Source organism: Zingiber officinale, chromosome 2A, assembly GCF_018446385.1.
Source record: "Zingiber officinale cultivar Zhangliang chromosome 2A, Zo_v1.1, whole genome shotgun sequence".
Taxonomy (NCBI): Eukaryota; Viridiplantae; Streptophyta; class Magnoliopsida; order Zingiberales; family Zingiberaceae; genus Zingiber; species Zingiber officinale.
The window spans coordinates 105,142,806-105,214,295 of NC_055988.1; the positions used below are offsets into that span (position 1 = coordinate 105,142,806).

Consider the following 71,490-nt stretch of genomic DNA (forward strand, 5'->3'; position numbering starts at 1 on the left):
GCTTTCTTATATAATTGGTCCTTGATCAGGGTGAACTGTCCGGCTCTCTTTCTTAATAAGCGAGCTTCTTCCTGATCAATCAACGAGACTCCCGACCATAGGAACTCTTTCAGAGCCATCCTCCAGTCATTCGGGAAGGTAACCCCTTCCATCCGGTCAATATGCACCACCAACGACACTTGCTCGATCAGCTGTGGTATAACGATCGACGATAATAAACTGGCTAATTTAGCTTACTCATCTGCGACTTGGTTCTCTGATCGGGGGACCTTCTATATAATGACCTCCTGGAAGTTGGCCTTTAGCTTCTCGAAGGCCTCGACATATAGCTTGAATCGGGTGTTACTTATCTCGAACGTCCCGGACAGCTGCTGAGTGGCCAGCTGAGAGTCCGAGTGGATGAGGACTTTGACGGCTCCCACATGCCAAGCAGCTTGTAAGTCGGCTATCAGCACCTCATACTCAGCTTCATTGTTGGTAGCTTTGTAGTCCAGCCGCATAGACAGATGTATCCGGCCTTCTTATGGGGAGATGAGTAATATACCGATGTCGCTCCCCTGTTGAGTGGATGAACCATCCACGTATATCCTCCAAACAGCTTCTGGCTCCGGACTCTACACCTCGGTGACAAAATCCGTCAAGGATTGTGCTTTGATGGTCGTTTGGGGTTGATACTGAATGTCGAACTCACTAAGCTCAGTCGTCCATTAATCAACCGTCCGGATGCCTCGGGATTGAGGAGGACTCTTCCCAAGAGACTGTTAGTTATCACAATTATGGAATGCGTAAGGAAGTACGGGCGAAGCCTCTGTGCGGCGAGTACTAAAGCATATGCCAGCTTTTCAAGACCAGTGTAGCGAGATTCAACATCTTTTAATATATGGCTCAAAAAGTATACAGGTTGTTCTTCGCCATTTTGTCTAACTAGAGTCGAGCCGACCGCATGCTCAGTAGATGGTAGATGGATTCGGAGTGGCTCACCGACACACGACTTAGCTAACACAGGTAGAGAGTTAAGGTACTCTTTGAGTTCTTCGAATTCCCGGTCGCACTCCTCGTCCCACTGAAATTTGGTGGCTCGACGTAGTATCTTGAAGAATGGCAGGCTCCGATCAGACGACTTAGAGATGAATCTAGATAAAGTTGTGATCTGACCGGTGAGACGTTGAGGTTTCTTCAAATTTCGAGGTGGTGGCATATCTTGTAGCGCTTTCACTTTGCTTGGATTCACCTCGATGCCCCGCTCGGTGACTATGTAGCCCAAGAAGCGTCCAGTCTTCGCGCCGAATAAACACTTGCTCGGATTTAGCTTTATTCCATAATTTCTGAGCGTCTGGTAGGTCTCCTTAATATCTGCGCATAGGTCAGCAGCTTGGAGGGATTTTATCTGTATATCGTGGACGTATACCTCCATATTACGGTCGATCTGCCGTTGGAACACTTTGTTCATCAGCCTTTGATAAGTGTCTTCGGCGTTCTTGAGTCCGAACGGCATGATGTTGTAGCAGTACATCTCGTTGGCCGTGATGAAATTGACCTTCTCTTGATCCTCTTGAGCGAGTGACACTTGGTGATATCCCTGGTAGGCATCAAACATGCAGATTAGCCCGCATCCCACAGTGGAGTCCACCATCTGGTCGATCCAAGGCAGTGAGTAGAAATCCTTCGGGCATAACTTGTTCAGATCATGGAAGTCGATGCAGACCCGCAACTTGTTGCCCAGCTTGGAGACCAGCACGACGTTGGCGAGTCAACTCGGGAATTGAACTTCTCATATGTGGCCAGTATCCAACAGCTTCTCTATCTTCAATCGGATGATCAGGTTCTGCTCGGTGCTCGTTGCTTCACTGGCCGAGCGTCCGGTCGGACGTGTAGCTCATGCTGCGCGACGCTCGGGAAGATCCCAGGAAGCTCATGTGTCGACCATGCGAACACATTGTGATTTTTCTTGAGGCAAGCGACCAACTCCGCCTTCTTCTCCGCCTCTAGGTCGGCGACAATGAATGTTGTTACTTCCGCCCCAGCTAGGGTGGATCTGAACCTCCTCTTTTTCTTCATAAATTAGAGGGGGAGGTTTTTTAGTAATAGTGTTTACCTCTAGCCGCAGGTTCTTCCGAGCGGCTTTGACTTCGGTCTTAACCATCTCGACGTAACAGCGCCGAGCGGCCAGCTGGTCACCCTTGACTTCTCCTACCCGGTCGTCGACCGAGAACTTAATCTTCTGGTAGTAGGTAGAGACTACTGCTCGAAACTTGTTGAGGATCGGGCGACCTAAGATGACATTGTAGGCCGACGGTGCATCTACCACGATGAAGTTCGTGGTCCTTGTTCTCCTGAACGACTCCTCTCCCAGCGAGATGGCCAACCTTGTTTGGTCGATCGGCAAAACTTCATTACTAGTGAATCCATAAAGCGGTGTCGTCATCGGCAGTAGCTCGCCTCGGTCTATCTGCAGTTGATCGAACGTCTTCTCGAAGATTATGTTCACCAAGCTCCCTGTGTCAACAAAGATACGATGAATGGTATAATTGGTGATCACCTCTCGGATGATCAAGACATCGTCATGAGGGATCTCCACTCCCTCTAAATCTCTGGGCCTAAAGCTGATCTCAGGCTCATTCGCCTTCTCCTGGCTATATTTTACTGTATGGATCTCTAGCCGCCGGGCGTACGACTTCCTGGCTCTGTTGGAGTCGACGCTGGTCGGTCCGCCGACGATTATGCTTATTTCTCCTCAGGCGGCATTACTTCTATTCTCTTCCTCCCGAGTGGAGGATATATTTCGATCGTCCGAGATTCGAGAGGGATCAGCATTCTCCCTCCGCTGGTACTGATGGCGTCGCTTGGGCAATCTTCTCGTGTCTTCTTGCCACCCGATGGATTGATGCTTGTGTCGTCGCTCGGGAGAAGGAGTTCAGCGGCGATATCCTCTGGGAGCCGATCGATTAACGATCGACGTCAGACCACGGTAGTCACGCATGTTGTGTGTCGTCGATTGGTGGAAAGAGCATAACATCGGCGTCCACATCTTTCCTTTCGATGTCTTCGGCCGACCGAAAGCCACATGTTGTACAGCATACATTCTCGTCTCCTGGTGTGGCCATACTCCTTCGATCCTTGGCCCTCTGGGTGGCTGGTGGTTACTTGATGGACATCGATCGGTCGTCGTCGAGGGTTCGGTCGGCACCTCATTTCTTCTCGCCGCTTGGGCTTCTTCCACGTTGATATACTCGTTGGCCCTCTTAAGCATATGGTCGAAGTCCTTAAGCGGCTTCCGGATGAGTGACTGGAAGAAGTCTCCCACGATAAGCCCCTGGGTGAAGGCGTTCATCATTGTCTCGGACGAGACCGAGGGGATGTCCATGGTAACCTAATTGAAACGCTGTATATACGCTCAGAGCATTTCTTTCGGCTCCTGCTTCAGAGAGAAGAGGCAGACACTCGTCTTCTGGTAGCGTCGGCTGCTGGTGAAATGGTGTAAGAAGGTCACTCGGAAGTCCTTGAAGCTCCATATAGATCCATATGGCAGTCTTCTGAACCAGCATTGTGCCGAGCTTAAGAGCGTAGTGAGAAAGACTCGGTATTTTACTCCATCTATGTACTGGTGGAGCATGACTTTATTATCGAACCTATTTAAATGATCATTTGAATAAGTCGATCCGTTGTATGATCCGATCGCCAGCGAGGTGTAGTGGATCCCATAAGATCTCCTCGAAGAACTGTTGGTTGATCTATTCGGGCGACGTGTTGCTTCGGGGTGCCTTGTCTTTTCGTGCATTCCAAACGGGCGCGTTGTCCGAGGATGATCCCCACTTTTGGTTTGCTTGGGCTATCTCCGAAGGTGTTTGGAACAGAGCCCGGTGAAAGGGTATTGGCGTGGGTGGTGCTTCCCCATGCGTGCCGATCGGCAATCTATTCTGCCCCTAAATAGAAATTTGCTCCGAGCGGTCCTCTTGTGTCGCTCGGCCTCCTGCTGCCAACGTTGCTTGCTGCACTTGCCGGTCGGCTAGTGCCTGTTGTTGTTGCTACTCGACTATCTTTTTCACTCTAGCTTGCACGAGCATGTCGAGGCCTCCTGGGTGAGCATCATAGTATGAAGTTGTCCAGCGTCCTCCATCTCCTCAGTTCGGATGTAGGCTACGTTCCCATAGACGGCGCCAAATATGATCCTGTTCGAAAGTCGAGACGACGGAAGTTGGGGATGTGACGCTCCTGTTGACAGCGTGTAGATTTCGCTCGGACCTACAACCACAACTACGTCAGTGCCGAGCCAGGAAAGGGGTTCCCGGCGTTGGCCCTTCGATGCTCAAGTCAGTCACCGACGATGTGAAAGCAGCAGAACAAGGAAATAATTAAGCAGTATCAACAACAGTAGTGCACATACCTCCACTGAAGCTTGAACCCCCCTTTTTATAGAGCACTTGTAGCACGCGTGCACGCTTCCCAAGGTGTGCACGTTTCTCGAAGCTTCCCCCTAAAAAGATGTGTCAATAAAGTGTCCCTGACACAGTACCTTAATGAGCTGAGTATCTTCTGTCTGATCATACCGCCTGTCGGCGGCACTAGCTCCCAAAAGGATATCGGAAGATGGTGTTGTTGTCTGTTGTTGGGCCGAGCGGGATGTCGCTTGGCTCGAGTCTCTACTGGTTGTTCGGCTGATGAGTCTGCTACTTGGTTGAGCGGGATGCCGCTCGACGGTTACTGCCATTGTCCAATTAGCTGATGAGCCTGTTGCCTGACCGAGGAGGATAGCCGCTCAGCCGTAACATTGCTATTTCTGTGTGTACTCTACTCGGCTGTAACTTTTCTCCGTTGCTACGAGTATCGATGTAAGGTCGAGCGGTATAGCCACTCGGCACGCCTTTTGCATAACCTTGGTGACTTCTCCTTTATTGAGCGTTAGGTGCTCGACATATGACCGAGCTGTATAAGATGTTGGATCGGGCCTTTCTTTCCTCGATCGGGCGACTTGTTCGCCCGACCAGCTGGTGTCATCGGCACATTGACCGCTTTGACTTTGACCTCCATCGTGGCAATGACCCCCCCCCCCCGGAGGGTGTGCCCATCCTTATCACCGCATCATGGAGTCTATGAGAAAGAATCAAGTTTAAGATTTAGTCGAGCTTCCTTCGACCCAAAGGGCTATTGAGAATGATTGGATTCTCAAAATTAAGAGAAAAGTGATTAATTGATACAAAACTCGACTAGTTGTAAAAGGATATACCTAAATGAAGGGTATTGATTTTGAAAAGCGATTCTCTCCAGTTGTGAAATTTATGTCAATATGTGTCATCTTAGATATAGTAGTACATTTTGACATAGAATTACATCAGATGAATATAAAAACGGCTTTCCTGAATGACAATCTTAACGAGGAAATCTATATGGTATAACTAAAAGGTTACATTTTTTATAACAAAGAGAATAGAGTATGTAGACTTAAAAAGTCAATATATATGTCAAAACAAGCGTCAAGACAATAAAATATAAGATTTAATGAAATTATTTTGTCTTATAGTTTTGAAATGATCAATAAGGATCATTGTGTTTACCTAAAAAAGGAAAAAAAAAAAGTTTATCATCTTATCATTATATGTTGATGATAGGCTAATAGCTGAAAGTGACATAAAGTTTGTGATAGAAGTCAATCATAACTTTTATCACAATTTGACATAATAGATATGAGAGAAGCTAAGTACATCTTAGGAGTAAAGATCATTAGAGATCGATTACAAAGGTTTTTAAGTTTGTCTCAAGAGGCTTATATCACTAAGATGTTACAATATTTTAATATGTCAGATTGTAATATTGAACAAATACCTACAACGAGAGGTCATATTCTGAGTAAAAGTATGTATCCCAAGACTCCTGAAGAAATAGTCAAAATAAAGAAAAAAAAATTATATGCTAATTTCATTAGTAGTTTAATGTATATACTATGTTATACTCATCCTAATATAAACTATATAGTTGGCTTAGTTAGTCGTTTCTTGTTAAACTCAAGATTGAGACATTGGAAAGTAGTGAAGAGGATATTTAGATATCTCAAAGAGACAATAGATCATTGTCTCTATTTCCAAGGATGAAATATGAGCCTGAAGGGCTACACAAATACAGATGGGCAGCAGACATTGATAACAGAAAATCTATACATGGCTATAGTTTCTTGCTGAATTGTGGCAACATCTCATAGAACAACAAAAAATAGACTTGTGTAGTGCTGTCAACAATGGAACATGAGCATGTGACTTGCATAGTGGTTATGTAAGAAGTTGTCTGGCCGAGAAGGTTCCTGTAGCATCTAAAGATTGCTGAGAACAGTAGGAGTCCTGTTATAGTGTTTTGTGATAATCAAGATGTTATAGTTTATGTCAAAATGAGATCATTTATGTATTAATAATTATTGGAGTAAATAAACTCACTATTTACTGAATCTACTAAAGGTCATATTGGAATTCATAAGTTGAATTTAGGATTAAACATTAGGTATGTCTAAATCAAAATCTATACGTTGTTAAGTTTTGAGAAAAAGATGCACTCTTTATTAATAAAGAGAAAAATATCGTAACATGTGATTCATACCACATATGATATGACGACAATAAAGGTAGTAGACGAATGTATCCCTGCTTCTCTACTATGTGAGACCTTTGAGATTATAAGTTAATCTCAATTTTACTCTAAGTGACTATTTAACTATCTACTTAAAGTTTTAATCAGTGTCTACTATTTTAGCATTTATTTTATTGGCTATGGAGGATTTAGTCTATAGAGCAAAAATAGAAAAACAACTGATTAGAATAAATATATATTCTAGCTAAAAAAAAGATTAAAATTGATTTATATCTTTTGCATTTATTCACTGGTTGACCAGTTATATTTTTTTGTTGAGTACTTAAAATATGATTATGCATAATTATATTGATTAGAGATGTTGAACATGGTGTCGACATAATAGTTGTTATGAGGTATTAGAAATATTCGTATTAATGTAAATGATTTAATTTGTGATAAAGGCAAGATATTAATGTCTTTGATTTATTTGATAAAGTAGTTAAGTTAACTGTAATGACTTTCTTGACAGTAATTGTTTAATGTGCTTGCTACCGTTTTAACCATTTTTCCTGAAGTATAAATTGAATGTTATTATATGATCTGTATGATTAAATGATCTTTATGGATTGACTTGGATGAGTGAGAGATGTTGGATGTGTGCAGTGACTACACATGTTAAGAAGGAGAAAGGGCACCCCTTCTTCTTCCTCTTCCTTTATAATGAGCAACGTTACCATCACTTGTTTTTCCTTATAAAAGCATCCAAGGCAATTAGAGGAAGGGTGAGTGAAGACAACATCAAAAAGATAAGAGGGATTTAGTTTGTGAATGATGAAGAGTTGTTCATTCATTTGTGATCGCTCTTCCAATGATAAGTTATTCTCCCATCTCTTCTCCAAGAGCATTGTAAATTTTTGTTTCGTACGAATTTCTTACTGCAACAAGTGAAAATGAAGAATTACTTAAAATTTGATAATAACTTTATCTAACTCTAACTCTTTAAATAAAGAGAAGAAAATATTTACTTTCACGAATTGACATAGTTGATATTTATATGTATTTACTATAATAAATTTTAGGATTAATTTTCGATGAATATAAAAAATATCTTACTGAGTAACTAATCTTCTATTAAAAAAATTACTATGCTAAGATAAATATCTTCATAAATTATTGCAAAAGAGAAGCAAAGCTCCCGAAGAAATAATAAATTTTTGACGTAAGACTCACCGATCTTATTTGTCTACTGCTATAAAATAATAAAAAAAATTATGTAAGTCTTCAAAACAGTATTGAAAATAATATTGTTTTAAAAGATAAGTATAGTTAAATAAATATATCCAAATCACAAAAATATTTAAAAAATCATTAAATTTATTATTATAAAAATACTATATTTTAGAATGGCTTATTAGATTTAATTAATAATAATAATAATAATAATAATAATTCTTTTCTGTGTAGGTATAATATGTAACTTTTGTGAATAAATAGGAAAATTAATTAGTTAAATTAGTCTCCTTATTTTGTTTAAATAATCCTACCTTTTTATTTATGTCTTTTATTTTTTTTTCCTCCTGATTTCGTACGGGTTCAATCATCGCTCGTCTCTCTCGTCAACACCTAGGGTTTCAGTCTGGCCTCCTATCACTCTCTTCTTCGATCCGAGGGTTAGGGTTTCCGTAGATCGCGGACAGAGCGTGAGAGGGGCGGCGCAATGGGAGTCCCTGCGTTCTACCGCTGGCTGGCGGAGAAGTACCCCATGGTGGTGGTGGACGTGGTGGAGGAGGAGGCGGTCGAGATTGATGGCGTCAAGATCCCCATCGATACCTCCAAGCCCAACCCTAATGGCCTTGAGTACGATAATCTTTACCTTGACATGAACGGGATCATCCATCCCTGCTTCCACCCTGAGGATCGGGTACGGTTCCCCTTCTATTTTCTTTTTCTTTTTCTTTTTCTATTTATTTCAATTGTAGGCAAAATGTTATTTTTTCCCTCTAGGCCGCATTAGTTCGCCAGCATGAGAGTCAATTGAACCATATCACAATTGACATGCAGTTTGTTTTCTTTCTTGCCGTCTGACCCTCGTGGCTTATTTTCTTCCATTCCTCAAAGAGTTATATACGTCCAATTGGAATGATGTAGGATTAGGTGCTTGAGTTTTGGGATCTTTTTTCAATACTGTTTAGATGAGGATAGAACTTTTTCACATCATACGATGCAAATCTTGCTACATTTTGCATTTTTGTGAATTGTAAACTGAGAATTTTATTGAGTCTAGGAAGCCCTCATTAATATTATCTGTACCTATGAAATATTAACCTTATTTGTTATTAGGATAGCTCATCATTCGTATGTGACATGAAGGTTTTTCACACTTGGCTACCTTGATATGTAAAGGACGGGCTAAGAGGTCACCCATAAGAGACTCCTCAATCAAAACCAAAGTGCTATGCAAAATAGGCAAAAGTTCTTGCGTTGCCATATGCCAATGTAGGTAAACATGGTTACCCACGATTATGGGATTAGATTAGCAAATTGGAATATATGAATACTTGCAAATGACGAGAAATAATAGAGACATTGACTATGAGCATAACTAGTCATAAGACACTTATGTGAAACAAAATATATTGAAAAAAGCTAGATAAATACTTCATGGTATACATATGCCTGAAAAGTTATACTTGGAGGTGATTTAAATTGTCAATAGGATCACTCTAAGGGACTACAAAGATAATACATATGGATTCTGGATTTGGGAAAAGTAATGAAGAGAATAATATAAGTTTTAATTTTCTACATCTTATGATCTCATGATTGTTAATATTTATTTTGAAATAAAGAATTAAGCATGCTCCTCTGGTCCCACATTATGAAAAAATATCCTCTAATGCTTATATTATTGACTTACCACTTGAATTAAACATTAATCAACTTTCAATATAAAGGATCTAATATCTTAACAAGGGACACTTGAGCCCTCTTCTTTGTTTGTTTTGTTGATTTTGTCCACAAGTTCTACTCCTTCTGTTATTCTACCCTTATTGCAACCATCCCATATGATTTACATGGTTATTGATACACGGGCTATGCTACCTCCCCATGGAAACATTATAAGATATGTTGTATAGACATAACTTATTTACTGAGATCGAAGAAGAAGCAAGTGAACTATTTTCTACAAATGCAATACTTGTCCATTCTGCACTTATGCACGCATTGTAAGGCTATATAGGGCTCCCACTTGACGAAGTCAAGTTCTTTTTGGTGGGGGGAGGGATGACATAAGTAATCATGATATTTTAAAATTTAAAAGGTTTAGAATTATTTGGGAATTTCTTCTAATTTTTGGTTATTTTTTAAATAAGTGTTCTTATTGCTAATAGGGGTATTAAGCTAATGAGTCATACAATGAAACTTTGGAAATGAGTTGTAGAAAAAAAAAATTAAGGAAGATGACTAAGGTGACTAAAAATTAATTTGGATTCATGCTTAAAATGTTAATGATAGAAACTATACATAACTATTACAAAGTAGTAGGAAAAAAAGAAAGATTTATACATGATATTCATTAACCTAGAAAAAGTTTTTCATAGAGTTCTGAGGAAAATTATATAGAGAATTAAGAAAAAAAGTGGTTAGCGTAGCATATATTGAAACACTTAAGCATATGTATGAAGATGCAATGAAAAGAGGCAAACTCTAGGTGGATTAAAGCATTTCTTATAACAATAGATATACACCAAGGATTAGCATTAAGTCTATATCTTTTGATACTAATTATGGATGAACTCATTGAACATATCCAAGATACGTTATTATCATATATGTTGTTTGTAGATGATATTATTTTGGTTGATGAGACACGTGAAAGAGTAACTGTTAAGGTCAAATCTAAGCGGGAAACACTTGAAGTAAATTGTTTTAGGCTTAGTAGAATAAAGACAATAACTAAAATTTAAGTCAAGTAGTATTAGACATATCAAGACAAATGTTAAGATAGGAGATACGAGTTCCCTATAAAACTTTAAGTATCTAGGATAGTTTTTGCAAAAGGATGAAAGGTTTGATAGAGATGTTTTACATAGGATATGAGTAGGATGGTTGAAATGGAGGATGATGTTAGGTATTCTTTGTGATCATAAGTAGGGACGGATTTAGAAATTAGAGGTGGATTGGACTGAGCTTTAGGTGTGGAAGGTGAGTTAACCAGCAAAACGAAATGAACAAAAAAGAAAGAACACATCAATTCTCTTTGGTGCCAAATTGCAGACTACAAATATCTATGTAAATTGTTTTTTGGCTAGACTAGATCCCAAGACAGTCCTGTCTTAGTCCAGTCTTATGAGTTAAGTTTGTGATCAACACTTCTGAGGCTCATTTTATCGCTTCTACAAGACGACTACAGTCTATTCTGTAAATTGCGTATCAGAGATTTGGCTGGTTACAATTGCACCTTATAACTTGAATACCTTTAATATTTTAGTTTTTTTTTAATGAACGAAATCTCTTTAGATTGAATCCATCATGTGGCTTCGGCCCGACTCAACAATCCCAAATCCATCCGAGATTATATGATATAAGGTCAAAGGGTAGGTGGTTTCTCCATCACCATGTTGCCACCCTGCTAAAACATTTTTTTTTAAAAAAAAAAAGGAAAAAAACACTTCCAAATTGTATACCACATTTTTTGTAAAAAAAAATTAAAAAGGAATGAAGGATATTAATGCAAAATAGAGAATAATACGTGTGCCAATCAATTTGTTAAAGCAAAGTTATTAATTATTACGACATTGTTAAAATATTTCAGGATTTCAAATTTATAATGTTGTTAAAGTTTAATAAAAAATGCCTTAATTTAAAAAAATGGTATTTGACCAATTGTAATGAAGACAATAGATGGGCATCAACGTCCTCACCTAAACCAAGAAGAGATTTCTTGAACAGGCCATACACTCGTTGTTTCAAAACTTGTTAGACCTCAACACGTGTAGGACTAATTGGGAAAAAGGAATCTAACAAATCGTGAACGCTACTCTAGTCATCTCAGAAGTGGTTGGTTACGTCAATGATTCCCCATTCAGTGGTAGAGATTAATTCCAATTTGATCCGACAGGGATTAAGAGAAGTCCTATTCACAGTAGTTGATCAGTTCTAATAAGAGGCGAGAGATGGTCGACAATACAACGCAACTCATTGAGTTCATCGCTTCGTTGTCGTGTCTGCCATGCCGATGGGCTCCGCCACTCCACCACTGGCAGCTCCTTCGATCAAGTACTTCTAGGGCGACGAGTCGGGAGAGGAGTATTACTTGTCCCAAGGTGCCCACAATCAACAAACCTACTCCTATAGCCCCCATTGTCGCTTCTTCACTCAGCCTTCCTCCCAATCAATCCTAGTACTGGCGAGCTACTCCCCATCTCTGCCGGGCTAGGCTAGAGCCCAAGACTGCCCCTTCTTAGATCCATCTCTGATTGTAAGGTACCTCTTAGGGATAATAATGGATCGAATTTGGGTGGGATTTCATATCCTCCATACCCATCCCCATTTATTTTATTCATCCCCATAGTCATTGGGTATTTAACTTTCATTTCCATTCCCATACTCGTCGGATGATCGGGTATCCATACCCTACCCATTATCTCGCTTTTTTTTTTAAAAAAATAAATTATCTCAATGAACTTATAAATATTTATTAAATTCTTAAAAAAATAACATTGAGGATAATAAGAAAAAGCCCCCTAGGGAGAGAAGTTACTAGATCTCTTATTGAACACAGGTATATTCAGGTAGCGGCTTATTAGGTAAGCAGACTAAAGTTTTTTCTTTCAATATATATACATATATACATATATATATATATCGAGTAGGGTATGAGTAGGATTTTACCATATCCGTCTCCATACTCGAACCCGAAAATTCCCATACCTGAATAGCTGATTATTTAATTGAGTCTAAAACTTCCCTCCATACCCTCCTCCATTTGGGTCGGATATCGGATTTCCTATCGGATTAGAAGGAAATTGCCATCCTTAGTAAGTTTAAAGAGAACTTTTACAAAACGTCAATTAAACCTGCTATGCTATATGAAGCTATGAAGTGCTCAAAAGAGCAAAAAAATGAGGGTCGCATAGATGAGGATATTAAGATGGATGTGCGCCTATTGAGGGAAAACTATGAGAGACACATTTAAAATAATATGGGCATGTACTTAGTCGCCCCATAAATATCTCAATTAAGCGATGTAAAACCACGACAAATACACGGAAGAGAGAGACCAAAAAAGACTTGGTCAATAACAATAAAAGAAGATATAATTCATTTAAATATAGATGATGATATAGTAAGGGATCAAATCTAATGGCATAGGAGGATTTTTATAGACGACCCCATGTAGTGAGATAAATGCTTGGTTGCTGTTGTTGTTGTTAAAGTGTTCGTATTGCCAAGCTATAAAGATAAGAGGTGTCAGGATCCTGATTTGTTTGGACATTTGTTTTAAATTTATTTGTGAATTTGTTATAGTTTTAGGGTATTTTTATAGAGTTGCCTCATTGCCTTGCTAGAAAAAGAGTTATGATCCCTTGTATTGGATGATCTTTCAATTAAGAATATTTTTCTCTTTCTGTGAGGTGAATTATTCTCAGTGTTATATTGTGGATTTCTTATGCTTTCCATTCATTCTTTGTTGCTGCTGGAACTTTGCTTGATTTGCACTTATGCCATAGTTGCTGTACATTCCATGCATTTGCATTTCATGAGTCTTTTACACAATATACGATGCATGCAAATTATAAGATTTTTTTTTTTTTTGTGTTGATTCATCTCCACATTTTCAACAGCCTGCACCCACGACGTTCGATGAGGTCTTTCAGTGCATTTTTGATTACATCGACAGACTCTTCGTCATGGTGCGTCCTCGGAAACTGCTATATATGGCAATTGGTGAGTTCTGTTAGTAATATTTGTTTTCATTGATACGAACTCTTTAATGGTCCATGTTTAAGTTTATGGATTTATTCTATGAGATATATCTTGTTTTCATTATTGATTTCTCTAGTAGTTGGAACTTGAATCCATGTGCGATTATTTCCCTCTGACTTCCGAAAGCACATTAATAATTAAACTGTCTTTAGATGGTGTTGCACCGAGAGCTAAGATGAACCAACAGCGTTCTAGAAGATTTAGAGCAGCCAAAGATGCGGCTGATGCGGTGGGCATGCCTATAACTTTACATCTCTACTGTATATTTTTCACAGAACAATATCATTCATGTAGAAATGTGACACCTAGGCTTTGTGATTAGCAACCACATGCAATATTAAGTTCTAGTGACATATTATCATTCAGTTGCTCCTGTTGCAGGAAGCTGAAGAAGAGAAGCTACGCCAAGAATTTGAAATGGAAGGCAGAAAGCTTCCTCCTAAAAAGGAGTCACAACTTTTTGATTCAAATGTTATTACTCCAGGAACTGAATTTATGGCCGTTTTATCAATTGCGCTGCAGTACTATATACATCTCCGACTAAATTATGACCCTGGTTGGAAACGAATAAAAGTATGCAAGTTATTACTTCTGTGCTTTATAGTTCAATCTTTTTCTGTCATGGAAACATCAAACTGTTCCTTTATATTCATTATACTTAATGTGTCAATCAGATGTACAATGTTGACAACAAAATACAAACATTTTGTTTTGGTTATGATGCAATTCCTTGTAGGTTATCCTTTCTGATGCTAATGTTCCTGGTGAAGGGGAACACAAAATTATGTCGTATGTCCGTCTCCAGCGGAATCTGCCTGGTTATGATCCAAACACTCGACACTGTTTATATGGCTTGGTATGTTATGTTCTAGCTGTTCTGTCTGGGTGGATGATATTTTTACATATTTTACCATCGCAGAGTAGTTATCTTGTTTTTCATGACACATGAGATCATGTCAACGTTTAATCTGCACAGTTTTTAATTTTTGTTTTTTCAGAATCACCATATATACCAATTATTCCACCACATGCTGTCAATATTTCATTAACTTTCGTGCATTCCCTTAGCATTGTCTATTTTGTGGGAATTTATGTGTTCTTATATCAGAGCTTCATGATCATTTTCTTTTCAGGATGCTGACTTGATCATGTTGGCTTTGGCCACACATGAGGTGCACTTCTCAATCTTGAGAGAGGTTAGTGCTTAATCCTATTTCCTGCTGATGCTAGAAATATAAATCACTTTGCATGTTCTGTTCATGAACTTTGGATAAAGTTCTGTATGTTCAAATATTGTATTTGGTGAACAACTATGTAAATACATTTCTTTTTGGTTTCCAAAATATTGATTGTTTTGATTGGCCATCTTCTTGATAAATTAACTTACGTTCAGTCATATATTTGGTAGTTTCCTTCATGAGATGGAATATTTACATGTGTAATCTCTGTTTTTGGCGTGTTAGATTGTTTTCACTCCTGGGCAGCAGGACAAATGCTTCTTGTGTGGTCAGATGGGCCATTTAGCAGCAGTTTGCCAAGGGAATGCAAAAAGAAAATCTGGGGAATTTGATGAAAAGAGTGAAGACACATCTATTGCCAAAAAACCTTACCAGGTTTGATTTTGCTTGTACATACTTTGTCTTTTTGGCATTTGTTTTTTTAAGTAAAAATGGTAAACGTTACCATAATTGAATGAAAATGCAGTTTCTTAACATTTGGACTCTGCGAGAGTATTTGGAATATGAATTCAGAATCCCTAATCCTCCTTTTGAAGTTGACTTTGAACGCATAGTTGATGATTTCATCTTCATATGCTTCTTTGTTGGGAATGACTTCCTTCCTCATATGCCAACATTAGAAATTCGAGAGGTTTGCGATCTGAGGTCTTTTCTTCTTTTTGTGAATGGTTGTGATTTGGAAATTTAAGAAATTTAATCATTCCATGTCATTATGTACGTTTTTTTCTTGATTTTTCACTAGCTGTCAATGTTGTTTTAATCTTCATGGTGGCAGGGTGCCATAAATTTGTTAATGGCTGTGTACAAGAAGGAATTTCGAGTAATGAATGGCTATTTAACTGACTCATGCAAGGTATACAAGATTTGAATTTTCTCACCCATTTTATTGTTCAAATTTACATCTGTGTAACCTAACTGTTTTTGTTCCTGCCAGCCCAACTTGAGCAGAGTGGAACATTTCATTCAGGCTGTTGGGTCATATGAAGACAAAATATTCCAGAAGAGGGCTCGTTTGCATCAAGTCAGTTCCAAATTTGCTATTTATTTTAGAAACAATTTTATTACTTGATTAATTATATATGTCTAATCTGCATCAAGGTTCACATGTTCCATGCAATTTTACATGTTTCCTTACAAGTTTCATATATCATATAATTTATGCAATACATGATTTACTAAACTTTATTGTTCCTTATAATTCCAGAAGATTGCTTATTTGAAGCGACTACATTTACAATTTTTATTTATTTCAGAATCAACTTTATTGTTTGATAAAATATATATTAGGAAGCTCCATATAACTCCATGTGATTGATACTTTATGGATGTATAGGATACTTTTAAAAGAAAATGAATAAATTTTTATTATCTTGAAGCAATTAGGTGGAGCTTCAGTTGATGAAAAATGATAAAGATATTTAAACATAGATATGATAAAATGAGAAAGGTATGTCAAGCTTGTATGAACATATTCAAAGATGACAGTTAAACTCAATGATGATTAAAAATTTTAATTAACATAATTAAAAGCTACAATTATTACTAGTGATATAACTGCATAGAATTCCATTCTGTCGTTTGTTGTGTGACATTGTCATCAAAATTTTGGTGATATTCATTACTGATTTTATTTTTGTCAGCGCCAAGCAGAAAGAATTAAGCGGGAAAAGACACAAATGAAGCGAGGAGATGATATCGACCCTCAAGTGAGACCTGATTCCATAGTTCCTGTCACTCGTTTTCAAGGTTCACGACTTGCATCGGGTGCTTTGCCTTCACCATATCAACAAGTTGGTGCTTCCTCAGACTCTGAAAGAATAATAACTATGAGAAATGAAAATCAGATAGCACAAACTACTAATCTATGACACTTGACATCTAGGCTAACCAATCCAAAGACTGTGATAGTAAAGGGGCTAGTTTCCGAGCCCAAAAAGTTGCTCGCTTGTCTTCTGGAGGAGCAACAGTAGGTGCAGCAATTGTAGAGGCCGAGAATAGTCTTGAAGTAGAAGTAAGATAATCTTCAATTTCATATTCATTCAGACGGTACTAAATTTTTTGTTGTCAATTTAAAAATTTTGTTTTTAATTTCTAGGTACAAGAAAATAAAGAGGAGTTGAAGACAAAGCTTAAGGAATTGCTTCGGGAGAAATCTGATCTTTTTAACTCTGAAAATCCAGAAGAGGACAAGGTTTATGCCTATAGCTCTTTTTATTTTTTTGGTGTTGGACTTATTTTATTTGATTCTATTATCACGTTGTCCTGTTATCTGTTATATAAGAACATTTCTGTACTTCTGTTGATTATGAGGATGGTATGCACATTTTTTCTCTCCTGTCCACAACCATGCCCTTGGAGAATGTGGTCTGAAATTTATTCAATTTTAGTCTGATTTAAACTGGATTGAAAAGTTATGTTTAACATTCTATTGTCAAGAGAAACAGTATTTAATAATACTTAAATCCATGAAAATTTGGTTTATCACAAAGTTCCGCTCATTCTGTCAGTAGAGTAGATTTTAGTTGTTGGAAAGATTTGACCAATAATTGACATTCACACTACTAATTGGATTATGCAACAGGCTTGAGACTGACCCATGGATACTCAGTTTTTGTTTTCATTTAATTTAAGTATCCCGTGCTAGACATTAGTTGACTAGTTATTCTTTTTTAATGTGACAGGTCAAACTAGGAGATCCTGGATGGAAAGAAAGATATTATCAAGAAAAATTTTCTGCACGATCTCCAGAAGAAATTGAGGCAATTCAAAGAGATGTTGTAAGTGATTAGTTTAATCTGTTGAGACCTTTATAATTTATCAAGCTTTTAAAAAAGCTTAATAATTGGTATACTGTAAATTATGCATATAGACTGCATATTTTCAAAATAATATTAGTTTAATTAAGAACAATGACGTGTCAAAATTTTAACTTACATCTACCATATAAAATATAAAATTAACATTTTAAGCAATCAATATAAACAATCCTTGGTACTTTAATACTTGGTCTTTTCTTCTGTCCCTCTGTTTCTACATCAGCAGTTAGGCATATCCACACTCCCAGTGGACACTTGCTATCTCTAATGATCACTTGTTTTTTTTTTAAGAAATAGCCATGTTGAATACTTAAATTCACACTCATGTGGAATACTCGTATCGGAATTAAGGTAGCTTACAGATAACATCTAATATTGATTAATGATTACTAGGCAATCTACAATTCTTCATGAAATATTTGCATATCAATCTAAAAAATACAGTACAAACGCAAACATATAAAAATAGGTGTTCACAAACTAAGATACATATAAAGAATTATATTTTGATTTAAATTTTAAACACTGCTTGGAATATGTGTTTTGCTTATCTATTTGGTGAAATTGGCTTTGATCAAACTAGAACATTAATTTAGACATGATTTGAAATTTAACAAGCTAGTTAGCTAGTGATACGATTTAACCTTCATATCTTTATGTCCGTAAACATGGTTTAAAAATTTATTTTGTGCTTGATTGGGAGAGGTGGTATTGTTCTGTTGCCAATCAATGTGCATGATAGATTGATGCTAATGAGATCATCTCCCTCGTTTTTCTTTCACTTCCCCTTTTCTCTTTCTGTCGAGAACAGCAAATGTCTTCTTCTCTCCGCTTATTAGACCATGAATTTATTTACTATATTCTACTCATATAGTTTAAAGTGGTCTGGTAGTTTTATTTGCATCAGAAAATCCTAAACATTTTCCATGACATCTCAAATGGCTGGTTGTTCTCTGTTTATCTACTGTAGGTTGATAGCAGTAAGTTCTTGTTATCTAACAAGAAAGAAACGTTGTAATAATAAATGCAATGGAATAATACTTCCGCTTAGCCATGTGTTTCTTCTCACTTCTCACAATAGATGTGATCATGACAAAATAAAACTATATCATTCTTCTTGGCTATATGATTTTCTTCGCACAATGATTTTATAATGCATGGTCATTGGCCATTTGCATGGGCATCCAAAGTCCAAACCAGACTAATTGGTTCATTTTGAAAGTCTATATTCTTAGAAGGCTGCATTATCTGACTCTTTGGCCTACTGGTCTAGCATATCCTCTTCAACTGTGGGTATGTGTGCATGAGTCAGCTTTTAAGAAATGAGAAGTCAACTTGGGTAAAAAGGGTTGGGAGCCTTGTGTTATTTCTCATGCATCTCTTGGTCCCATCATGACAACATTTGTATTGGTTATCAAGAATTTTGTTGGATCCTTCTATTTGATTTATTCAGATAAAATTTTGCAGTAACAAAGAAATTGGATTGGATTGGATTTGGTTAATTAAGGCCCTAGGAATGATATTGCATTTGATTGATATCACTAATTTTGCAAAAACATATCATCATGTGGTCTGAAGAAGTCTGTTTGCCATAGACTTGATTTGTGACAGATGCACATTTTGAATGAACCAACACCTTGGGTTCTATCAATTGTAACTGCATTGTTATCATAAGTGTCATCATAGGCAAGGCCATGAAGGAGTTCTGTTATCCACTTATCCTTCTTTTTTTTTTTTGGAAAAATATCCATAAGTTTCTTTCTAGAGGATGGGTATTGTGCCTTTTAGACACTCATCTAATATAATCCAACTTTAAAAATTTACCATAAGTTCAAAGAATTGTAAGAATTATGTCAACTACCTAGTCTTTTTTACTTTCTGTTTTTGTTAGGTCTTGAGGTACACTGAAGGCCTGTGCTGGGTCATGCACTATTACTATGAAGGAGTTTGCTCATGGCAATGGTAAGATTTTCAATTTTATGTGCTTGAATTTGCAATTTACTTTTTCTCTATTTTGTTTTTAAATATTTAAAATGACACAATATGTGGGCTTAACCATATAAACCTTGCTCTTAGGTATAGCTGTCTTCTCACTCCTCCTGCCATCTCTAATTCACCACTAGCACCGTATGGCATGATACCAAAATCGTGTTAGTTTGGTCAAAGAATGAAACTTCAGCAGGACTCAAAGTTTCAAACTTTGGTTTTATCATGATCACTTCAACTCTATCTTCTTGATAACCATTTCCACCAATGCTCTTTGAAATCCAAATCTCAACTTATTGATTTGCATGCTATTTCTATGCCTTTGATATTATATCCTGGCTGTTGTGAACAATGAGTTAGTTTCCTGATCTTTTGAATATTGTTTTATTTGACAGCTTTATTCTATGGTTTGCGTTTTTTTTGGTTAACAAACTTCATTAAATATTATTTGATCAATAGGGTTGACTATTAAATGTATCCTGAACTTTTTGGGTTGTAACAAATCTATCATAAGTACATCACATACAAATTTGTGACAAATCTTGCACATTCTTGACATAACACATCAAATGACACTTTTTCTTGATGAATATTGTTACTTCATGCCATATATTGATTTAAGAATTTCAAATACAGTTTTTAGAAAATGTAAAAATTTGCTATAGTTAAATAATGTTTAATTGATAAAAGTATTAATATAGGACACATTTGGTCGTTAAAAAATCTAATGAGTGGCAAAATGATGTAGAATGTTCTGTAAAATAATACTCTAAAAATTAATTAAAAATTTGTTGGCTAGTTTTTGTCATGATAGATTTTTTACAAAATTGAAATTGTTATATATTTGTAAAACACAGAGTTTGTGATGATTTGTTAAAAACTTAAAAGTTAACAGTAGATTTATTAATTAACCATACTTTAAATAAGCTTTCGAATGCTCATTTGGCTTTTATTAGTTCTTATTTTGATATACTGTACATCCTGTCCTGTTCGGATAAGAATAATCCACCCCTTTTCGGACAGGAATGAATAAGAGGGCTGTGTTGCTTTACTGGTCAATGTGAATATTGGTTCCAACTTTAAGGCAGTGTGATGCGAAGAACTTGCTGGCTTTTTCATGTCACTGGTGCTTTTCCTTTATTTCATTTGTTAAACTGATACACTAACATTATTGTAATTTATTTCTGTCAAAAAAAATGGGGAAAAGGAATTGTGTTTTTTTTTTTTTGAAGTTTGAATGTTTCATTGTAGTTATAATTTTTGGGAGAACTAGTTTTAGTGAATAAGGTATAAGCAATTGGCATGTGCAGCCTTTTACTTTTATGATTGATCCACAACACTGCCTTCAGCAGTGCATTACTTATGTTAAAATTAGATCTCATAATTATCTTTTCTGGTTTATGTATAGTATGTACACATACATCCATTCTACATTATTTTCTTCTGTTACCAGGTTCTACCCTTACCATTATGCTCCTTTTGCCTCTGATATGAAAGATTTAGGCAGCTTTAACATAAGCTTTACTCTCGGTTCACCTTTTAAACCATTCAATCAATTAATGGGGGTCTTTCCAGCTGCAAGGTGATTCAATTAATATCAATAATTATATTTTTTATCATTTTATTAATTATTTTGGCTGATATTTTGTCTACTGTTACAGTTCCCATGCACTTCCTTTACAGTATAGACAATTGATGTCTGATCCAACGTCTCCAATTATTGACTTCTATCCAATTGGTAACTGAAACTTGATAAAGCCTATCCTCCGTTTTCATTTTTCATATTTTTTTTAATCATCTTTATTCAGATTTTGAAGTGGATATGAATGGAAAGAGATATGCGTGGCAGGTCAAATTAACTGTGTATCTTGAAAATTCCTTTAATTGTACTTTTCAACATTACAATATTTGATCATTGCTTTTTTTCTCAGGGAATTGCTAAGCTACCATTCATCGATGAAACTCGCTTACTTTCAGAGATTAGAAAAGTGGAACATACTTTAACGGTATTAGTGGTCGCATGCAAATCAGAATCATGTTCTCTTCTGAATATGAAAATAGGTTCACTATGTGTGATTATATTTTGATAGGAGGAGGAAGTCCGCCGGAACAGTATTATGTCGGACATGCTTTTTGTGAATGTTTCCCACACTCTTTCCCCATACATTTTCTCTTTGATAAGCAGATTCTCAAATTTGCCTGACAAGGAGAAGGCTGAAGTAAAAGAGAAAATTGATCCTATGGCCAGGTATATATCATCTGCGTGTATGCCTCTGCTGATTAAGAAAACAATTGAGAAATAGTATTCTACTTTTATTTGATTGGACAAATATCCTTAAGTTATTGTTCATTTAAAGAATAGTGGTAGTGTGACCTTGTTAAATAGCGATTTTGGAAAGCCAAATTTTCTTTAGAGTTTTTGTATTATAAAATCTGCTAGCAAGTTATAGCTCGTGTCAATTGTTTTTGTTCCAATGGTATTTAGTAATATCGAATGGTTGGCTAGCCATTTTTGGTTAATCTGTCAAATGATAAAGATATTTAATGAAATTACAAAAACTTAGTGTCAAATAAATGGAGAATCTCAGAGTGCATGTTTGGAAGAAAATAGATACATAGAAATCTTTAAGAAATGGGAGAAAATAATTATATTTGATATCATTAAAAGTGATTTAAAATTGTAATGTTACTAATATACATAGCTTACACATAGTTGAATGGTGAAATGTAATATATATGGCTAATCCCAAATTGTTGGGACTTGTGGCATGCTGTTTTAACAAAAATTCAATGACCTTAAGAAGAGTATTTAACTGTTTGATCTGTTATGGCATTTGTTCTCTATGCAGTGGTGGAATGAATGGGTATCTATGTCTTTGTGGTGGAGATCCATGTCCTCCGATTTTCAAATCTCCAGTTAAAGGAAAGGAAGATATAATGGATAATCAAGTCATGTAAGCTCCAAATCTCAGCGTATTTGGTATTTGCTTCAAAGAAAGAGTGTAATCGTTCCTTTCTCCAGATGTTCAATTTACAAACTTCCAGATGCACATAAGCACATCACTCAACCACCTTCAGGTGTTATTTTCCCCCAAAAGGTATACATCTGTTTACCTGTTAGTTATATGATTTACTTAGTACCTTCGTTACCTGGCTTATCCTAATTGACATCAGGCTTTATTTTTGATGAAACATCTCTTTTCCAACTACTCATTCGTGCATGATGATTGACAATTTATCTCCATTCAAGTTAGTGGGAACATCTCTCAATTCAACAACTATTTCCTTGGTTGACCTTTGTTCATGTGTGGGGTTGAATTTGATTGGCTACAGATAGGGACTCGTTGGTTGGAATTTAAGAATTTCTGTAGTTTGTGGAAAGTCCTCTTGCTTAAGTCACTCCGAAGCTTTTTTTTTACTCCACTGCTTCTAATTGATTCATCTTGTTTAATCAAACTATACTGTTTTTTTTTATACTTGAAAATGATCTGTGTCGGCTTATGTCCAATTGTTAATGAAATGTAGGTATCTTGTTCTTTTTGACTCTAACATAACACTTCAAACATTCATCTTAACCATTTCATATGCCAAAATTTTCATATTGACACTTGTAGAAATGATCTGTGTTGGCTTATACTCAATTGTTTATGAAATGTAGGTATCTTGTTCTTTTTGATTCTAACATAACACTTCAAACATTCATCTTAACCATTTCATATGCCAAAATTTTTATATTGACACTTGTAGAAATACCATGGCATTTACTGATACCTCTAATATTTTTTTCATCGTCTCTACTCTGTAACAAAGCTTTAACTCTGATGGTCACCATTTAAAACAACTATAGGTGGTAGATTGCATCTATGGCATGAAAGATGAAAAAATATTTTCATATATATATATATATATATATTGGATGAGTAATTGGAAGCTTTAAAGATAAAAAAGACGCATGGAGAGTGAGGGAAGCAAATTTTTTGTTGGTGAGTGGATCTCAGTCATCAAGGCAGAGACGGGTTGTTTATCTACCTTAATCAGTGTCAGGAATAAAAAGGCCAAGGCCAAGGCAAGGGTGGCCATCAGTGAAGGTTAAATCATTGGAGAGCGAAGGGGGCAGCCAATGGGTGTGTGAGAGATGATCGCATGGAGCGATAGTGTTGTCAGTGTATCATATGGAGAAGAAATTAACTTTGACAGATGGTAAGTGTGGCCTTCGGTGTATCATTGGTAGTTTTTGCAAATGGTAAGGGTAAAATATAATTCTCTAACTTTGCCAGAGATATTAGAAATCAAGACTTTGAGAAACTAAGTTAATTTCTTTTGTAAAAAAAAATTGACTTAAAATTATATCAGACTGCCTTATAGGCATTATTATTATTTTACTTTATCTAACATAATAATGATATGCCGGCTATGTAAAATCATTTTCATCTCTTTAAAATTTAGGATTATTTTGTTGATTTTTAAATTTGAAGGAATTTTTAAAGGAATAAAAGTTTCCTGTCTGGCGATTGGAGCATGAACACCATCTTGCTGTTGTGGGATGAGGTCACAAATTCTTGCTGTGTTTTGGTAGAGGTGGAAATGACAAAAGCAGCAACTCCAATTCATGTCACATATGCATCCAAGCACTCGTGTACTTGGTGAAATCAAGTCAGTCAGGAAGGTGCAGCAGGAGTAGATAGACATTGGGAAAAAAATAACACAGGATTACATTAGACGAAGATGAAACAAAGAGCAGTGGAAATCACATAACAATAAAAAAAAACTGCCTAGTTTCAATCGGAGGTCCACCGCAAGTTGCCTGAAATTGCTCAAAACCACACTTTAAATATGATATAATTGCATAAACTAATTTAATCTCCATCACTTTTTGGCCAGAGTAATTGCACTTTTTTAGGATGAACAATATTTTTGAGTTTAATTGGGTAATCGCCATAACAGGCTATGTCTGTATTCTTTGTTTATATAATTAACTGTTGATTGTAATTTATAATTTTATAGACTATGAAGCTTTTCTTTTATTTTGTTCAAAGTTTTTGAATCCCCATAAATTCTCTAGTATTTTCCTTTTATTTTAATATGGTCTCCTTGCTGTAGATGGTAACTTCTAGTGATTTAAAGCCACCGCCAGTTTTGTGGCATGAAGACACTGGCAGGAGGCAATACGAAAATGGCAGGCGGCCATATGATGACGCTGGCAGGAGGCCGTATGAAAGTGGAAGGTTGTACTAGTTATCATCTGATCTTGTTTTTTTTTTTTGTGTTTTATAAATTATATTTTGCTCTTAACAAAGAATGAAGCAACCAAATGACACATCCACTTTTAGTCTGTTTTTCTTTTCACTTGTGATGTTTGCTGAATTTTTTACTGTCTCGTGCGTGTACTTTCTCAGGCATAATCCAGCTGATTCAATTTCTGGAAAACAACTTGGAGATGCTGCACATCGGCTTGTTGTTAATAGCTTACAGATAAGTCGAGACAACCATCATTCAACTTCTAGGCCTGCACCATTTCCATACAATGCCAGTGCAGTGAGTACACAATATTCAAACAGCAGATATGATGTGGATCCGAGAACAGCATCAAGGGAAGAACACCGGATTGGCCATTCACAGTATTATGGTCACAGAAATGATGGTCCCGGTCACTGGCATGCTTCTTCTACGTCGTCACATTACTATGACAGGCCACCTCCATCTCATTATGAAAGAGATCATTACAATAGATCACATTACCCTTATAATGGGAGCAGCCATGTTGATGCTCGCAGCAACGTGCCAGCTTACTACCCGCAAAGTCCAGGATATCCATATCCTTCTGTTAATGACATTTCAGCTCTTCCACCAGTAACACATGTAGCTTATTCGCATTCACAATCCTCATACAATGCTAACTACAGAGGTTACTATGACAATGGAGGCCAGCAGCGGGATCGAAATTATGGTGCTGATAGGGCACCAGCAGCAACTCAATACCATGGAAGGAGATCATATGGCCAACACCAGCAAGCCAATAATAGGTATGCTGCACTGGATAGAGGTTCAAATTGGAGGTCGCCGCCGCCGCCACCACCACCTGGATATGGTGGATAATTTACACTCAAAACTCAAATTGGAGGTTGCTGCCACCAATGAGACCACCACCACCTGGATATGGCAGATAACCAGCTATGATAAGTGTCTGATTTGTCGCTGAGCTTGGCACCATCGAGATGTTGTACTCTTAACAGTTGAGTAGTTGTCCTAATGGGGTTCCTGGTCCCATGTTTTTGTTATATTTTCAATAGGAGCATTTCCTAGTTATTGTACAATGCTGACATAAATTTGGCATATGATTGAGCCATTGGAATTTAGAGGCAACAATAAGTTAGGATTCCTTATTGTAATCTTTTTCTTCAAAATTGAATATTCTATGACTTTGTGATAAGACTTTGTATGCTGGATTAATAAAACCAGTCAACCGATTAGTTTGTTTCTAAATGTGGATTGGTCAAAATGATTATTCTTGTTACTTTCATCTATATTTTTCATGCAGGCTTTTTGTTTTCCCTTTTCGGTTGGTTCTAATATCTCGATCAACCTAGGATATCAGCTAAATCCTCATTAAAAAAAAAATAATCTAGAATCGAGCACAGGTGACAGTGCGTGAAAGACTAAGTGCAATAATATTACTGGATAAGATGATCATTCTAACACTAGTCGGAATTCGATAATTCAAATTGCATATATTTGTAGATTTAAATCATGCGCCTTTAGAATGAGAAATAGATCCGTAATAGTTTAAGTATTTATTAACGCATGGACATTATATATAAAAGAGACATTAAAATAGGAACCATTTAACCAAAAGAATAGCCCATTTATATGCTTCATACTAAAATTTAATAAATTCTTACAAAACTATGCCTATTGGAATGTAAGAGGAACGAACTACTTGAAAAATAACACAAGAAAGGGGAAAAGAATATGATGCACTAGTATCTCACAGAAAATAAAAGATTTAGATACAAAGTCTGATTTTAACAAAGAGATGAGTTGTAATGACGAAGATGAGGTTCTCTAGATGGTGAGGAGCTCATATGATGAAGGTTTTGCTCAATTGAGTTTGGTTTTATTTGAATATTCTTGGTTCCTTTGGCTTTGAATTGGAGAGGTTCTCTGTGTTCGATTATTAAGTCATGAATCTTTAGCCACCGCTGCTGCATCTTCTGTTTCTAAGCCTTTGTTTATCAGCAGCGGAAGGAATTTGGATAACACCACACCAAGAAGCAAACAGAGAAGAGCCGCTATTCCAATCCGCCAAGCATCGTGTGGAATCCCTAACATCAACTCGTCACAAACTGGAAAGGCAAGGAAACCTTAACAAGATTTTTTTTTTTTTAAAAAAAAAGACAACAATGTAGGAGTCACATTTTTGCAAAGCTGGGATTAAATTAAAGTTAGAAATACTGCATTGAGGATGTATGGGCAGCAATCAAGCACAAGGATAATGATTTTCTAGCCATCAATATCAATCTAGACAACATGTAAAGAGTTCCAGAGATAAACTGTTCATAGAAAAATTCAACTGTGTTTATAAGTTGATGAAATAAATGTACTGGAAGGGTCTTGTGTTGCTGCTGGAAATGGCTCTTCACAAGAAAAACAAAGCGTTGAAACTCAAAATAAGTGGAATTTCTCTCCATCCCATACACAATATCCTAGTCGACAACAATCAATCTACCACATCTAAATTATGTAATCTGAAGTTAATGCTATTATTTACCAATTAGCATGATTGAAATTAAATGCAACAGTGCCAACAGACGCTGGAAGTATATAAGGTTCAGTGTGGATTTTTCTTCAGCATTAAGCATTTAGTGCAAGAGACTGTAGTGTTCTGATTTGATATTTGATCCTTCTGGAAGGTAGTGCATCTGGCTTTGTTCTTAAAATTAAAGGTATTGTGAAGGTATATACATTTAGAAACATTAAGATAAATGGTTAGAAGACCACTTTGAGGTTTAAGAGCTTTTGAATAGAAAGAAAAATGAGTGTTGTAAATTATCTCTCTCTCTATGTGTGTCTGTGTGTGCTCATTTTATGGCACCAAACCCAACAATCCTGAGGAAGAAGATTAGATAATGTATCATCTATTACCAAAGAATATGCAAGATGATAATCAGTATGCGGAAGAGGATATATAGAATGTAATCCCTAGCTCCATTTTGATTTTTTTCACGATTTATTTTTTTGTTTACATTGGACAACTCAAGTGGCAGCTATCAGTTATGATAATCCACTTATGCCACTTGTTTACTATTTGCATGTTCCCCTGACTTATTTCGTACTTGTTTCCACTTCATTAGGGTGGCACCATATGAGTTTAACCACTACTCTTTACTATTTGCATATTCCCTTGCCTCATTTCATTTTTTCCCTTTCATTAGGCTGGCACCATATAAATTTAACCCAGATCTATATCTTACCATAAAATAAATATTTGTATGACTGCATTGGCCATTCAACTAAGGCAAGAGTTTAATATATCTAAAATTACAGATCCATATTAACAGAATAGGCAAAATAAGGAAAGCACATTGGAGGACAAACCCTCTATTGCTCGTGGTTGTCAATCGCAGTTCTAGTTTGGTGGGTTACAATACAATCTCACCTTATTATGGTGCTTTGGTATCATGACTCTAGGTTAGCATATTTGTCAAGGACGATAGGTAACAAAAAGATTGTCGATATGGCATTACTTACTATTTATTATATGTAAATAATAGTACTCAATTACTCATTACATCAACCTTTCAAATTTACCTTGATAATAACTGCATGATTACACGTACTACCTACTACCCACTACCTACTACCTATATTTATAATCTACAATTGTTAGCTTACAGAATTAACCTTATTTTACACTATAAATAAAAAAATATATTACTATTAGTATAAGTATTCTTACATTATCAGCAAAATAACAGCATTAACCCTATTTCAGCCATGAAGTTCATTCCTGGTGGAGTCAAATGAGGTTGTTGCAAAAGGGTGGGATAATCCTGAACAGAACCACATAAAACTGCTGAAGGCTTGAGAAGTCCACAACCTTTCTAAGCGCTCCTTACAGCACAGAAAACTTATGCAGACATAGTAGGGCCTATTGCTACTGGAAGTAGAGCCTCACTTCTCCTAAGACCAAGATCTTCACTCTCTCTTTTCTAAATGAAATCTTGTTATATCTTGTTTTATTAAGTTCTATACTTATTAAATCGTTACCTGAAACTGAACCTTCACAATCCACTCTCAACCCAATTCCTAACTATTCTCGTCCCCTTGGTGTTTGCAAGGACCCCTCCTACCTCGGCATTCTCTGCAGACCTAAGCCTCCACCCTTCACCACCTTCAATTTCTGCACCCTGTGAGATCTGACGAGATCTTCAAATATCGCCCTATGATAGTAAGCATCCTTCAACTTTCCTCTTCCTTGAAATTTCAAATTCACTATACTATAAAGCAGTCATGTTCAGTATACTGCCAAAAAACGGTGAAGAGCTTTTCAGCATGGTTGTAAGCATCATGTTGGCTTGCTACATATTTCCCCTCTTTAATACCTAATTTGCAAGAGAATAAGGAATCATCAGAACAAAAAAAACCCATTGTCTTCCTCTTCTCCAGATTAATTCCTCTTCACAGTGTTTCTCCTCCACACGGAGTGGCAATGAGTCAAGTAGGGGCATTAAAAGTTACACCCCAATGAAGAGAGGTTTCATTTTTACAATCACTTTTAGTCTTACTTGCCACTATAGTCACTTTTAATGATGTGAGATTATAAAGGTTGGGGTTGAGGGTGTCTGGGTGGAAAACTATAATTGAGGAAGTAACCCTGTATTATATTTATTCAATTATATACTTGTTATTTGATCCTAAAAATTTATTGGCCTCCATGCTTATTCTTCTTTGTGTATATTTATTGTCTACTACTGATAGTTGTAGTAAAAATATGAAATTGTGCATGCTCATTAAATTGAATAGAATATATAGGTGCTTTATTGTGTCTGTGAAATTTTGGATGCTTATAGAATATATCATGAGTAATTGTGCTAGTGCTTCTATGTGGTAATGAGTTTCGAGCATGTTTACATTTTGTTGTTAGATAGTTAACTTGTTATATGAGTTAAACATTTGTCATAACATGAAAATAAATTTAAAATTGAGTCATTATAATAAATAAAGTGAAGAGAAGTATAACTATGTTGTATATAACATCACATAAACCTCTAGTTGGCTTGTTTGCAGATTTGTGAGCATTATGTCAGCAGCACATTCAATTGATTGCAAATGAATGCGCATTTTCAGATTGTTGGTGAGGCATCTGTACTTGTGTTTGACCTCACTTGGTGGTGTACCTCCCTACAATGTTAGAGAGCAAAGGAAATCCAAAGGCCCCACTCTGATTCTATACATGAAACAGAAACATGTAATCTTACTTGAAGATAAGTGGGATTTTTTTAAAATATATATATATATATATATATATATATATATAATGATAAACTTACAGTGATAATTATGATAATGTTTCATGTGAAACCCTCCTTGTTGTTTACTTAAATAGTGTTACATTCTCACTCAGTTTTCCTAGCTGACATTACCTTGTTTCCTCCAAATTCTCTTTGGTGGATGCTATGATGAGTTAGTAGATGCTCTTAGGTGTATCTATTTCTGGATTTTTTGGAGCTTATCTTTAAAGAGATTATGGTGTTTGACTTGGCAAGTCTTACCTTACATGTTATGCTTTGGTATTTCACGGACATACTAAACAAAAGAATTAACTTGGGCCGTGAAAAAATCTAGATCTCAGATTATACAAAAATTTTACTTTCTCTTCCTATTTCTATCATCGCCATGCTTCGGACATTTTCCTAAGTTGGAATTGTTGGATCAGCAAGAAATCAATTAATTTTAAGCATCCCTCCAGTTCTGATTCAATTTCATTCATTTTTAATGAGATCTTTGTGAACTTTAGTTGTATTTATAACTTCTTAGGGCTCAAGCATACACCCAAGCTACCAACCCATATTGAATTAGGAATTGCTAATCATAATCTAACTCATTGAGCTCTATATGATCGGCCAAGTTTGACAACCATGCAAGTGCCAATATTGTAGCAAAGGTGATTACGCTCACCCCAGGCGCCTCTCACAACTCATTGCCAAGTTATGTGAAGGGAGGTAAATCACAGGGTCGGCTTATAGCCGGCCGCCAAGTGGCTAGAGGGTGGGAGGAGTTTTTTTTTTCCGAGAGCATGCACCCGTCGGGAATTGACCCCTTGCCCCATTATAGCAAAGTTGTCATCCTCTAGCCAACTGGGCACCGCCATGGGGATTGCAGTTGTTAATATTGATTTTGCTAAATGTTGTCAACTTCATAAAAAAAATATACATAAATGAAATAGTTAAAAGGCCTATAATAGAATGTTTCATCTGTTGAATATTAAACAATATTCGATTGATTGACCCAAGATTAACAACAAAAAGATTTGTCAAAGTCACTTCCCCTTTCTTTGTTTGTATTGAGAAAACCCCCATTTATAGATTCAAGATCCACATATATGAATTAGAAGGTCCAGATTAGTAGCTCCGCAACAGTTGAATTAATTGAAACCCTCATTATTGGAAGCTCATGATACTTCTAAGAGACTGAAATCCTTGATCAATGGAGGAATGTTACAATTTTGGTTAAAAAAAAAAATATCAGAGGGGATGATCAAACAATTCCACACTATGAGATAACAGCTTGAAAACTATTCAGTGGATGTTATCCTCAGCGAAGCAGGAAAGGCAAACTGCCAGAATAGAATTTAAACATAACATAAAACATGACATATATGATGCTAGAACTGAATAGAGTACATAGTTGAGAATTTTATATGCACCTTGACCACAAAACATAAAATGAACAAATAAATACATACATAAAGGGAATATCTTGAGGCATACATGTACTGTGAAAGTGAATGTAAGAAACTTAAAAAATCAAAACAAAATTAAACTGAAATATCATTAAATAAGATACTATTCATACGATCTAAAATTCAAAAACTTGATGACATTCTTTCATCAGTTAAACTTGAATAATAAATAGCAGTAGGAACTTTTAGGTCAATATACTTGCTCGTCATTATTCTCCCTCTAAACTACACATGTTATTAAGCTGCAAAACTAACAGAAAGAACAAACCGTTGAACTCATACCTATGTTATAGATGACCAGTTCTTGCTCTGGCACACTTTTCATGGCAATTACACCTCCATTTTCAACGGTTAAACTTACAAAAACCTGCATAACCAAATCATCTCATTAAACATGTTTTTTCAAAAATAAAAGTAAAAATTTAAAAGTTGATCCGAAAAGTATGACTAGTTACAGATTCCTCTTGATCAGCCTTGAAAATGAGTTTCTCTGTATCCAGCAATCTTCGATTCTTCGTGGACCGAAGTTCTAGCCTAGGCCTCTGTAACTGAATGGAAAATTTTGCGGGGATCTATTGCAAAGTTCCAAATGAGATTCAAACCATCAATTTAATTTAGATAAAGAAAAGGGAAATCGATGGATCATTAGGGAAATAGAACAAACAGATGCCGGGTACGATATCTTGACTTCATACGACGAGGATCTCCTGAGGCCAAGAAGCTCATAAGTGCGCCGACCGGAGCGGAGCGGCAAGGTTTCTGCTTTGAGTTCTATGCCAACATTAAGCGTCTTTAGATCGGCGCTGCAATGACCTAGGAACCGATGAGGACAACGATAACGGAAGGATTGTAATATGAAGCAGAGGAGACTGACTCGCGAGGGAGGGCGACGCAGGAGGCGACGAAGAAGAAGAGGAGGAAGGGAACCACTACGCAGTTGATCGGCGATGAGGAAGGCATCGGCTTCGGCGGCGACATCAAATTGAAACCGTTATGAATTCCGATACTAACATACCGTGCCGTTATCTTTCTCCACGCAGAAAGCGCTCGGTTAACGGCCTTGGCAGCATCGAACGAACACGCAGAATCCACATTTCAATCGAACGGCTATAAGAGAATATCGGCATGGGTATGAAGAAAGTAGCACGGCCTTGGTCCTTGGAGAAAATATACGGATCGGGTAGAGTCTTTATCGGGTTTGATTTTCACCTCTTCTAGTACCTTCGGCTCTTCCTTCGGAGCGAGCCCTCGTATCGCATGGTCTCTCTTCTCCACCGCGAGCCAAACTCAGATCTCTTCCCTTCGAAGCGTGCTGAACGCCATTCGAGCAATCCCTTCGCTTCGCAGTGACCCGTCCGCCCTCTTTGGAGAGGAGGAGGTACGATGGAGGTGGAATTTTCATCGAAATGCACGACCTCCCGCTGGTCTGTATGAGGAGAAGAGCCCCTCGTGGAGGAAGAAGGTTGGCTTCCTTGCCCAAGTAGGTTAGGTTAAGGATCCCTGCAACTATCATTTATGTATCAGTGAGATGATTGTTATTGATCTCTTCGACGAGTTCTTCCAATCTGCTTTTTTAAACTTCATGTAATTGATTCTCATTTTTTGTTGTTATTCCGTCTCAAATTTCATGTCATTGATCTTATCAATTTTCCTTAAATTCAGTCAGTTTTGGTTTCCTAATAAAGATAACCCTATGAGAATCCTACTGGATAGTTCAGCTTAAAGTTAAACAACGTAATTCCATCCAATTTCTCAAATTTTGGTTAGTTTGGACTATTTCTTAAATGTGACCGTATAATCAATGTTTCATCAAAAATAGATTAGAAATTAAATCATATATGCTTAACTCCATTCGGTGTTCTCAATGCTGAGGTCTTTAAATAACATCGTATATTCTGTTTACAGGTTGTTCCTTCTGTTTTGTGCATTCCAGATACCTGTTTACAGTCCTCAGACTATTCCTTATCGCTTGCAAAAAGGGAAAAATTGAAATTTAGATTCAAAAGATTTAATAGTTATACTTTTGTTGCATAATATCAGCATCTAAGGGAAAAATTGTAATTTAGATTCAAAAGATTTAATAGTTATAAGTTTGTTATATAATATCAGCATCTAAGGTTGGTTTAGCTTCTCTAAAAAGTTATGTTAAAGTGAATAGTAGGAAGAAACACCTAGAAATTCTACATTTACTAGCTTAACTCCTTCGAACTGAAAGGTCAAGATAGTTACTCCAGAAAAAAAATTTTTAAGTGAGTTCTACTTTTTAGTACTATAATTGGGCAAGGAAGTATTCTGTCTTTATGAGTGGTAGAAAAGAAACTAGTGAGCCTATTTTACTATGCTATAACATTAAATAGTTCTTTGATATACTGCATCTAATGAAAAAAAAAATGTTTGTCATGATGACACATTTTCTTTGGTTTTGTTATCTTAGCTCGCAAGAAGTTTATTTAGACTACTAAATACTCTGATCAATTACTTGGGAAATAATACAAAAGAAAGTGAAGACAATTGAGGGATTCAACCTGATGGAAAAACTGTCTTCAAGAAAGTGTTACTGAGAAGGTCAATTGTGAAACATCATCAACTTCTGGAGATAATATAGAGAATGGAAATCAAGAGGCAAAATCAAAAGATGAGGTGTCTACTTCTGCTAAGGTTTGATTGGACTCTGCTTATCTCTTTGTGATATCCCCCAGGCAGCTTTAGACATTTCTTCTTGTTCTTTTTCTCCCTACAAAAACAAGTCAACAACCTTGATTAAGTGAGGTCGGCCAAAACAGAGCAACTCTACTTGATCTCCGCTCCCAGAATTGCACCGGAGTGTAAGCAAGCTGAGCCTCCGCACCAGATTCGGCCGCCGCCGTCTTGCTGTTCTTCCTGTGGAAGAAAGTCAAATTTTTATGATGCGTATTTTTACTTCTCAAACACGAATCCAACGCGATCACAAATTTCATTTTGGCGGTTTATGTGAATAAGTGAAACATGTAGGGGTGGTAAAGCAGAGTTGAGTTCTGGGATATCTAAATTTATTTGATAAGTTAATTAAGTCCAACTGAACTTGTTTGAAATTTGTCTTAAGCTTTCAATTCAAGTTTTATTTGAGTTTAGTTCAGGTTTATTTAAATATTATCAAACTCTTAATTTAAATTCGATTGTTTGTTTAAAACTTTTATTGTTTGATTAATTATTGAATTTTATAATTGAAAGTTAATTTTTTTTATTTAGCATATTCATAAAAAATTTATTAATAAATATGATTTATGAATATTATTAATAAATATTATTCATGAATATTAATAAGTTGAATGCATATGTATTCAAATTTATTTATTTAATTTAATAATTTATTTAAATTTATTTATTTAATTTAATAATTTATTTAAATTTATTTATTTATAGTTAAAAAAAAAACATGCAGAGTTACCATGTTAACTTTTTGTTCTAATTGTGTCGTCTTCTTACTTTGGATTTCCATCCATCAGAAATTAAACATGGCAAAATAATATTCCTAAAATGACTGAAATTATTTGGACGACTCCACTGCCAAATGATTGTATGAACTGAAGGCAAATCCATGGTCGTGTCACTTGCACTAGTTGGAGAAACCAATGAAGAACAAATTGATTCGAATTCAGGAAATAGAAAATATAGAATGAATATTTCCTTTTAAAAATTAACATATTTAAAATGATCCAGTAGTTTATTCGGCCCAAATATATGTTTTTAATGAGTTTTTGTTCGAAGTGCTAGCAGTCCAATTAGGGTTTTCACACGAACGAAGCGAGGGGGAGGCAGGTAAGCTTTCGATTAAGGATGACAATGGGTGGAGCGGAGGCGGTTTGTCATCTCTATCCTACCCCGTCTTCATTTTAACCAGCACCATTCCTGAAAAATCGGGATGGGATTTTTCCCGCCCCCGAATCCGCGGAGAAAATTGTCATCCCTTTCTCTCTGTTTTTTTGGATGATTTGGAGGTGGATTCGTTCGATCTTTTTTGTGATCGTTGGTTGCAGCGAGGATTAAGGTCCATGAGCTTCGCGGGAAGACGAAAACAGAGCTCCAGAATCAGTTGAAGGAGCTGAAGAATGAGCTTTCCCTCCTCCGTGTCGCTAAGGTGACCGGTGGCGCACCCAACAAGCTCTCGAAGATGTCAGCATATCTCTCCTTTGTTTTTTCATTTGACATTTGCGTGCGTTTACTTTAGCTTTCTTATAGGTTCTCAAAATTTGGATCTTTGGTTTGTTTGACAGAAAGGTGGTGAGACTGTCGATCGCGCGTGTGCTGACTGTGATCTCGCAGAAGCAGAAAGCTGCGTTGAGGGAGGCTTACAAGAAGAAGAAGCTCCTCCCTCTGGATCTCCGCCCCAAGAAGACACGTGCCATCCGCCGCCGGCTTACCAAGCATCAGGTAACTCTTTTTCTTTGAGGTTTCTTCAACAAAACGTGAATAGAGTGAACTGGGCAAGGAATATCTCTGCGATTTCTATATCATGCTTGTGCCTAGTTAGTTTGCTGTTGATTCTGCTTTCATGTTGTGTTCAGTTACTTCTTTCTGTATGATTGTATTTTCTCCCTCAAATTTGAGTTTGGGTCTCTGATTAGGCAATGTGTTTTGCATGCCTGGGCTCTCGGAGAAAACATACATGCCTCAAAATAGGTCATGGGGAGCATCATTTGATGTTTAGAATGTAGTTCATTGTATTTTAAGTAATCTGCACAGTCTAATCTGCCTTTTAACTTAATATACATATTCATGTTTTCTTTCTTTTTTTTTTTGGTTGATTATTGCTCTCAGGGTACCGTCATTATTCTTTCAACTCTCCTTTACTATCCCCAATTACACTATTTCTCTTTCTCCTTGTTTGCCAACCAGCACGATGCCGTTGAAGAACTTCTCAATGAGTACAGCAATTGTCATTTTGAAATTTTGTGTAGCTAAATTGATCAGCCAAGCCTCTTCAATTGAATCATCCTTGGCTCTGCCTATTTTTTAAGCACTATGAACATATAGTAAATAGCTATGCTTTTTTAATGGATTGCTAAATTTAGTATGATCTTTTGTGATTTTAATAAATTTGGCACTATATTTTTTTCTTAACAAGTCCATATATATATATATATATATAATTTGGTAATAAATCCAGCACATTCTTGATTTTTAGGATCTGAATAACTTTTATTTCCAAAAAAAATCCTATATGGGTTTTTTGATTATTAGAGATACAATGGGGAGTCAAATGACTGATTATGTCATGTGGAATTAATAGTTGGAAGATATACTTTGAGAATTTCTCATTAAGGTTTTGTAAGGAGATTGCTTACAAAATTTATGTAAATGTGTAAGTTTGTTAAAGATAGAATACTATTAGACAGCTGAGATTTTGAAATCGAGTACTTTGTGCTTGATTTCACAGTTATCCTTAATTTTATCAGCAAAATCTCAGTATTTTGTGCTAGAATTTGTAGTTTTGCTTGATTTTATCAGTAACTATTAACTTGACAATCATTTGTGTATAGGATCCAGAGCAACTGAGCAAGAACAGGAATTTTTATAGAAGATATGATGATTCAGTAGTCTTGAGTGGGAATCCTACTCCATGTTGTCCCCTTCATTAATCATACTTGTTTGCACATGAGCCACCAAAGGCATTGCATGATAGTTACTGTGTTTCGACTATCACCTTTTATTTAGCCCTTGACATCTTTCCTTACCATGTTAGTGAGTGACAATTCTTTTTTTCAGTTCCTCAAATCATGCTCCGAACTCTCAAAAGAAAGAGACAATTAGAAAATGATTTGTTATTGTTAGTCTTGGGCTTTTTTTTGGTTGCATTTGAAAAGGATAGTCACATTTTTGTTCTTTGATCCCTGCCATGTGCTCTATTGCACTTAAGTTCTTGATGCTCTATTCCATGATTTCCATCCTTACCATTGTCTCGTATCATACATTGGAAATCACATATCTTTCGATGCCTCTTTGAGTAGCCATGTGGTGGCGAAAGCTCTATTGCCATCTGGCTTAGTTAGGGGGCTCACAGAAAAACTGAAAAGGGAAGTTTTCTCCCTGCAAGACCTTTTGAGGGGATTCCATCACTCATCTCTATGTGGTATCCACAAGCAGCCTTGAACATATTTTATTTATTTATTTTAAATATAACTACCCATATGTCTAGTATCTCAGCACATCATCTGTTAAGGATCAGAGAGTGTTTCCTTGGTAAGAGCTAATCCTGTGTTTACATTGCCTCTTTGAGTATCCATGTGGCGGCGAAAGCTCTTGTGCCATCTAGTTTAGTTAAGAGGCACACAGAAAAGTGAAGGTTTAGGCCTTTTTTGAGGGGACTCTGCTTATCTCTTTCTGATATCCCCCAGGCAGCCTTAGACATTTCTTCTTGTTCTTTTTCTCCCTACAAAAACAAGTCAACAACCTTGATTAAGTGAGGTCGTGTCATTTGGCACGGCTAAAACAGAGCAACTCTACTTGATCTCCGCTCCCAGAATTGCACCGGAGTGTAAGCAAGCTTTTGGTGCAATTCTGGTGCGGAGGCTCAGCTTAAACACCACCTATAAATGCAAAGTTCAATTCAACTCAAATAATTTTAAGAAACTTAAACATGTCAAAGAAAGTAGCACGAACTTTGTGATGTGGATTGGGGATCGATTGGGGAGCTAAGATAACACCACCTATATCTTTGTGATATCGATGTGGGTATGAAGAAAGTAGCACAGCCTTATAGCCATTCGATTGAAATGTGGATTCTTCGTGTTCGTTCGATGTTGCCAAGGCCGTTAACCGAGCGGCCTTGGAGAAAATATACGGATCGGGTAGAGTGTTTATTGGGTTTGATTTTCTGCGGTAAGCTTTCTCTTCTAGTACCTTCGGCTCTTCCTTCGGGCGAGCCCTCGTATCGCATGGTCTCTCTTCTCCGCCGCAAGCCAAACTCAGATCTCTTCCCTTCGCAGCGTGCTGAATGCCATTCGAACAATCCCTTCGCTTCGCAGTGACCCGTCCCGTCCGCACTCTTTTGAGAGGAGGTATGATGGAGGTGGAATTTTCATCGAAATGCACGACCTCCCGCTGATCTGTATAAGGAGAAGAGCCCCTCGGGGAGGAAGAAGGTTGGCTTCCTTGCCTAAGTAGGTTAGGTTAAGGATCCCTGCAACTATCGTTTATGTATCAGTGAGATGATTGTCATTGATCTCTTCGACGAGTTCTTCCAATCTGCTTTTTTAAACTTCATGTAATTGATTCTCATTTTTTGTTGTTATTCCGTTCAAATTTCATGTCATTGATCTTATCAATTTTCCTTAAATTCAGTCAGTTTTGGTTTCCTAATAAAGATAACCCTATGAGAATCCTACTGGATAGTTCAGCTTAAAGTTAAACAACGTAATTCCATCCAATTTCTCAAATTTTGGTTAGTTTGGACTATTTCTTAAATGTGACCGTATAATCAATGTTTCATCAAAAATAGATTAGAAATTAAATCATATATGCTTAACTCCATTCGGTGTTCTCAATGCTGAGGTCTTTAAATAACATCGTATATTCTGTTTACAGGTTGTTCCTTCTGTTTTGTGCATTCCAGATACCTGTTTACAGTCCGCAGACTATTCCTTATCGCTTGCAAAAAGGGAAAATTTGAAATTTAGATTCAAAAGATTTAATAGTTATAAGTTTGTTATATAATATCAGCATCTAAGGGAAAAATTGTAATTTAGATTCAAAAGATTTAATAGGTATAAATTTGTTATATAATATCAGCATCTAAGGTTAGTTTAGCTTCTCTAAAAAGTTACAGTTTGGTCCTAACATTTCAAAAGGGCCAAGGTGAAACTTTCTGTTAAAGTGAATAGTAGGAAGAAACACCTAGAAATTCTACATTTACTGGCTTAACTCCTTTGAACTGAAAGGTCAAGATAGTTACTCCAGGAAAAAAAAAAATCTTAAGTGAGTTCTACTTTTTAGTACTATAATTGGCTCAGGAAGTTAAAGCGAGGAAGTATTCTGTCTTTATGAGTGGTAGAAAAGAAACTAGTGAGCCTATTTTACTATGTATAACATTAAATAGTTCTTTGATATACTGCATCTAATAAAAAAAATGTTTGTCATGATGACACATTTTCTTTGGTTTTGTTATCTTAGCTCGCAAGAAGTTTATTTAGACTACTAAATACACTGATCAATTACTTGGGAAATAATACAAAAGAAAGCGAAGACAATTGAGGGATTCAACCTGATGGAAAAACTGTGTCTTCAAGAAAGTGTTACTGAGAAGGTCAATTGTGAAGCATCATCAACTTCTGGAGATAATATAGAGAATGGAAATCAAGAGGCAAAATCAAAAGATGAGGTGTCTGCTTCTGCTAAGGTTTGATTGGATCCTTTTTCCTGCTTGATATGTTGTTTATTAGTGGATTTATAAGGTCTAAGTACTTAATTAATATTGAAATATGACTATTGTCTATGTTGATGCTAGTTTTAGAAGGTCTACATTGCCTTTAGTTGTATCTTGACATTATGACATAAATATTATTATGTACTTGATAGGAATTAAATTATACTGCTTCTGTTCATCTGTTCTTAAGTCCATGCTTTGTGTAGGTTAAGATTACATGGGTTATTAAATATTATACCAGTATCTTTTTTGGAAATTGAATTTAGTGAACAATTGTTGGCTCTTGAATTCTTTTTGGGGTTCGACAAAGAGGATAAATGGATGAAAGAACAATTTACAAATTTAGTAGGAGAAGCAACTATTAAAATGTATCAGCAACCATCTAAATGATTTGGAAGTGAGACTACAAGAATAATATATATTTTTTCCTTTTTTGGCAATTTATGATAATTATGTTAAAGTTCAGAAACTAAATTAGATTTTAAAATAAAACTCACAGATATGTAATTGAAAATTTACTTATAATTTTTAGATATGTCAAGGAGTGATGCTAACTCATCTTAGCATTAAATTTAGTTTATAGGAATAATAAATTTTAGGTTTGATTTAGTTAAATTAGATCTATATCTGTTTCTTCAACAATGATACCATTACTTTGATATGTTCATTCTTATTCAAAGATGATGTCCTATTTTTGTCCCATTACAGTTATGATTTATTCTTCATTTTTCCATTTACCAATCGGCCTTTCCTTGGTATATTAGATGATGAAGTTAAGTGGGCCAAGATGGAAGAGAAAAGGTTTTGTAGATATTGCTCGTGGAAATCCCATGTCAAAAATTGTTCTTCGATTGCAAACTTCTCTAAAACAATCAAAAATTAATGCAACTTTATCAGGCTGCATTGTTTTTGTGACAGTAGAAGCAGAGGCAGGTGAGCTGCTTGAGCAAGCCTCATTTGGCAAAATCTTCACTTCTCAAGACGACAAACAACATTTTCAATTCAATCTAGAAGAGTCTTTCTATTTGTATCATGCTCTAAAATGCATCAAGATTGTGCGAGATGATGAAGCTCCCTTAGAGGAATTAGAATTATGGAAAAAAATCACTTCTGAAAGGAAAGGGTTCCCTGAATTATACAAGGCATATTCTCATTTAAGATCCAAAAATTGGGTGGTTCGCTCAGGAACTAATTATGGTGTAGATTTCATTGCTTATAGGCATCATCCTGCACTTGTCCATGCTGAATATGCGGTGCTTGTTATACCTGAGAAAGATAGCAATGCAAAAATTGATCGTTTAAGCTCATGGCCTGGCCTTTGTTGCCCTCTACGATTAAGTGGATCAGTTGCCAAGACATTGTTAGTTCTCTATATTATGGGCTGTTGCAATAGCAATAAGAGTTCAATGAGTTGCTTGGAGGAATTCACTGTGGAAGAGCGAGTTATAAGACGATGGGTTCCTGAGCAATCTCGAGAAGGTTAGAGCTTTTTTTAATAGATCAAGCTGATTAAAAAACTAGTGATCGTGTCTTCTTTACCTGAAAATACATTGGCTAATGAAATGACTTGGTGCATATTTACATGGAAGTGTACAAGAAGTTTAAACTTGAAACACTGTAGAGTTGAATTGTAACAATTTTCTATATTTTAATTTTTAATTACTTTTAGTTGCAATATTTGTTCTACTTTTGTTTGTTCAAACATCTGAAGCCTTCACACTTTTGTTCATAATGTTACACTTTCCAATCTCTCAATATTGCTCCTCAATTCAGTACTTTAACTTTGCATCACCCTCTTATGGTCAGTTCCACAAAAGGAGAATGCATTTTGTATCTTCTAGAGACAAATTGCTGGCAAATCTACACGAAAGGAATGATCACTTTGTAGGATAGTGTTTACTTGTTTTTCAAATTTTATTATACTAGTTAGTGTTTACAATAGACCTTCTACGTCTCATTAGTGAGAGTTTCATATATCGGTTGCCTTTTTTTTAATTGTTGTTTATACACTTCCGTGAAAAATTGACTCTGCTTAGCCGAAAGTGCACTTATTTGCTAGATGGATATGTAAAAAGTCATATTGTAATTTGTGTAAATAAGATCTAAAAGTGCACATTTCATTATATACACAGGGCATCTATTATCATCTTAATTCTTCTCTTCTGAAATATTGTTGAGATTAGGGGTGTAATCGAGTTGAATTGAGCTGAACTCTTAATATTTGAATTTGGCTTGTTTATAATCGAACTGAGCTCGAATTTTATTTAACAAATATATTCATGATTCATGAGCTTATTCGAACTTTAAACGAACCTAAATGAATTTAATAAATATAAATTTAAATATTCGTTAAAAAGTAAATTACATATTTAGAAAATATTATAATATTCTTATTAACATTTATAATTTTATTCTAATAAATAAATTTAATATATTTGTTTATATTTTTTAATAAGTAGAGTATAAAAATTTATAAATTCAATATCAAAATTATTATTTTTTCATTTAAAAATTGATTCATGAACTTAACGAACATGTTTACGAGTCGAATATTATGAAGTTTGAGTTTGATTTATTTATTTTAACGAGTCTCATTAAACGAGCTCAAATGAACTTTTATCAAATTGAACTTCAAATAGTTCGTGAGCGACTTGGTTCATTTATACCTCTAATTGAGAGTACCGTTGGCATTTTTCAGAAATATCAAGTTCCCTAATGGGATGACTGTTTCATCAGGTTTTTCGTGTGATTTTCACTGTAATGATCCAGCAACTGGTAAATAACTCTGTTTAGTATCATGAAAATACTATATATGTAAATATCTTATTTTATAATATCTTGTCCTATATATATTAATAGCTTTATTTTAGCTATTAACTTTTTGCTTTTCAAAACTAAAACAAGTAGGTAAAGATTTCGTTTTTTGTTTCTTTTTTTTTTTTTTTTAAATTATTTGGAGCTTCATTGAAGCCCACCTATCTTATTGCAACTTGCAAGGTCACTATATCCGATTCAGTGTAAGGTGCAAAATCAATAATGCATTATGTTGTTTTATTTTTCATAAACTCCAATCTCCTTGGAACCATTGTAAAACATCAGATTATCATATTTATTCATTAAGAATGTCTACTTCTATTTGCCTTGCTCCAGCACTAAGCTGTTTTTCATGTGGTTCTTTATGCTGAGTCAGTGTCACGAAGATGATCCTACACAAACTTCATTGATGTCTGGACTTCCAACAAGACATTCTTTTCCCTGAGTGAGTTCTCTCTTTAATTTGTTCTTGATTAATTAATAAATGGCAAATATATGGTTGGTAATAGTTTAATTCTATGCTTGAGTTGATGTGAATTTCATTTCAGCCAAATTCATTATAAAATAGAAATGAGTAGAATTAGTTTTCTCTTTTCTATTTCATTCTAAATAAACAACTAGTGCTGGTCATTTTATTTCATTCCTTTCATTGTGAATAATGGCGTGGATCAACTGTGGTATTGATTAGTTAAATCTCATCCATTTTGGTGCAGTCCCGGCGCCCGCCCTGCCACCGGACTTCCCGCCTGACTCGACGCCATCATTTACGTTCCTTCAGCCTTTCTTCTTGTCACCACCACCGGCGCCTCCGACAGGTGCAGCGGGCTGCCATCGGGCTGCGATGGGATTGACACTAGCGGCGCTTTGGATTTAATTGATTATATTTAAATGTATTGGTTATGTATATCTGAGAGAAATAATCTAATTTTTCCTAGCAAATTTGTTTATTTTGCAGATCATCTCTCTAAGAAATATCGATTGATATTACATTGAAATGAAGGATTCTCCACATAGAGATGGCAGAAGCTAGAATCAGAACTTACTCAGATCTAAAGCTTCCTAACCACTTAACCAAAACCCAAAATCATGAAGCAAACATACATAGGCAGCGGATTCATCGAAACTACAATCAGAAACTAACCTTGTTAGCCCAATGTGTAAGAGGCTACAAGAAGTTTTCTTGAACCTGATCCACCTGCTGATTAAGCAACAGGCGGGCAGTTATCGGCATCCTGTGACGTATCGACGTCAGAAGGTGGCATGTATTGCCACATTGGGAAGCCGGGGAAACCGATGATGGGAACCATGAGCTTGTGTCCGGGCGGCGCTTGTCCTTGGGCTGCAAAGGGACTGGGCACCATGGGTGGTTGAGGCACATAGCTTGGTATCGCATTCAGAATCTTTACTTGCTGCTCGAGACTTTCCTTCTCTGCCTTTAGCCTCTGCTTCTCATCGCGAAGCTCGTTCTTCTCATCCTGCTTGTCATGAACATAATGATGATGATACCTAATTTCTTTATGATTGCAAATGATAGAACCAAAAAAAATATCAGAAAAACTAATCGTAGAACAAATCTCCTATTCAGATTCATGAAACTATCAATACCACATAGACAAATCGAGATAAGAAACACAGAGAGAGAACAAACTTTCAATTCTTTTATCTTTTCCCGGAGGCTTTCATTTGAATCTTTCAGCTTCTGTGCTTCATTGTGCAGTTGAGTCACCAATTGAACAGCGTCGTTTAAAATAGCAGCTTTGTCTGTCTTTGGTGGATTCACGGGATCAAGAACCGAACTTAATTCCAAGAACCTTAAATTGAGAAAGAAAAAACTTAAAAAATCTGGATGCATATCTAAAAAGGACCGTGAATCCTGACAAGAAACAATCATGAATCATTGACAAAACTAACCTATCATTCAGCCTTTCCCTTCTCATCTTCTCCCTACAGGCTTTGGAGGAAGGTTGACTAGAGGACTCTGATCTCATACTGCAACTCATAAAATACTTTGCAATTACAAAACCAACATGATATATTGAAATTTATGTATTAAGCAGACTAAAACATGATCTATAAACTCAGAATGAAGGACCACTAACCGTTTTGCAGAGCCAGGTTCCTTAAGACCGGCAGAATTTAAAAAAGAACTGTCCATATCCACACTGCAAAAGAAAAATAATTGTTAAAAAATACAACAGTAAAATTTAATGTAGAGATTAAGAAGAGGCCAATTGTTAGTAAAATGATACAACAGTGACAGCCAGCTCGTAATTTCGACTCATTTCAAAAAGGACTTCCCTCTTTGGGAGGTCAGCAGCATATGAGAAAAAAGAAGGATAAAGGAAAGAAAGAGAGAAGAAGAAATAAAAGAAGAGGAACAGGAAAGAAGAAAAAGAAGGGAAAGAGAGAAGAGAGGACCGTGAGAATTGCAAAGGAGAAGAGGGAAGAAGAAGAAGAAGAGAAGCATAAGAATAAGAATAAGAAAGCGAAGAAAAAGAAGAGGTCTGTGAGATTTACAGAACAAAATAGTGAATGAAAGAGGGGCAAAAGAAAACAGAAGAAAAGGGAAAGGAAAGAAGAAAGGAATTCAGGACTATTGGAATTTAGGGAAAGAGAAGAAATGATATGTTTGATCATCAATAGTGTAAATCTAAATTGGTAATCATCATGATAACAATATGTTTTATATTTTATTATAGATTTTCACCTATAATAATATCAGGACATGATCATGGATATTTAGCAGCCTCTAAATAATCAGGACTAGGTCATGGATAATTAGCAGATTCTAAATAATTGACAGTTGGAAACACACGGTCTGTTGGATCAAGGATGGCAAATTTTAGTAATCCATATCTTGACAGAGAGCTAAGGTGAAAAAACAGTCAGGCAAAGAACCAGTCTTCATGCATAGCTCGAAGATAGTAAAAAACTTTGTGCAAGTAAACAAGAAAAAAAAAGACTGAGAAGAAGTTAAAACAGGGGAAAAAAGCAACATCAGGATTTAAATGATAAGATGGATCTAAAACACTCTGGTGCCAATAGGATAACCAAGGAATCATTTGCAAGAACACCTTTTGTAATTATATTTTAATATTCATCTTGAAATACAAGATATAGATATGAATTAGTTCAAGTGGTACAGAAGTGCTGGGCATATCAATTCCAAGTGGGTTAAGAGATAGGACCATTGACTATTAAATAATATAATGTATTCTAATATTCTTCAAACCACAAAAAAATCTAACAGGCAACAATGTCTGATTTAGCAATAATTTTTCATGTTTTCCATTTTCTCTTAAACTATGTCGAAAAAGAACGGATAGCCACACAATCTAAAATCATGCACTAATGAAATTATTGGAGACAAAGTTTATTAAAGGATCGCCACAGTTGTCAATCAAAGATAACCAGCCTTAATATTAGCAAAAACAGCAGAACTGTAAAACAAAAACCACTTATTGAAGAAAGAAAATAAAAATCTAATTTTTCGAAGAAATAAAGCAAGAGAACGAAACCCCAAGCCTTCGATTTGAATACACTTCACTAAGAATCGCCGCAGTTGCCAATCGAAGTTAACCCGGTTTAATATTAGCAAAACAGCAGCAATTGCAAATCAAATGAACCCAATTATTCAAGTAATACTGCAAGAATTTAAAAAAAAAATCTAATTTTTCGAAGAAAATAAGCAAAGCTCGTATTCCTTGCCCTATTACCAAGAGATCGAAACCCCAAACCTTCGACTCGAATACCTGATATTGGAAACAGGGTCGAGGCCCTGAGGAGCCCAATAAAACCCTCCATTGTCAGGGATATCGTCGATCAGCGAGCAATCGAGGAACCAATTAGCGTTATCGGAGGAGCCCATCCCCCCTATTCACCGCCCAAGCCCAAATTCCTGCTGAAGGATTCCGACAACAACGCGCCGCAGGGGCAATTGCCTCGTCTCCTCTCGTTGAGATCTGGTCCCCGCCCCCTCGTCGTCTTTGAGGTTGTGACTGGCGAAAATTATTAGCGGAATTTCTTTAGGGTTCATGTTTCGATGAGAAAGGATGACGTGGCGTAAGGATATGCCGATAAAGTCTATCCAATGAGATTTCTTTTCCCACCCAGCATCACTTCCCTTAAATAGAAAATAAATAATTAATTAGTACCGGGCATAGCGCTGTATTTAAGCCATAATAAATAGAAGTGCATATGACGATCAATTTAGGAACATAGAATTTTTTTATTATATTTTTTATTTAGAGAAAAAAAATCTGTAAATATAAATTAGAAAATGCACGGACGACCGCAGATATCTAGATGACAACTTGAATATTTTACTGTAACATTATAACCTCGGGGACTGTATATATAAAGATTATAGAGATTATAGAGACGAAAAAGATTATCGATGATTTACTATAGTATTTCTACGCAAATGATGAAAAATTTTATGAGACTAAATTAATCATCTTTAAAATTAATTAACATAATATTCTAAATTTGGCAAATATGCCTTAGACTTATATTTACTATGCGGGTTGTGCCTAATTAAAGACATTATTAGACAAATTGAACGTGTTAGGTTGAACAGCACAATATTGCGAGGGTTTAGAAGTAGATCAGAAATCGTAAACTCTAAAACCCTACTTAGTGCTTAAGTTAATATCGATCCAAGTAGCTGAGAATGTTGCAACCAAGTAATGCTCATCTTTTCTATGTCTAAACTTTTGCGAGTTGTCATCTCATTGTAGCTCTTACTATCCTCGTTGTTGTTCTACTCAATATTCAGCTTAACGTCGTTGAAACTGACTAAAAATTTCAATAGATTATACCGAGTTTGTGGTAGATATATATGTACATAGTTGCTGACATCAACAACAAATTGGTCAAAGGTTAAATAGTTTTGTTGCTGACATCAACAACAAATTGGTCAAAGGTTAAATAGATTTTTTAAAAAAAGTTTTTAATACCTATGTGGTGACAGATTTATTATAAGGAAATATAGATAAATTTTTATGAATATATATTTTTGAAAAAAAACTCTTTCTATTATTTTAGCTACTGGTAAATTAATTTTATAATTTATATTCCTTCACATAACCTAAGGACGGGATATGAGAGACGCTTGAGATGAGTGTAATTATTTTTTACTAAATTGAATAGTATTTTTATTTGCATCCGGGGCTATGGTGCAGTGAAAGGGTATCAAGCTGTCACCGAGGTAACTACGGTTCGATTTTAAGATACGACATATTTGTAAGGATTTTTTCTCTAAATAGGATGTGCAACTATGGGATGCTGAGCTTTTGGACTACCCGCTGTGAGTGCATCTCGATTTACCCTGACGACCAATGAGAAACTTTTGTAGGGCTGAATTGATCGTTCTAGGTTCGGTGTCACTTGAGTCATCATTTTTTTAATAGTATTTTTTACTACAATAAAATAGTATTTTTTTTCAATTCTCGATGGACACATGCCCTAAGGAAAAAAAAAAACTCTTCCCACCCCTATCCAACTTGACGGTCAGCTATAAGCTAACCTCATGATTTACCTCCCTTCACATAACCTAGGGACGACTGTGAGAGGCGCTTGGAGTGAGTGTAATCACCTTTTGCTACAATTGAATAGTATTTTATTCCCCAAGTTCGGTATTACCTGATCCTGTCCGAACCAGGGGTCAACGAACGCTGGGGATGTGGCGCTCCCTGCTAGATCCTCGAGTGCTCCGGCGAACCTGCAACAAAACCGAGCCGGGAGGAGTGTCCCGCCGACGGCCCTCCGACGCTCAAGTCAAGCGAAGGAATAGATGAAAGTGGTTGCCGGATGAAGACTCGCATACCTCCGGTTGAAGAAGTGGAGGCCTTATATAGACTTCTGAGGAGGCTGATGTACATATACCGAGGCACACACACGTGTCCTCAACCCATACCCAGTATGGGCTTGTCAGAGGAGCTTGCCTGACTCCTTACTCCTACAGTACGAGCACGTCTTTGATGGGACAGTGAGCGCGTCTTTGATGGGACAGTGAGTGCATGTCCTAAGATCCTGCATATCATCTGCTGTTAGAAGATATTTCTATCCTTGCCTTTCCTTACTCCCCGTCGATCGTCCGACCGGTCGGCAGTTTCCTCGCGTCCGGCCGATCGGGTGTTCTGATCCACGCGGGAGCTTCCTGGTCATGTGCTCTCGATTGTTCGCAGCGTTGATGTTTTATTCCTTCGGCCGAGCATGCCCTCTGCTCGGCCTTTCCTACTGTTCATCATGAGCGTCGGAACCCCGACTCCAGCGGGGTGTATTGCTTCCGCTCGAAAGCTTCAGCTGGTCGTCGCCCTCCTTATCCGCTCAGCCAAGGCCTTTGGCCCTCCTCGCGGCGTTGACTGCTAAATGGGGTCCCCCATTCTTACTGCCGGATCACTTGCCTCCTCTTCAAGTCTAGTCGAAGGAGGCAATGAGTCCGACTGACTGGACTATGTGTCCGAACGGGCGGTCGTCGCCTTACCGCCGCTTATGATATACCTAGAGCCGTTCGGCCCTCATAACTCATCATCCTCTCGGCTCTTCGTTCTGGATGTCTTGGCGTCCAGCGTGGATGTTTGCTTGTCTAAATCTTCTCGAAAATCGTGCAAATCCTTTCCATTAAGTCGAAGCATACGCGGTATGGGCGCATTAATTGCGCCGGGTGACAGAGCGCCACGTGGCTCTTCTTGTGTGGCGGTGATGATCCGTACGATGGGACGCGATTACTTTGAAATGGACGGTTAGATGATGACCTCGTCTCTCGTGACCTACATCCGACGGACGAGGTCGACCAGCCTCGTTCGCATAAAGCCTTCGTCTCCGCCTTTACGCCGCATTTCTCTGTTTCATCGCTCATCCTCCGTCGAAGGTGCCCGCGGCTGCTTCATTCCGGTTGTCCTAGCTCTCGCCTCTCGGTGGTTTTCGGCTTTCTGGTGATCTTCTCCGTTCACCTTTCCTCAGTAAGCTTCTCCCTTCCTTTCGTTCGGCCTTTCCCTTTCGCGTGGAACTCCTTTCGTTCCCTTGCTTGCGAACTCTTATCTGTCCTCCGTTTCCGAGTTTCCTTCGGCTTCCTTCTTTCTTTTTCTTGATACTTCAGTCATGGCAAGCACTTCCGTACCCACTGTGGATGTTCATGGCCCTTGGTACATGACCATGGAGAGTCGGTTTGATGAAGAGGGCGCTCGTCGTCTTGTTCGGACGTATGGGATCCCTGATGACCATGAAATAGTTATAGCCGACCCGGCCGACCGGCCCCATAACCCGCCGATCTGTACCATTTGTTTTTTTCTGGACCAATTCCAGGACGGTCTTAGATTTCCTACCCATCCCTTTATTTTGGAGGTTTGTAATTATTTCCGGATCCCGCTCGGCCAATAATTCCAATTGCGCACATTATAACATTTTGCCTTCTACATTTCAAATATACAACCAAACGGAAAATATACAGCACATATTCTATTTGTGCACCTCTCGCCCTGCCCCGGACAGGCTAGAGATAATTTGTGCTTCATGGTGGATCCAATTGCCAATCCCTCTTCATCCGCTCGGCGGCTCGTCCACCCAACTTCCTCGTATGCGGTCGATTCATCGCCTGACATCAAACTCCCGCTCTTGAGGTTCCAGAAAGAGGGGCTTGCTATAAGTCGAATTCGGGAGATGAAGTATCTGCTTTTAGGGGAAATGGAACTGTGGCAGTCTGTGCTTCCGCTCGGGAGAAGCGTCCGCTCGGAGGATTTTGCCCTTCTTATGAGGTTCATCAGATGAAGAGTGCCTGAGGGAACCCTCCTGTTGAAACATATTCCGGGCGGTCTGCTTGCGCCGCCCGGCCTGCTGAAGCCGAGGTTTGCTGTTGCGCTCGCTCAGCCTGTGCTTTCTCCTTTTGCTGCGCCACTATCTTGGCTGCCCTCGCATCGACTATGGCGTCCAACTCTTCTTGTGAGAGTGCCACGGTATGTATTCTTCCAGCCTCGTCCATCGTTCCCGTTCGGATGCAGGAGCGTTCCCACAGACGGCGCCAAATTGATCCTGTCCGAACCAGGGGTCAACGAACGCTGGGGACGTGGCGCTCCCTGCTAGATCCTCGAGTGCTCCGACGAACCTGCAACAAAACCGAGCCGGGAGGGGTGTCCCGGCGACGGCCCTCCGACGCTCAAGTCAGGCGAAGGAATAGATGAAAGTGGTTGTCGGATGAAGACTCGCGTACCTCCGGTTGAAGAAGTGGAGGCCTTATATAGACTTCTAAGGAGGCTGATGTACATATACCGAGGCACACACACGTGTCCTCAACCCATACCCAGTATGGGCTTGTCAGAGGAGCTTGCCTGACTCCTTACTGCTACAGTACGAGCACGTCTTTGATGGGACAGTGAGCCCATGTCCTAAGATCATGCATATCATCTGCTGTTAGAAGATGTTTCTATCCTTGCCTTTTCTTACTCCCCGTCGATCGTCCGACCGGTCGGCAGTTTCCTCGCGTCCGGCCGATCGGGTGTTCTGATCCACGCGGGAGCTTCCTGGTCATGTGCTCTCGACTGTTCGCAGCGTTGATGTTTTATTCCTTCAGCCGAGCAGGCCCTCTGCTCGGCCTTTCCTACTGTTCATCATGAGCGTCGGAACCCCGACTCCGGCGGGGTGTATTGCTTCCGCTCGGAAGCTTCAGCTGGTCGTCGCCCTCCTTATCCGCTCGGCCAAGGCCTTTGGCCCTCCTCGCGGCGTTGACTGCTAAATGGGGTCCCCCATTCTTACTGCCGGATCATTACCTATTCATCATTTTTTAATAGTATTTTTTGTTGCAATCGACCTTCAAGATTTTAATATCTGACAATATGTTTAATTGAGTTTGGTTAAGGTTGACCTAGTCAAGTGAGAAGTCTAAAGTTGACTAGATAACTAACAAGTGATTGAATAGATGACTGACAAGGTTGATAATATGTTTAATATAGTTTGGTTAAATCCAAGCAGGTCAAGATGATCTTGTTGGATCGAATGAGTGTGAAAAGGGGGAGGGGGGGGGGATATCGTGCTTTTAAAACTTTTCTTTTTCTTTAGAAAATAGAGTCGTGCAGTGGAAAGTAAAAGAAACTCGTTCGATTACTTGGTTTGGAACCTAGGTCGACTCCTACTCCAACGCTCGTGATCCTTGACCGCATCGATAGGCAATCCACTAAGATTCTTCTTCCCGAAAATCTTGGAAAGAAGTAATGCGTACAGACTGTAATGATATAAGATAGTAACAATCCTACTATCTTATATGAATTTAAGTGCAATACAAATAAAGTATACCGACAATAGTAAATGAAGATTGAAGCTCGGTCGGTACTTTCGAACGGAGTAGTTTGAAGAATTGTAGAGAACTTGTAGCACGGTCCGCTTGCAGAGAAGAGCTTTTTTGAGATGATCAGAAAGTGTTATATTGCCTCAGACCTCGAGCTTAAATTTATAAAATCGTCGATGTTCGGTCAATCGATCCCTGGGTTCGGTCGACCGAACCAGCTCCCTTCTTTCCTGGCTAAGATCCGATGTTGATTCGATCTTCGACAATAACTGTCCATTAAGGGTTCGGTCGACCGATCCCTCTTTTCTGTCGACCGAACATGCTCCTTCCCTGTTCGTTGAAATTTGTCGAGATCCACATTTAATGGTGCATTAATGTTGATTGGTTCGGTCGACTGATCTTACTGTTCGGTCGATCGATTAGCTCTTTCTCCTTTTGCTTCTGATCGATGCTGATGAACTGGCTTGTGCTGAGTTATCATGTTTCGGTCGACCGATCTTACTGTTCGGTCGACCGATCAGTCTTTGATCGAACTCGATCTATTCTAATCTGATCTGATCACTGCTTTGATCTCTCCTTGTTTGGTCGACCTATTCACCTGTTTGGTCAACCGATCCAGCCGGACCTACAAAACAGTGTTAGATAAAACATCCTGCAAAACAGATGTTAGCACAATAGTATTATAATGCATGAGTAATATAAAAGACAATAGAACTGTCTTGATCTCAACTTGGAAACCTTTCCGGTTTCTTCAGTTGGATCAGCGACCTAAGGTTGTTCCCTTCGAGGAACCCGACCTCACTATCGCTCCTCCAGTTGTTTACCTCAACCTACCTACCAAACTTAGATCCTCCAGATCTAGTTTGGACTTTTCACTTAGCTTTGATCGGCTCGTCAGTACTTTTCTCTAGATCTTCGGTCCTCCAGACCTCTCGATCACACCGCCAAGCGTCGGGCCCCCTCGACCCACTTGGACTTGCACCTGGGTTCCATGATCTGCTAAGATTTCTCCTGCTTAGCCTCCAACTACTCGGTTGAGTAAACAACCTGCACACTCAGTCAACTTGTTAGTGTTGGGACCTTGACGCCCGCTAGAGGGAGGGAGGGTGAATAGCGTATTACCCAAATCGTCACTTCCTGCACTTGTTAGTACGCAGCGGAAAACAAAATACAAACAAACAAGAAGAAAGCTAAACCCTATAAACAATAAGAAAATATAAAACAAACTGTAACACAAGGCGTTTACATAGTTTAGAGATTAGGGCCCCTACTCCACGGTTATCCGTAAAGTGGACGATCTCGATCTGTCGATGGATGACTCTCTGGAAATCCCCGGCTAGCTTAAACCTCCTTCTCGGTAAAGAAACCTCACCACAACCTTGATCCAAACACTCTTAGATCACAAGAAAAGCTTGGAGGCTTTGGAAGACTACTAATAGGGGTTAATCACCTCTATTTCGTCAACCATACCGAAGCACCCCAAGCCCTATTAAATAGAGCTCGAGAGGAAAACATTAAGTTGTTTTCCCGCTACCAGTCGACTGGTGTATGCACCAGTCGATTAGTTCTTTAAGTGAAGTCGACCGTTATCCAACGGTCGGCTACCAGTCGACTGCTACAGTGTATCAGTCGATTAGTCGACTGCTACAGTGTCGCTACAATGAATCCTAAACACATAGAATTTTGCCTTGATTACAATCACTCAGCACTCGTCCTCGCCCGACCAACCTAGACCTAGCCTTCTAGCCTCCTCCATCAGTCTCGCGTCCCTCGAATGTCTCCCCATCCTTCACGTCTTGCCTTCTGGAGCTTCCTTTGGCCTTGTCTATATTGTTGGGTCTTCCTTTACCAAGATTCCTCACCTCCGGGACTTCATCCATTGCCAAGTCACACTTAGACTTATGTTGCCAAAACTACATGCTTGGACTTACACCGCCAAGACTCATCCTTGGACTTTCCTCCTTTGCCAAGATCACACTTGGACTTTCCTTGTTGTATCTATATCCTGCACACTCACAATGCATATCAAATACAACAATAAACCTAACTTAAACCTTGCCCAAACATCAAAACTTAGGGCACCTAGATTACTCCAACAGTTAGATCACAACAAGACTTAACTTGAACCTTTGACAACATCAAAACTTAGATTTGATTCTGGTGCAACTTGCACTAACAATCTCCCCCTTTTTGATGTTTGGCAACCAAGGTTCAAAGTTAAGTTAAAATATGTAAAAATTAAATAAACAAACAATTTAACTTTTAACTCTCCTCCTGAGTTAAACAACTCCTCCTGAATTTACTATCTCTCCCCCTTTGACACACATCAAAAATAGGGGAATACTTCAAAACCAATTTAAAAAAAACTTTGAGTAAAAAAAAAGTGAAGCTTTACAACCCAGTTAAAATAAAGCTTTTAAATCTATAGCAGTTTGTGAAATAATATTTGAAAAACTTAACAATTTTTAGTGAAATCTTTTGAAGAATTTGAAGAATATTTGAAAAGTTAATGAAGTTAAGATTTTAGAAACATAGCAAAGTTAAAATTGTAGCATAGGTAAAGTGTTTAAGAAAAATCCAATCTAGAAAATTATTATTTTCATAAAAAAATATTTAGGAAGAGTGAAATAAAGAAAAATAATTTTATAAGACATATAGGAATTAAGGAATTTTTGTTACAAAATATAATAATTTTGAAAATTTTAAGAAGTGTAAAATTGTGAAAAAATTTCAACTAATTATAGAAATATTTCAAAAATAAAATTCAAAAATAATTTTGAAAATGAATTTATAAACAGGAAAATATTTGGAAAATTTTGGAAAATTTGTAAGGTAAACTTGAAAAATATAGCTCAAAGCTCCCCCTAAAATTGAGAATATCCTAAAAGTCCAAGCATGGTTAGAAAAACTAAAGAAAAAATATTTGTATGATGAAATGTCCAACATTTGTATAAAGCTAACTACCACAAGATAGTAGCTATTAACTCAGGTTGGTCAATTTGAGTATATAGTACTAACTAGGTTGTTACTAGCTAGTTAACTCAAATTGATCCATGTATGTTGTTTAAAGCCTAGATTTATAGCGATGCACTAACATAAGCATCTGAAATCTTAGGCTAGGTCCTAAGCATATCACTCATTCTAAGTTATCAAACAAGGGATCCTACTGTGCTTGTGAGATGCTGGCTCCTAAAACTATAGGATCATGCAATTCTACGGTAAAGACCTAGGCTACTCCAGAAAGACAAAAAACTTGAAATAGGTTTTGAAAACAAAATTTGAAATGGGAATTTTTACAAAAATAATTTGAAAAACTACTAAGTAAGATTTTGAAAGCATGTTAAGAAACCTATTCTTTAAAAAAAAAAAGTTACCAAAAGCTACTAAAGAAGTTCATAACTGAAAAGTACTTAAGATCATACTTAGTCATAATCCAAGGTAGTTAATAGATACAACAAGGTAGAAGTAATAAATCCTAAAATCACTCCTCCTCATCCTCACCATCTCGAAAATAGTCAAACATCCTCCGCTGCTCCTTTTCTAAAGCATCAGTATGATCCATCATCTCTTAACGAAAGTCTGCAACTTGACCCTGGAGGGAGCTGTATTGATCATCCATCTTCGTCTCTAAGGAGGTAAATCGACTAAAAATATCATCACTAAGACGGGTAAAGAAGTCACTAGTCGGAGGAGGAGGTGCATATGAACTGTTCTGAGCAAAGTCAAAGTAAGGCGTCATGATAAATCCTGGATCAATAAACACTAGAGGAGGCACAGTAACTGGGATCGGATCTTCTTCAGCAATAGGTTCTTCAACAGCCGGTGGAATGTAATGTGGATGAGTCCTTTTATACACCAGACCCTTGGCACTAGTCATAATCCCTGCCAAAGATAACTAACTGCCTAACACCGACAAGATCAAAATCAAATAACTCAATTAGCTCACCACGGTGAACTCCGACCCCTAAAGAAGCAATGTATGCAGTGAGAACATGACACTGGATCATGTGGACTTTATTCGAGGTGTTGTACCCTGAATAGTAGATAATAGAACGGTAAACCCAGTATCCTAAGTCAAAGTCAAGATGGTGTCGTAATGCATACATTAAAAAGAGATGAAGAGGACGCAGAACCCCCTGATCCCTAGACAATAAAGGATGAATGCATGATACAACCATTTTATAAAGAGCATTGTTAGAAGGACTTAGTGGTACAGTAGACATTTTCTTAGGACGGACTCTCTCAAAAAAATCGGCATACATAATATCAAGAGTTAAGTGAGCAAAAGGAGCAAGTAATGGGTATGGAAGGGAAGCACTAAAAAATATACGGTTTATCGAAGGACGGATTCATAAAAATTGAAGAAACATATCTAGATCAAACAACATCTCTCTGGTGGCTACTCTAGTCCTATAGTAATGGTGTGGTTAAGTTCACACAGGTTGTGATAAAATTCAGAACAGAGAATGAGATTGTAAGCATGCCGGCAAAAGACAATGCTATCTAGCTGAAAGTATTGGTTGATCTCTATGGCTCCAGGATAGTAAGTTTGATAGAATTGAAGATCAAGACAACAAGTACCTATCACCTTAAATTTTTTATTTGGAAAAGACTGGCGTAATTCCTCGGATGAAAACCTAGGGTCCTGACTGGGATTAAAAGAGCTAGCCTCTCGTTGCGCAATTACTCTACTTTTTTTACTATCATAAAAAATAAAAAGATAATTTAGCAATAGGTAAATAAAGAGAAAAAGAAGAATAGGAGAATACCGATGCATTATTGCACACCGAGAGAAGCGAGAATCAGCAAAATGACTTCGAAGGTAAGAAGGAGAAGAGGATAAAAGGAGTTGGATGAGACTTGCGGTTTGCCCAAGCTTGTATATATAGAGGTCGATCGGTCGACCGATCCAGAGTTCGGTCGACCAATCCCTTTAACACGGTGTCCTTTTTGACCAGGTAATCAATGTTCGGTCGACCGAAAATATGTTCAATCGACCGATAAATTTACTTCAGTAGAGATACAAGGTAGGTAAACGGTCGAGGATTTATTACAATTTACTATTTCGGTTGACCGATAAAATGATTCAATCGACTGATAAATTAAAAATTTTAGTTCTCGGTAGGTCGACCGAACCACTTGTTCGGTCGACGGAACAACCGTTTTTTTTTTTAAATTTAATTAATCAAGTTTTAGAATAGTTTAATAAGTTTTAAAATAAGTTTAAAATGATTAAGTTTTAAAATAAGTTTAATAAGTTAGATTAAGTTTAATTTTTTTAAAAAAAATTAAGTTTTTTTTAATGGTTTAATGTAGTTATTATTTTATAAAAAAATTAATAATTTTAATTAAGTTTTTAAAATAATTTTAATTAAGTTTTTTAAAAAAAATTAAGTAAGTTTTTAAAATAATTTAAGTTTTTAAATTAATAATGTAATAATTTAATTAAGAATTTTAATTAAGTTTTTTGTTAAATAGTTAAGTTTTTTTTTAAAAAAAATAATTTTAATTAAGTTTTATAAAATACTTTTTAATTAAATTTTTTAAATAATTTTAATTAAGTTTTTAAAATAATTTTAATTAAGTTTTTAAAATAACTTTAATTAAGTTTTTAAAATAATTTTAATTAAGTTTTTAAAATAATTTAATTAATTTTTAAAAAATAATTTTAATTAAGTTTTAAAAATAAATTTAACATAATTTAATTAAGTTTTAAAATAATTTAATTAAGTTTTTGAAATAATTTTAATTAAGTTTGAAATAATTTAATTAATTTTTTAAAAATAATTTTAATTAAGTTTTATAAAATAATTTTTAATTAAGTTTATAAAATAATTTAATTAAGTTTTTAAAATAATTGAATTAAGTTTTTTTAAATAATTTAAATTAAGTTTTTTTAAAAGAATTTTTAATTAAGTTTTTTTATAAAAAAATAATTAACTATTTAATTAATTTTGAATTATTTAATTATTGAATTATTGAAAAAGGTTATTGAACCTATGTTAGATTCAAGCTTAGCTTTGAGTTAATCAAACAGGCTTCCTAAGGATAAGTTTTTAGTTCAGTGGCGAGGCATATGACCTTGTTGTGTATCAACGGTGGATCACTTGCTGAATACTTTTCAAATTGTTCTTGCCCAAAAAACTTAATACTAAATTTTGGTCTAACTAGCCCATGTTTGACTGGGGTAGCTTCGGTCAGATCCACTACGTCTAGTGCACTAGGTAGAATACACAAGATTCAACCTAGACATGCTTTTAACAAAACTTTTTTGACGTACTATCATCTCAATCCATTCCGATGCTATGTTGTAGGGTTTGATAAACCTTTTTTATCTAACCGTTCTAAGCAGAAAGTAAACCTAATCCTATGTGTATAAGTTTGGTTAATCATGTTGGTTGGATTGTCTTTCTAGTTGCTCCCCCTGAGTCATAGCTTAGATAAGGTCTATCTAAGTAATGAATTTGACTCTTAGGGATTAAGTATAAGTTTGGTTTAATTGGGTTGGTTAAATGTTTTGTTTGGACCCATGCTTGGACTTGACTTCTAACATTTTGACTAATTAAAGACAAGTATGATTTGTTTGTTTGTTTAGGATTGTAACCAAGTCCTGATTTGTTGTACATGACTCGTTGTGATCCAAGTACCATGTTTAGACACTTGGACCTCAGTTCGAACTTTTCCAACGTTTTCTTGAGTCGCTCGACTTGACCTTTTAAGTCAGAATTTTCTTCCTCAAGTTTTTCAACTTGAGTTGATGTTCCGACTTGAACTTAGTTAGTCGAGTCACTCAAGTTAACTTGCTGCTTAAGGTGGTCTATTTCCTTAAGTAACAAGTTATTTTGTTTTTCAGATTTTGATAATTTTTTAAACAAATATTTAACTATTTTAAGCAAGTTAGACTTAGAATAAATCGTTATCATATTTGGATCTTTCGATCCATGGCTTCTTTCGGACTCGATGTCAATCTCGGACTCGTACTCTTCATCGGACTCGGAGTCGGAATCTTCGTTTCTTGCCATAAATGCAAGATGGCTCGAATGCTTTGTTTGCTCCGTGTTAGATTCGTCGGAAGAGGTCTCATCCCATGTTGCTTGGAGGACTTTCTTTCGTCTTGTCGATTTAGGCCTTTCTTCCTTCTGATTTGGGCATTCGTTTTTGAAATGCCCCTTTTTGTTGCATCCGTAACAAATCACTTTTGATTTGTTTTGGGTCTGGTTGAGTGGTGTCTTCTTGGCACTTTTTCTGAATTTCTTCTTCGTAAGTAATCTCCGGATTATGTTGACTAACTCTTCTTCATTTGTTGAGTCAGCGTCTGACTCACTTTAAGACTCGATCTTTGTTCTTGTTTTAGTTTCGTTGCTTGGACCTGCATACAAAGCTACTCCTTTTTCGACATGGCTTACGTTAGATTGTTCGTGTAGTTCCAATTCACAGAATAATTCATCTAACTTAAGAATTGAAAGATCCTTAGAAACTTTGTACGCCTCTACAATTGATGCCCACAAAGCATTCCTCAAAAAAACGTTTAACACATACCTTATTGTGTCGTGGTTTACAAGATTATGTCTGATCAAATGGAGACCGTTGAGGATGTCTTTTAGTCGAGCGTGGAGTTGTGAAGCTGTCTCTCCGGGGAACATTTTAATATTGAATAAGTTATTTAAAAGCAAATCCCTTTTATTTACCTTAGATTCGTTAGTCCCTTCATGTAGTTTGACTAGGGAGTCCTACAGTTCTTTAGCGTTGTCGTAAAGACCGACTCGATTCAACTCCTCATTTGTGAGCCCGCACTCAATGGTGTTGATTGCCTTGCAGTTTAGTTGTGCCTTCTTGATCATTGGAGGAGTCCAATCTTCTAGTTCTAATGGTGTTCCGTCTTTCGTCGGGGGAGTGTAGCCTTTCAAGATCGTGAACCAAAATTCGATATCAGACTTCAAGTAACACTCCATTCTATTCTTCTAGTAACTGAAATTTTCTCCTTTGAATAGTGGAGGTCGGACAGTGTTGTATCCTTCTTGATAAGAGTTTGATATCCTTAAAAGAATAATAAACAAATTTCTAAGACTCTCGTCTTGGGATTAATAGTGCTTGAAAAATACAACCAATGAGAAAAAAATATTCTAAAATAATTGATAAAAAGAAGAAGTTTTAAAAAGGTGCTTTGAAAAATAGTTAAGTAATTTCAGAGCTTACGAGGCTCTGATACCAATTGTTGGATCGGATGAGTGCAATAAAGGGGGGGTGAATATCGTATTTTTAAAACTTTTCTTTTTCTTTAGAAAATAAAATCGTGCAGCGGAAAATAAAAGAAACTCGTTCGGTTACTTGGTTCGGAGCCTAGGTTGACTCCTACTCCAAGACCCGCGATCCTTGATCGCACCGATGGGATTCACTAAGATTCTTCTTCCCGAAAATCTCAGAAAGAAAAAATGCGTACAGTATGTAATGATATAAGATAGTAACAATTCTACTATCTTATATGAATTTAAGTTCAATACAAATAAAGTATACCGACAATAGTAAATGAAGGTTGAAGCTCGGTCGGTACTTCTGGACGGAGTAGCTTGAAGAATTGTAGAGAACTTGTAGCACGGTCCGCTTGCAAAGAAGAGCTTTTTTGAGATGATCAGAAAGTGTTATATTGCCTCAGACCTCGAGCTTCAATTTATAAGATCGTCGATGTTCGATCGACCGATCCCTGGGTTCGATCAACCGAACCAGCTCCCTTCCTTCCTGGCTGAGATCCGATGCTGATTTGATCTTCGGCATTAATTATCCATTAAGGGTTCGGTCGACCAATCTCTCTTTTTGGTCGACTGAATAGACTCCTTCCCTGTTCATCAAAATTTGCTGAGATCCACATTTAATGGTGCATTAATGTTGATTGGTTTGGTCGACTGATCTTACTGTTCGGTCGATCGATCAACTCTTTCTCTTTTTGCTTCTGATCGATGCTGATGAACTGGCCTGTACTGAGTCATCATGTTTCGGTCGATGGATCTTATTGTTTGATTGACTGATCAGTCTTTGATCGGACTCGGTCTGTTCTGGTCTGATTTGATCACTGCTTTGATCTCTCCTTGTTCAGTCGACATATTCACCTGTTCGGTCGACCGATCCAGTCCGACCTACAAAACAGTGTTAGACAAAACATCCTGCAAAACAGATATTAGCACAATAATATTATAATGCATGAGTAATATAAAAGACAGTAGAACTGTCTTAATCTCAATTTGGAAACCTTCCCGGTTTCTTCAGTTGGATCAACGACCTAAGGTTGTTCCGTTCGGGGAACCCGATCTCACTATCGCTCCTCCAGTTATTTACCTCAACCTACTTGCCAAACTTAGATCCTCTAGATCTAGTTTGGACTTTTCACTTAGCTTTGATCGGCTCGCCAGGACTTTTCTCTTGATCTTTGGTCCTCCAGACCTCTCGATTACACCGCCAAGCGTCGGGTCCCCTCGACCCACTTGGACTTGCACCTGAGTTCCACGATCTGCTAAGATTTCTCCTGCCTAGCCTCCAACTAGGTCTTTCCCGGTTAAGTAAACAGTCTACACACTCAGTCAACTTGTTAGATCACAACAAGACTTAATTTAAACCTTTGATAACATCAAAACTTAGGTTTAATTCTGGTGCAACTTGCACCAACAGATCTGATGCTTGACAAGAGGAAAAACTCTAGGGGAGGTAACCCTAGGTAAAGAGAAAAACTCTAAGGGAGGTAACCTTAGGTCTTGGAGGAGTTAACTCCAAGTAGAAGCCCTAGTAAATGAAATTAGATGGTGAAAGACCTAGTGAGTGAAGCTAAGCCTTAATGAGTAAAGCTAAGTGGTGAAAGACCTAGTGAGTGAAGTCAGAAAATGAAATCCTATGGGGTGGTAACCCTAGGTACCTAGGGGGAGGTAACCCTAGCCAGTGAGAAGTCTTGGAGGAGTGTGTAAGTACCCGGTGGTAGTTTTTATGTAGTTAACTAAGTTTAGTTAGGTCCTGTGTATTTGATCCTTGTGTCTAAGTGTGCAAGAGCTTAGGAATACAAGAAGTTGAGCGGAAGACACATCTAGTGAGAAGGGTGGCACGAGAAGGAAGCTGACGATCTCGGTGCATCTGAGGGATGAGGTGTCGCGGAAGAGTACACCGGTGGATGAGAAGGACATGCACAACGTTCAAGGGAAGAGAAGTCGAGGAGGAAGCTGTTAGTATTAGCCATAGTACCAATTATGAGATGATTGTAAAGGACTCATTTTGTATCATATATCATTATTAATAAAAGACAAAGTTGGTTATTATATTTATTTCAGTTCAGTGCCGATTGAATAAGTATAATAATGTCCTTGGGTAGTAGGTTCTTATCTATAGTATATCAATTGGTTGAATTGATAGTGAGATATTGTAGATATACATAGAACACTACTCTTAACTATTCCTAGTCGAGCATTAATATACAAGGACAATATTAATGCGTTGAGACTAGCATGTAAGTCAACGGATGACTTAATCTAATAAGTCATGGATATGAGATATCAGATTGACACATTGATATATATTAGAGAATATATATTGAATGATCCACCATGAGAATATTTCATGGATCGTTATATGAATGTCATAAATATTCTCATGTGACTATTGATATGAATAGTCCTTAGACCTGAAGTCGCTACAGTTCCCTATATAAGGAGTTGTGTACTTTGATATCGGCAAACGTCACCTATAACTGTTGGTGCAACCTTAGGTCAAGGTTGACCTGGTTGACTAGACTCGAGTTGACTGGACTCAAGTTGTGTTTTGATGTTTGACGAGTTATGTTTGACAATGGTTGTATCTTGATGTTTGACAAGGATACAAGCTTGGGAGATTGTGGGTGCAACCTGTGGTCAAGGTTGACCTGATTGACCCGAGGTGAGTTGACCTGACTCGGAAAATTCCAAGCAGGGAGCTTGGCACGGGAAAAGTCCAAGTATGGAAGCTTGACACATGGGAAGTCGGAGAGGGCTCAGTAGCTCGTTCTCCGGACTGTGGTCAGAGAGGGCTCGGGAGCTCGTTCTCTGGACCGAATGGTAGTCGGAGAGGGCTCGGTAGCTCGTTCTCCGAACTGTGGTCAGAGAGGGCTTGGTAGCTCGTTCTCTGGACCGGATGTGGAAAAGTCCTGGTGAGTGAAGCCAGGCAGTTGGGAAATCCTGGTGAGTGAAGCCAGGTGAAAATCCTAGTGAGTGAAGCTAGGTGGAAGTCCTGGTGAGTGAAGTCAGGCAGTCGAAAAGTCCTAGTGAGTGAAGCTAGGCAGTTGGGAAGTCCTGGTGAGTGAAGCCAGGCAGTTGGAAAGTCCTGGTGAGTGAAGCCAGGCAGATTGGAAATCCTGGTGAGTGAAGCCAGGTGAAAAACCCTAGTGAGTGAAGCTAGGTGAAAGTCCTGGTGAGTGAAGCCGGGCAAGGGAAAATCCAGATGGATCAAGGGTGATCGGACATCTGGTGTTGAGAAGGTCAAGTAGGTCAAGGGAGTGACCGGATACTTGACACGAAGAGAAAAGTCCAAGTGGGTCAAAGGGATTGACCGGACACTTGGTGGGGAGTCTTAGCAGGTCAAGGGAGTGACCGGAGGCTAAGCATGATGTACCAATAGGTCAAGGTTGACCGGATATTGGTTTGGAAGGCTTGGGACTTGGTTTGGGTAAAAACCAAGCTCTGGATCGATCAGTGGATCGATCCAGTGATACATTGGGTCTGGTAACCAAACAGTAGCCTACTGAGTGTTATCTGATCGGTCTGCAGACCAATCAGGAAACAACGATCAGAAGGCAAGAAGCTCAGAGAAAAGGAAGGGGATCGGTCCCTGGACCGATCCAGAGAAGTCCTGATCGGTCTGGTGACCGATCAGTGACGATCCAGAAAGCGAGGATCGATTTGGGAATCGATCCAAGGAATCCCTGATCGGTCTGGTGACCGATCAGGGCGTGCCAACCTGCTGAATTTCGACTGTTTGTTTGAAATTGCAGCTCGGGAAGTTGGTATTTTGGATTTCTAAAGGTTTGAAACTCTCCAAGACATTGTTGGTGCAATGGTCAAGGGGGAGTTGACCTTTAGGGGAGTTTTACCTATTAGTCAAGGAGGAGTTGACTTTTAGGGGGAGTTTTTTACTCGTCGAAATTTTTGAGGATGAGTGATATAAGATTATCACTAAGTTAATTATTGACTCTAGTGTCAAGGGGGAAATTAAGAGTTTCAATGAAAGGTATGGGACTTTCATTAGGAAGAAACTCTTGACCTTGATTCACTCTTTTTGATGTGTGTCAAAAAGGGGGAGAGTAGAAAGGAGAATGGAGAATGTCTAGAGAATGTTCAGGGAAGAACATTGGAAAACCTAAGTTAGGTTATCGAGTTAACCTAACTTGATTATGGGTTTTGTCAAACATCAAAAAGGGGGAGATTGTTGGTGCAACCTTAGGTCAAGGTTGACATGGTTGACTAGACTCGAGTTGACTGGACTCGAGTTGTGTTTTGATGTTTGACGAGTTATATTTGACAATGGTTGTATCTTGATGTTTGACAATGATACAAGCTTGGGAGATTGTGGGTGCAACCTGTGGTCAAGGTAGACCTGGTTGACCCGAGGTGAGTTGACCTGACTCGGAAAAGTCCAAGCAGGGAGCTTGGCACATGGGAAGTCGGAGAGGGCTCGGTAGCTCGTTCTCCGGACTGTGGTCAGAGAGGGCTCGGGAGCTCGTTCTCTGGACCGGATGGTAGTCGGAGAGGGCTCGGTAGCTCGTTCTCCGAACTGTGGTCAGAGAGGGCTCGGTAGCTCGTTCTCTGGACCGGATGTGGAAAAGTCCTGGTGAGTGAAGCCAGGCAGTTGGGAAATTCTGGTGAGTGAAGCCAGGTGAAAATCCTAGTGAGTGAAGCTAGGTGGAAGTCCTGGTGAGTGAAGTCAGGCAGTCGGAAAGTCCTAGTGAGTGAAGCTAGGCAGTTGAGAAGTCCTGGTGAGTGAAGCCAGGCAGTTGGAAAGTCCTGGTGAGTGAAGCCGGGCAGATTGAAAATCCTGGTGAGTGAAGCCAGGTGAAAAACCCTAGTGAGTGAAGCTAGGTGTGTTGGTTGCTACTCGGAAAACCTAGAGGTTCCACTGTACAAAAATTTTGTACAAAGGTCTGAACCTTTTCCTAGCTACCATGTGTTCTTTTAAATTAAATTTTGGATCGCCTGCGGAACTTAACACGTTTGATCCAAAACTTAATCTATTCGTTCTTTTAGGTTTTGACTTGGGTCTCCTGCGGAACTTAACACGTTCGACCCAAATCACCTTAAGTTATTAATTCCATTAAATATTAATTTCCATAATTGGTTCCCAGTACTGACGTGGCGAGGCACATGGCCTTCTTGGATATGGGAGCAACCACCACCGACTAGACAAAACCTTTTATGGAAAGCTAATATTTAATTTCCTAAAATAACTTTAGGTTAACCGAAAAGAACAATCAAATCACAAGGAAATAAAAACAAAAGAACACTATATCGAAAACAAATTCGAAACTCTAGAATCGTATGTCTCTTGTATTTAGTATTATTTCCAAAATAACTAGTATGATCGGAAACAAAATTACTAGTTATACCTTTTAGAAAGACCTCTTGATCTTCTACCGTATTCCTCTTCTAACCTCGGACGTTGTGTGGGCAACGATCTTCCGAGATGAGAACCACCAAGCACCTTCTTCTTCCTTACAAGTTTCGGCCATCAAAACTTCTCCTAGGATGAAGAGGTTCGGCCACCACCACCATGCTCCAAGGGATGCTAGAAAAGAGGCTTCTTTCCTCTCCTTCTTCTCCTTCTTAGATCCGGCCACCAAAGCTATCTCCACCATGAGAAGGTTTCGGCCACACAAAGGAGAGGAGAGGAAAGAAAGGGCCGGCCACACCCAAGAAGAAAAGAGATGAAAAATAGAATAGAGTTGTTAGCCTTGAAGCCTCCTCTACCCCCTCTTTTATAATCCTTGGTCTTGGCAAATAAGAAAAATTTAATAAAAACTTCCTTAATTCTTTTGCCATTGAAAAGGAAAATTTATTTAATTAAAATAATTTTCTCTTTTCAAATTATAATGGCCGACCACTCTTCTCCCCAAAACAAGGAGAGTTTTAATTAAAACAAAAATTAAAACTTCCTAATTTGTTTCTAGAAATTTATAAAAATTTCTTCAATAATTTTAATCCCTTCATGATTGGTTAATAAAAAGAAATTTTATAAATTAAAATCTTTCTTTTAAACATGTGGATAATTTCCAAAAATGAAAGTTATCTCTAAAAATTAAAATCTCCTTTCAATCTACAAATAAGGAAAGATATTAAATCTTTTCTTAATCTTTTGTAGAAACTAATAAAAGAGAATTTTTAATTTTTAAACTTTCTTTTAAATCATGAATATAATTAAAAGGAAAGTTTTTACCAAAATTAAAATCAACCTTTTAATCTACAAATAAGGAAAGAGATTTTAACTATTCTCTTAATCTTTTGTAGAATCTTATAAAAGGAAGGATTTAAATTTTTAAACTCTCTTTTAAATTATATTATCCACATAAGAAAAATTTAAAATTAAAATTCCTTTTTATTTTAATAGGGACGACCACATGAATTTACCCATGAACATACCCATGGCCGGCCCTAGCTTGGTCTCCAAGCTAGCTTGGTCTCCAAGCTAGCTTGGTCGGCCCCTATAGGATGGGTAAGAAGGTGGGTATAGGTGGGTATAGTACTCTATAATTAAGAGGCTACGATAGGGACCGAGAGGAGGAATTGGTTTTGGTCTCCCGATAAAATTAAGCATCCCGTGCTCGCCCCGAACACACAACTTAATTTTATCAATAATAATTCATTCCACTAGAGAACTATTATTGAACTACCGCACCAATCCCAAATTACATTTTGGGCTCCTTCTTATTATGAGTGTGTTAGTCTCCCTGTATTTAAGATAACAAATGTCCACTAATTAAGTAAGTTACTGACAACTCACTTAATTAATATCTAGCTCCAAGAGTAGTACCACTCAACTTCATCGTCATGTCGAAATAAGTCCACCTGCAGGGTTTAACATGACAATCCTTATGAGCTCCTCTTGGGGACATTCTCAACCTAGATTACTAGGACACAGTTTCCTTCTATAATCAACAACACACACTATAAGTGATATCATTTCCCAACTTATCGAGCTTATTGATTCATCGAACTAAATCTCACCCATTGATAAATTAAAGAAATAAATATCAAATATATGTGCTTGTTATTATATTAGGATTAAGAGCACACACTTCCATAATAACCGAGGTCTTTGTTTCTTTATAAAGTCAGTATAAAAGAAACGACCTCAAATGGTCCTACTCAATACACTCTAAGTGTACTAGTGTAATTATATAGTTAAGATAAACTAACACCTAATTACACTACGACCTTCCAATTGTTTGTTCCTTTCCATTATGGTCGTGAGCCACTGTTTATAATTTATAAGGAACCGATAACATGATCTTCTGTGTGTGACACCACACACCATATTATCTACAATATAAATTAATTGAGCAACTACATTTATCATAAATGTAGACATTTGACCAATGTGATTCTTATTTCTAGATAAATGTTCATACCAAAAGCTAGGCTTTTAGTATACACTCTAACAATCTCCCACTTATACTAAAAGACTAAGCTGCCATATCTGCTGCTATACATCTGATTCCCATGCCTTTCAAAAAGCTCTTGCCTTAAGGACCTTAGGTTATCATCTGATGCAATCTAGGCGGCAACAACTTCTCCCCGTTATACAATTTCTTGTATTGGGTAGTACTTGCGCTCTATTGTGTTTTCTTGCCTTATAGACTCATGGTTTCTTCGAGTTTGTTACTGCACCATTATTATTACAATAAATTGTAATAATCTTTGGACAAACTAGAAATCATATCTAAGTCTATCTTGAGGTAATTAAGTCATTCAGCTTTTATGGCTACCTCAGAGGCTTGCCATATACTCAGCTTCTATGGTGGAGTCCAGAAAAAACACCTATGCTTATCACTCTTCCATAGTTATGACTTTTCCTCCTAAAGTAAACACAAAATCCCGAGGTAGACTTATTATTGTCCCTATCCGATTGGAAGTCAAAATCCGTGTAACCCACAGGGACCAAATTAACTGCCTTGTAAGCTAACATATAATCTCTAGCGCCTCTAAGGTACTTTAATATATGCTTTACTGCAGTCTAATGTCCTTGTCTAGGGTTACTTTGATATCTGCTAACTATGCCCTTGGTAAAACAGATTTCTGATCTCGTGCATAGCATACATTAGGCTTCCGATAGCCGAAGCATAAAGAACTGCCTTTATTTCCTTTATCTCCTTTGATATCTACAGAGACATATCTTTAGATAAAGTTACTCCATCCTAAAAAGTAAGAAACCTTTCTTGGAGTTTTGCATGCTTAAAACGAGCAAGGATTTTTCCGATGTATGAAGCTTGGAATAAGTAAAATATTCTTTTCTTGCGATCCCTTATTACTTTGATCTCAAGAATATATACATTCTTCCAAGTCCTTTATATCGAATTGTTTGGACAACCATACCCTTACTTCTGACAACATTTTGATATTGTTTCCAACTACCAAAAATGTTATCTACGTATAGTACAAGAAATACCACCACGCTTCCATCACACCTTTTGTATACACAAGACTTATCCAGTTACTAAATGAATCCAAAGGTCTGGATTACTTTGATAAACTGGATGTTCCAAGACCTTGAAGCTTTGTATCAGTCCATAGACTAATTGAGCTTGCACACAAGATGCTCTTAGCCCTTTGCAATGAACCCTTCTGATTGCTTTATATGGATGTTTTCTTCAAGACTTCCATTAAGGAATGCTGTCTTGACATCCACTTACCAAATAGATAAAAGAATCCGGATAGACTTAAGCATGACTACCAGTGAAAAAGTTTCCTTTTTCATCTAGCCTTGCTTTGAAAGTTTCTACCTTCCTGTCTATCCCTCTTTTCCTATTATAGACTTTTTTATACCCAAAGGCTTTTACACCATTTGGTGGTTCTACAAGCTTCCAGATTTTATTAGAATACATATATTCTAATTCCATTATTCATTACTCTTTGCCAAGATATTGCATCTTTATCTTGGAGTGCTTCGTCATATGTACGGAGATCAAGTTCATGTCCTCCAGGGATCGAGTCCAAAAACTCTCCCAAAACATGAATCTTTTAGGTTGTCTAACAACCCTCCCACTATGACAAGGCACTTTCTATCAATTGTACGTGTTACAGTTTCCTTGTGGTATCTCATCTTGTACAATTGGTACTAGATTAGACATGTCTTTTATTATTTCCTTAAGAATAAATTTTCTTATGGGCACATGGTTTATTACATAGTCCTTTTCTAAAAATCGGTCATTGATGCTAACAATGACCTTCTGATTTTTAAGACTATAAACCTACTTTCATTTCTCTAGGATAACCCACAAACAAGTGAATTCCTGTCCAACTTATCATTGTCTCTCTTCTGCATATGTACTGGACTACCCGAATCCGAATATGCTTCAAAATAGGCTTACACCTATTCAGCAATTCTATATGAGTAGAGAGTTCTGACTTTGGAAGGTACTATATTCACTCCCGTTTCCAGAGTATATCCTTAAAATGATTTTGATAATATTCTTAATAACTCATCAATCTACTTATTTCCATAAGAGTCCTATACCTTCCTTTTCCTACACCATTCTGTTTGGGGTGTACCAGGTGCAGTTAGTTGGGATTGAATCCCTACTTCTGATAAATGACTCCTAAATTCTCCCAAGATGTACTTGCCACTATGATCTTACCGTAGTGTCTTGATACTTTTACTTTGTCGTTTCTCCACATCAGCCTCGTACTTTTTGAACTAATCAAAGCACTTAGACTTGCGGCACATCAAGTAAATATATCCGTATCTCAAATAGTTGTCTATAAAATAGATGAAATATTTGAAACAACCTCTTGCCTGGATGCTCATAGGATCACACAAATCAGAATGAACCAATTCCAATATATCTTTGACTTCATACCCCTTAGACTTAAAAGCTTCTTGGTTATTTTTCCTTCCAAGTAAGACTCGTAGGTTGGAAAGATTTCCACTACTAATGAACCCAACAGTTCATCAGCTACCAATGAATCCTACTCAAGTTAATATAACCTAGCCTTAGAAGCCAAAGATATAATTGGTTCATTTTCGAAGGTTACTTTCTCTTAAGTTTAGAAGATGTGTTACTAATTTTCATTTGTTGCATCGTGAGAGTTATTGGATTTATAAATTGCCAACCAACGTACTAGAACAGATAACTTCCCTCTTTTTCTTAATAACAACTTTGTTATAAAAAAGGAGAATATCAAGTTCTTTGAATAGTTTAGAAACTGAAAACTAGTTCTTTCTAAACTTGGTGCGTAAAGACAATTACTCAAAAATCCATGTTTTATTCTTTTCAAAAGATAAACATCTCCCACTGCAACAGCTACCATTTTTACAGTAGTGCCCATGTAGACGGTGTTTTAATTTTCATTTAGTTGTCGGGTTTCCTGGAACCTTGCAATAAATTGCGGACATGATTAATGGCATCTGTATCTATACTCCAGGTTCTGGTAGATAACACCACTAAACATGTTTCAGCTAATGAATTAAATACATCTATATTGTTCTTAGTTCTAAGAAGACAGTCTACCTTAATGTCCAAGTCCTATTTCCAATCATTACAATTGGGATTACTAAGTCTTTCTTATAGTATGACTACTAGGGGATTGACAAACATTTTAAATCCTAAGAATCACAAAAATACTTGGTCAAGATCAACTCCTTAAAAATCCCCATGAATTTTGTATGCCACGTTAGTGTGGACGTATACAAAATCGAAGAGGAGATTTTATTCATTAATTTTATTATCTCGTCAACTTTACTTTATGACGAATAAAATTAATAGTTGATCTGTCTTTGATCAAATATTTGGTCAAAACTCTTTGAATTTAAAATAACATTGATTCCTCAAACAATATTATTTAAATTCACCAACACCTCAAACACCGTGAATTTTGCATGCCACGTTAGTGTGGACGTATACAAATTCATCATTTATAAGAGGAGGGTTTTACCCATTGACTATCTTGTCAATATAACTTTTTGACAAATAAAATTACCTCAAAACACCATGAATCTTGTATGCCACGTTAGTGTGGACGTATACAAATTCAAACATTTGTAAGAGGGGGTTTATTAATTTTATTATATTGCCAATCTAGTTTTATGACAAATCAATAGTTGGTTTCCCTTTGGTCACACAAGTGATAGTAGTGACTCCGTTGGGGAGGATACTATTAAATGTGTCTAAGTGTATACCATTACTTGACACTAAGTCCATTAATAAGATTATGCCCCTTCCGTTGGGGAAGATC

At 37.2% G+C, this 71,490-nt stretch overlaps 4 protein-coding genes, 2 long non-coding RNA genes and 1 pseudogene across 9 annotated transcripts; 5 read left to right on the forward strand and 2 right to left on the reverse strand.

Moving 5' to 3' along the window:
- Positions 1-8,125: 8,125 nt before the first annotated feature.
- LOC122041832 (5'-3' exoribonuclease 3-like) lies at positions 8,126-26,068 on the forward strand. Its single transcript, XM_042601661.1, has 24 exons — positions 8,126-8,476; positions 13,404-13,506; positions 13,698-13,774; positions 13,927-14,118; positions 14,282-14,401; positions 14,679-14,741; positions 15,009-15,158; positions 15,250-15,414; positions 15,559-15,636; positions 15,718-15,804; positions 16,424-16,573; positions 16,666-16,794; positions 16,879-16,974; positions 17,465-17,560; positions 19,491-19,561; positions 21,039-21,167; positions 21,247-21,323; positions 21,394-21,434; positions 21,517-21,591; positions 21,676-21,833; positions 22,435-22,539; positions 22,608-22,683; positions 24,686-24,810; positions 24,982-26,068. Exons 1-24 carry the CDS (start codon positions 8,273-8,275, stop codon positions 25,679-25,681), a joined length of 3,267 nt encoding a protein of 1,088 aa, XP_042457595.1. The 5' UTR covers positions 8,126-8,272; the 3' UTR covers positions 25,682-26,068.
- Positions 26,069-26,426: 358 nt separating this feature from the next.
- On the reverse strand, positions 26,427-32,583 carry LOC122041833. The gene is made up of 5 exons (XM_042601662.1): positions 32,422-32,583; positions 32,212-32,350; positions 32,003-32,119; positions 31,830-31,914; positions 26,427-26,928 (listed from the first exon to the last, which is right to left on the reverse strand). The coding sequence occupies exons 1-5, from the start codon at positions 32,523-32,525 to the stop codon at positions 26,765-26,767; spliced, it is 609 nt and encodes a 202-aa protein (XP_042457596.1). The 5' UTR covers positions 32,526-32,583; the 3' UTR covers positions 26,427-26,764.
- A 171-nt stretch (positions 32,584-32,754) lies between these two features.
- On the forward strand, positions 32,755-34,657 carry LOC122041835. The gene is made up of 2 exons (XR_006129086.1): positions 32,755-33,009; positions 33,982-34,657. It is a non-coding gene; the product is annotated as an uncharacterized LOC122041835 (long non-coding RNA).
- A 683-nt stretch (positions 34,658-35,340) lies between these two features.
- LOC122041834 (60S ribosomal protein L35-4-like) lies at positions 35,341-41,625 on the forward strand. Of its 4 annotated transcripts, XM_042601665.1 has the most exons (5): positions 35,341-35,388; positions 35,564-35,699; positions 35,801-35,957; positions 39,696-39,921; positions 40,870-40,996. In XM_042601665.1, the coding sequence occupies exons 1-4, from the start codon at positions 35,364-35,366 to the stop codon at positions 39,774-39,776; spliced, it is 399 nt and encodes a 132-aa protein (XP_042457599.1). In that variant the 5' UTR covers positions 35,341-35,363; the 3' UTR covers positions 39,777-39,921; positions 40,870-40,996. The 4 variants fall into 4 exon arrangements, with proteins under 4 accessions (XP_042457599.1, XP_042457600.1, XP_042457597.1 ...); XM_042601666.1 differs by lacking the exons at positions 39,696-39,921; positions 40,870-40,996 and adding an exon at positions 38,513-38,569; XM_042601663.1 differs by lacking the exons at positions 35,341-35,388; positions 35,564-35,699 and having other exon boundaries at positions 35,819-35,957; positions 40,713-41,625.
- LOC122044800 lies at positions 37,834-37,937 on the forward strand (annotated as a pseudogene).
- Positions 41,626-43,087: 1,462 nt separating the features above from the next.
- On the forward strand, positions 43,088-43,842 carry LOC122041837. Its single transcript, XR_006129087.1, has 2 exons — positions 43,088-43,207; positions 43,476-43,842. It is a non-coding gene; the product is annotated as an uncharacterized LOC122041837 (long non-coding RNA).
- Positions 43,728-46,792, reverse strand: LOC122041836 (transcription factor ILR3-like). The gene is made up of 5 exons (XM_042601667.1): positions 46,515-46,792; positions 44,862-44,924; positions 44,674-44,751; positions 44,411-44,573; positions 43,728-44,237 (listed from the first exon to the last, which is right to left on the reverse strand). The coding sequence occupies exons 1-5, from the start codon at positions 46,628-46,630 to the stop codon at positions 43,965-43,967; spliced, it is 693 nt and encodes a 230-aa protein (XP_042457601.1). The 5' UTR covers positions 46,631-46,792; the 3' UTR covers positions 43,728-43,964.
- Between the last annotated feature and the right edge of the window lie 24,698 nt (positions 46,793-71,490).

Coding starts and splice junctions, on each gene's coding strand:
- LOC122041832 (XM_042601661.1), top strand. CDS start 8,273: ATGGGAGTCCCTGCGTTCTACCGCTGGCTGGCGGAGAAGTACCCCATG. Junction 16,574..16,665: donor TGCCTTCACCATATCAACAA/GTTGGTGCTTCC, acceptor CTTGACATCTAG/GCTAACCAATCCAAAGACTG. Junction 19,562..21,038: donor GGAGTTTGCTCATGGCAATG/GTAAGATTTTCA, acceptor TTCTGTTACCAG/GTTCTACCCTTACCATTATG.
- LOC122041834 (XM_042601663.1), top strand. CDS start 39,790: ATGGAAAAACTGTGTCTTCAAGAAAGTGTTACTGAGAAGGTCAATTGT. Junction 39,922..40,712: donor AGGTGTCTGCTTCTGCTAAG/GTTTGATTGGAT, acceptor TTGGTATATTAG/ATGATGAAGTTAAGTGGGCC.
- LOC122041836 (XM_042601667.1), bottom strand. CDS start 46,630: ATGGGCTCCTCCGATAACGCTAATTGGTTCCTCGATTGCTCGCTGATC. Junction 44,925..46,514: donor GACCCTGTTTCCAATATCAG/GTATTCGAGTCG, acceptor TTTCTTTTGCAG/TGTGGATATGGACAGTTCTT. Junction 44,574..44,673: donor AGGGAAAGGCTGAATGATAG/GTTAGTTTTGTC, acceptor TCTCAATTTAAG/GTTCTTGGAATTAAGTTCGG.
- LOC122041833 (XM_042601662.1), bottom strand. CDS start 32,525: ATGTCGCCGCCGAAGCCGATGCCTTCCTCATCGCCGATCAACTGCGTA. Junction 32,120..32,211: donor AGATATCGTACCCGGCATCT/GTTTGTTCTATT, acceptor ACTTTGCAATAG/ATCCCCGCAAAATTTTCCAT. Junction 31,915..32,002: donor AGGCTGATCAAGAGGAATCT/GTAACTAGTCAT, acceptor TTGGTTATGCAG/GTTTTTGTAAGTTTAACCGT.